Genomic DNA, 71,810 nt, shown 5'->3' with positions numbered 1-71,810 from the left:
TGGGGCAGTTAGGCTACATGACAGTAAACAAAAGCTGCGAGACATGCAACTGCCACGAAACACTTGCTACTACTATCAACAGAACAGTAACTGTCATGTACCAGTGGAGGCGCTGTCACGTTCCACTAGCTCCTGTCATGTGCCAGCGAAGGCACTGGCATGTACCACTAGCTCCACTGGCATGTACCACTAGCTCCACTTGCACATACCACTAGGTGCCAGTAGAGGCACTGGCATGTACCACTATCTACTGTCACGTACCACTCGCTCCACTTGCACATACCACTAGGTGCCAGTAGAGGCACTGGCATGTACCACTATCTACTGTCACGTACCACTCGCTCCACTTGCACATACCACTAGCTACAGTACAGTACAGTTTCGGTTCTAACTGCCTCCCGGTGGACAGCCGAAGTGACAGAGCTAATCCGTGCAGTCTCTGTAAATGCTCCACAACAGCCCAGCGAGCCCCGCCGTTGGCTCTGGCCCTCTAGTCTGCCGGGGGTGCAGCCAGCCTGGTCATCTACTCAGTGACTGCTCTGTTGTCCACAACTCGGGAAACGGGAAAGGGTCCGTGCCCAAGGGGCAGGGTGGACTCTAGACACGCCCCCACGTAACGGACAGCAAAGGATAATCTTCCAGGAATCAATAAAGCATATTGATTTGAATAGAGTAAACTGGAAACATTTGACACAATACGACACCCATCCACATTATGCAAACTTTATGAAATCACTCTATAGTATTCCTTTCACTTGGATTTTAGAAAATGTCTTCATACTGCCTTCAATTTAACATCAGTGTAGAAATGTGGCCTGTGTTTTCTATGTTGAACCTACAAAACCAAACTATGATATGCCTATTTTCTTCAAATCGATTAAATGGATAAAACGTGATCTAACAAGACTTGGCCACAGTTAACAGCGGCACAACTCGGCATGGTTTTTATTAAGCAACCGTAATTAATGAGTGAGTGTAGTTGCGGAGTCAGGATGACTAACGAAGATTAATACATTAACTGATAACCAGAATATTGTTATGGTTATGCTACATTAGCTTGGGTATAACCACAACAAAGACATAAAAGACTTATCTTAGGCTATTGTATGTAGGGCTGTCACAATAACTACTTTTTCTTGTGCGATATATTGCACCAAAATTAATTGCGATAAATGATATTATTGCACACACGTCAATTGTAATCCCCCCCAAGGCGAGCTTTCATGGCTGCTCGCGCGTCAATGTCGCTTCACTCCATCCCTTATTGTTTACAACGTTATCAGGGCTACTTGGTTGGTGTTGCCTTTTCAGCTTGAGATATACAAGTGAGATATACGTGAAAGTGTGTGAAAATGGTTGAAATGCGTGTGTCTCACGGCCAATGCGTGAGAGTTGGCAGCCCTGTGTTTGTCAAAAGTTTGCAGCATATTTGTAAATGCTGTTTTTTTACCGTGTTTAATGGCTGCCTCTCTTTGGCTATATAGCGAGTTACGCTATCTGTGAGTGTGCGCCATTTCGCGCTCTCACGTTTATATTTGCACTGTCGGGAAAAGGCATCTGTAACAGAACTGTATGGAAGACTCCTTTCCAGCTCATAAAAAATAAAAAAAATAAATAAAGATATAAAAACATTTTTTTTTGTTGAAAAAATCAACAAGTGTAACACAATCATGAAGTGGAACTAAATTTATTGGATATTTCAAACTTTTTTAACAAATCAAAAACTGAAAAATTGGGCGTGCAAAAGTATTTGGCCCCTTTACTTTCAGTGCAGCAAACACTCTCCAGAAGTTCAGTGAGGATCTCTGAATGATCCAATGTTGACCTAAATGACTAATGATGATAAATAGAATCCACCTTTGTGTAATCAAGTCTCCGTATAAATGCACCTGCTCTGTGATAGTCTCAGAGGTCCGTTTAAAGCGCAGAGAGCATCATGAAGAACAAGGAACACACCAGGCAGGTCCGAGATACTGTTGTGGAGAAGTTTAAAGCCGGATTTGGATACAAAAAGATTTCCCAAGCTTCAAACATCCCAAGGAGCACTGTGCAAGTGATAATATTGAAATGGAAGGAGTATCAGACCACTGCAAATCTACAAAGACCCGGCCGTCCCTCTAAACTTTCAGCTCATACAAAGAGAAGACTGATCAGAGATGCAGCCAAGAGGCCCATGATCACTCTGGATGAACTGCAGAGATCTACAGCTGAGGTGGGAGACTCTATCCATAGGACAACGATCAGTCATATACTGCACAAATCTGGCCTTTATGGAAGAGTGGCAAGAAGAAAGACATTTCTTAAAGACATCCATAAAAAGTGTCGTTTAACCCTTGTGTTCTCTTCGGGTCATTCTGACCCATCAGTCATTGTGACCCACCATTGTTTGCAACAACTTTACCGCATACAAAAACAAAATGAAGCATTTTCTTTTAACCGTTGGGCTGTCTCAGACCCCCCACAATGCGAAGGTTAAAAGAAAATTATTTTTATTTGCTTTTGTATTGGGTAAAATTGGGTAAACACAACGATGCTTCGTTATGAACCTTTTGGTCATGTGACCCGAAGGCAGCACAAGGGTTAAAGTAAACAAGCCACCTGGGAGACACACCAAACATGTGGAAGAAGGTGCTCTGGTCAGATGAATCCAAAATCGAACTTTTTGGCAACAATGCAAAACGTTATGTTTGGCGTAAAAGCAACACAGCTCATCACCCTGAACACACCATCCCCATTGTCAAACATGGTGCTGGCAGCATCATGGTTTGGGCCTGCTTTTCTTCAGCAGGGACAGGGAAGATGGTTAAAATTGATGGGAAGATGGATGGAGCCAAATACAGGACCGTTCTGGAAGAAAACCTGATCGAGTCTGCAAAAGACCTGAGACTGGGACGGAGATTTGTCTTCCAACAAGACAATGATCCAAAACATTAAGCAAAATCTACCATGGAATGGTTCACAAATAAACATATCCAGGTGTTAGAATGGCCAAATCAAAGTCCAGACCTGAATCCAATCGAGAATCTGTGGAAAGAACTGTAAACTGCTGTTCACAAACGCTCTCCATCCAACCTCACTGAGCTTGAGCTGTTTTGCAAGTAGGAATGGGCAAAAATTTCAGTCTCTCGATGTGCACAACAGATAGAGACATACCCCAAGCGACTTACAGCTGTAATCGCAGCAAAAGGTGGCGCTACAAAGTATTAAGTTAAGGGGGCCAAATACTTTTGCACGCCCAATTTTTCAGTTTTTGATTTGTTAAAAAGTTTGAAATATCTAATAAATTTTGTTCCACTTCATGATTGTGTCTGCCACTTGTTGATTTTTTCAACAAAAAAAAAATTATATCTTTATGTTTGAAGCCTGAAATGTGGCAAAAGGTCAAAAAGTTCAAGGGGGGCCAATACTTTCGCAAGGCACTGTATGTATTGCTAGGTGAGATGTTAGGTATATACAAGGTGTGGCGTGAGAGTGTGTGAAATGGTTGAAATGCGTGTGTCTCACGGCCAATGCGTGACAGTTGGCAGCCCTGTGTTTGTCAAAAGTTTGCAGCATATTTGTAAATGCTGTTTTTTTTTTTTTTTTACCGTTTTTTTTTACCGTGTTTAATGGCTGCATCTCTTTGGCTATATAGCGAGTTACGCTATCCGTGAGTGTGCGCCATTTCGTGCTGTCACGTTTATATTTGCACTATCGGGAAAAGGCATCTGTAACAGAACTGTATAGAAGACCCCTTTCCAGCTGCAGTTGTTGATCACAGGTTGAAAAACTGGGTCAGATAGAAAGTTATGTATTGCTAGGTGAGATGTTAGCTAGTTGCCTCTTTTCGTTTCCACTTGTTTTAAACAAAGTTGACATACTGGCTTGTTCATGTTAATTGGCTCTCATCTCATTCGGCTTAAAGACTAAATGTTCCCACACCAGAGCTGAAGATTGCGGCTTTGAAACCAAGTCCATTTTTACTTGTTCTTCCTAACTAGCTGTAGGTGTCACAAAACAGAACACTTTATAACACAATGAGTTCACGCCTTCTCTTCACCTGACGGTGTCCATGTGTGTGTGGAGACGCTAGTCCCGCCTACGCTATCGACACAGAAAGCAGACAAGATGACTGAGGCAGCGGGATCGACTAAAATGTTGGTGACATTTGTTCTTATGTAAAAATTTATATAATCATTATTTATTATTCTAAAATGATCAGTTGCAATATATCGCAGCACCAAAAATTATTGCGCTCATTTCCATATACCGTGCGATAAGTCAATATATTGACTATCGCGACAGGCCTTGATTTGCTGTGCACTTTATTGGCCATGGTCCTTTATCTCCTACCTAAATGCAGAAATTGTGAAACAATATTTAACTATGGCCTTTTATGTTGCAGATTTTATAGTCTAAAGTAGAGCCCGACCTATAAAGGATTTTAAGGCCAAAACCGATACAAACCAGATTAAAAAATGCGATATTCCGATATATCGGCCAATATAAAAAATATTTTTAAAATACAAAAAACGCGTAACAAAACAAACTGATTTCCCTAACATTAGTTATTTGTAAGTTTACATATAGTCATTATTAGCAGACGTTCTCATCCAGAGCGATTTGCAGTAAGTGCAGGGCCATTCCCCGAGGCAAGTAGGGTTAACTGAAAGGACACAACGTCATTGACACGGCCAGGAATCAAACCGGCAATCTTCTGATTACTAGCCTTATTAATTGGTGATTGGTACTCTGTATCGGCTGATACTGCTTCTAGCAATCGGTGATCGCCCCAAAAATCCTGATCGGAGCACCCCTGGTATTGCTATTACTAAAGATATGTTAACCAGACAGGCTTTTCCTAGGTTTAAAAACACAAACATTTAATAAATATGTAGCAGGATCTTTCTGTATTTGTTCTCTTAACAAAGGTTGAAGGTATCTCGATACTTGTTTGCCATGCGCTATCATTGTTTATCCAAGACTTGACTTCTAAGGAAATCAACAAAACATACTACTAAACACCTCCATCTAAAAAATAAAAATAAAATTCATGTATTAAACTACTACTGAATCTATGAATAATGACAAGCATCACTCACGAGCTTCTCAGAGACTAGATATGTGTTATCCCTAAGTCATATGTTGACATTAGTTGTACAATGTGAAACAATACTGGCGGTGACAGATTAGGAAGTCTTAACATCTCTGGATCAAGGTTGGGTGGAGTGTTTCCTATTTGGACGACCATCCCAGAGACCCTATGCTGAGATCTGTGTACATACTTGAGTTTAAATTGGTCTCTTAAGCTGTCAATCTAGGTTGATGAACAATGAAGCAGACCACATGTAACTGTTGTCTTGCCTCTCACCCCCAGATGTGCAACATGTCTCTCTCCCGGAGCCCCCACAGATTATAGAGGAACACAAGCTGTGGACCAGTCAGGAGGAAGAGCAGCTCCAAGGACTGCAGTCTGAAACTACACACTCCATGTTCACTTCTACCAGTGAGAAACATGACTGGGATCAGGAGCGCTTTTCTGAATGTTCACATCTTGACCAAACTGTTAAAGTAGAGAACAGAGAAGGAGACTGTCTACCCAGCAACACAACTGAGGAGCAAATCAAAGCAGAGCCTGATGGACAAGACTATACAGCATCAGAACCAGACGGTGACTCTCAGCCCCTCTCTGTTGTAGCTCCAGACTGTCCTACAGCTCAGAGTTGGGAGGAAGAGGAACATGGAGGAGCGCTGCTTTTCCAGAACAGAACACAAAACAGTGAGGCTCTACCAAGGGAACATATGCCACAGAAACATCACACAGGAAAACAGTACATCAGTGTCAACAAAGTAACAAGCCGTTTGCTCAGAAAGTGTAATCAGTGTAATCTGGTTGGACACATGAAGACACACACAGGAGAAAAACCGTATCAATGTCAGGAATGTAACAAACTATTTTCTCAAAGTAGCAATCTGGTTGGACACATGAGGATACACACTGAAGAGAAACCATATCAATGTCAGGAATGTAACAAAATATTTCAATACAAAATGCAAAAACTTGATACTAGTTTCTTATAGGTTACTGCTCATTGCTAATGGAGTTTATGACTGCCGTGAAACAGCTCTTTATGATACTTGTAGTTTGGTTCTCCTAAGTCTTGGATCTCTTTCTCCGGACCCAGAAATACAATTAGGCTATAGCCTTCATTTAGACCTGGTTCGCTTACAGAGCAATTGCATCAAAGTTCGTTTTTATCGAACCAAACAAAGTGTGAACACACCCTTAGATGCAGACTATTTTATTTACCACTGGAATTTACAACTGTCCTGTGAGACTACATTTGCCCCAGTGCAAACGCTAAGGAGGCGCTCTGTGAACTATAGGGCCATCAGGGAACTTCTCTTATCTACCTCGGCTACTAAAACCACATCTCTTTTATGTTATTCCCTGCATACTGACTGCTCCTCAGACGCTCCAAACCAGTTTTGAAGCAAGTGGCTCCTCACTAGAATTGTGGAGGCTACTGGTTGGCACTGCACTGTATCTTGACCAGCCTATATTCTCCTGTTGCACATGTTTGCATGTGCACTGTTAAAATGTGTAGGTCTTATTTAGTTCTATGTAGTCTCATGTATTTCTGTTTCATGCAGCACCATGGTTCTGGAGTAACGCTGTATTGTTTGAAACATTCATTTAATTGAGGACCTAAGTTGATTCGCTCTACAGTCTTTAGGACGGGGATGGCATCAGTTGTGCGATGTGTAAACAATAGTGGTGGTGAAATTGATTAGGAAGTCTTGTGGGGCGTTTCCTATTTGGACGACCATTCCAGAGACCCTATACTGAGATCTGTGTACATACTAGAGTTTAAATTGGTCTCTTAAGCTGTCAATCTAGGTTTCTGAATAATGAAGCAGACCACATCTAACTGTCTCGCCTCTTCTTCCCCCAGATGTGCAACATGTCTCTCTCCCGGAGCCCCCACAGATTATAGAGGAACACAAGCTGTGGACCAGTCAGGAGGAAGAGCAGCTCCAAGGACTGCAGTCTGAAACTACACACTCAGTGTTCACTTCTACCAGTGAGAAACATGACTGGGATCAGGAGCGCTTTTCTGAATGTTCACATCTTGACCAAACTGTTAAAGGAGACTCTCTACCCAGCAACACAACTGAGGAGCAAATCAAAGCAGAGCCTCATGTACAAGACTATGCAGCACCAGAACCAGGCAGTGACTCTCAGCCCCTCTCTGTTGAAGCTCCAGACTGTCCTACAGCTCAGAGTTTGGAGGAGGAAGAACATGAAGGAGAGCAGCTTTTTCAGAACAGAACCCAAAACAGTAAGATCCTACCAGGGGAACATAAATCACAGAGACGTCACAACGGAAAAACATTATATCAGTGTCAACAAAGTAACAAGCAGTTTGCTCAGAAGTGTAATCTGGTTGGACAAATGAAGACACACACAGGAGACAAACCGTACCAATGTCAGGAGTGTAACAAACTATTTGCTCAAAGTGGTTATCTGTTAAAACACATGAGGACACACACAGGTGACAAACCATATCAGTGTCAGGAATGCAACAAACTGTTTGATCGGAAGTGCAATCTGGTTGGACACATGAGGATACATACAGGAGAGAAACCATACCAGTGTCAGGAATGTAAGAAAATATTTCGTATGAAGTCACATTTGGTGGTGCACATGAGGACACACACAGGAGAGAAACCTTATCAATGTGAGGAATGTAACAAATTATTTTCTCAAAGTAGCAATCTGGTTGAACACATGAGGAGACACAGGAGAGAAACCACAGTATTTCCCCGACCATCGTTTTGGAGGGGCGGCCCGCCCCCACAAAACGACTTCCCATCCCCTTAAAAGTATGACAAATGTATATGCTATATATTCCCAAAAACAAAACAAAATTATGTGCGAAATAAAGCTGTTTTCACAGGCAATTCGCTTCTTGCTCGTTGCTTCAATTGTTGCGACTAATGCTCTAATAAACGTATAGAAAAGGGTTCACTTCTCTTGCTAGGCTACCTGTTCACGCTGCCAGGTCTCACACTGCGTTGTGGGGCCTGTCACGTGACTTCCATTGAAAATGAATGGGAAGCAAAACGTAGGTCTTCCATCCCCCCTAAAACAAATCCTAGGGCAGGGGTGGGAAACATACGGCCTGTCGGATGTCTTTGCTAAGTTTGAAAATTACAGAAAGACATAAATCACATTTCTATAAAAGTAACTGCTATTCCAAATGTCTATTAAGAATATGCGGGTTTATGATTAGAAACATTCAGTAATTTTTTTAATTGATCCAGTAATTGCTTAAAAACCTGTGTAAATGTGATGTCTGCTCCGGAGGCAGAAGCGCTCATTGCCCCAGGCAGCAGTGCTCGCTGCTCGCTTTGTGACGCATTTGACGTCAGACGTCACAAAGCGAGGGAATCAGCAGAGGAGAGCCCAGGCAGATAAACAGTGGGCTGATGTCTGAGTTTTGGGTCTTTATGTTTCTACTTTATTGTAGAGAGACCTTAAAATAGGGTTTATCATCAAAAACCTCTACCAATGATTTGAAATATTGTCGTTATGTATGCGTTATTATGCTATGATTTTACTGGTCTGACCCACTTGAGATCAAAGTGGGCAGCATGTGGCCCCTTACCTAAAATGAGTTTGACAATCCTGTCCTAGGGGAACCGTATTAGAGTAAACAATTTAACAGATCTTTTACATTTACAGAGGCCTATACGACGCAAGTACAAATATACCTGGGATATCTTATAGTTACCTGGCTTCACTAAGCCTAACCAGGGTTTTTCCTGGCTCAGAGGTGACTACGCAAGACAGTAAGCATGATCTCTCTGCGTACTGTAAAGGCAAGGAGTTACCTTATGGCAGAAATCTAGGCTTTTTCTTATTTTGGACCATTTGATTAACAAATGTATATATGTATATATTTTTTAAAATAAATTAAACTCCATTAACAAAACTGGTTCAAAAAACGTTTTTTTACATTGTTAAGGGGGAGGGGAGTGAGTTTGAGCTGGCTGGATGTCTTTGTCCATGATTCTGCTGTGCTCAACTGCATGGATAGGAAAAATGAGGGATGTCACATCTACAACTCTGACCTCACTGTCACGAGGAAGCGTCACATTCACCCGTTGTGAACGCGTTTACTAAATCAGATGCCATCTACAGTGACAAATGAAGTGTGTCCAGCTGATGAGGCGTGTTGAGGCCTGTTTGCTCCGTTCATTGTGAACGTCTCCCAGGAGACGACCATCGGTTCAGGGAAGGTGTTTGTTACCACGGGCTACGGCAGGGATGGGGTTGGTAGGGGGGGGTGTAGCGATGGTTGATGGTGTGCTTGGTAGAAATGCAAGTATTATATAGTAGTACTGCAAATATATTAATTAAAACAAATGTTACCTATAAGTAGACTTAGGACAAGTGTGTGTGTGTGTGTGTGTGTGTGTGTGTGTGTGTGGTCTGCTGCTGTGAAGGCAGGTCCTGTGCTGCTGGAGCCTCAGTGGAGATGACAAATGAAAACTAGATATATGTATGTGTGGTTGGTGCGTTGTGTTCGCTCCCGGGGTGTCTGTCAGAACACAGCTCTTGAAACGGCTTTCTTTTGCTGATTTATTGCTAGAAAATTAGTTTTGATTAGAGTTTTCTTACATGTGTGGTTCTGAAACAACACAGAACGTGAACGATAACCATCACACTCCCGACACAGCATATGACAGGATATAAAACGTAAGGGGAGTCAGGTGGCTGAGCGGTTAGGGAATTGGGCTAGTAATCTGAAGGTCACCAGTTCGACACCAAATTACGTTGTGTCCTTGGGCAAGGCACTTCACCCTACTTTCCTTGGGGGGAATGTCCCTGTACTTACTGTAAGTCGCTCTGGATGAAAGCGTCTGCTTATTGACTAATTGTAAATGTAAAACAAATATGCGTTACCAATGCTATTATAATTAAACACATATTGTAGAGTCTATTGACATTAAATTAATAAAATCAGACCATTGTTGCAAACAAAACTAAACATTCCACACACAATGATCCGACCGAAACTGTACAGAATTAAATATGATTAAACAATCAGAGGACTAAGAACAACAAAATAAACAACTTACTTTTATCATGAACGCACTCTGTCTAAATTAAAGATTACTCACTGCGAGCCTATGAATAAAACTTAGAGCGGTATTAATAGAAGAACAACTGTCATTTCTAATGATTCAAACAGGTAACAGTCTGCCAAACGTAGTCGGTCTCCTATAGCCTTTCTTACACTCAGTGAAGAAATAAGCCCGGTCCCATACGGCAGTAGTCTGAAACAAGAAACACATTAGCAGACAGCAGAAATATTTGAGTGAGTAAGAGAGATAGAGGAAGAAATGTTTCAGTAAGAGAGAGAAAGAGGAGAGATCTCTGGAATACCTGAGAATTGTCTTCCTCTATGGCCTCTGCAGTGGAAACAGCAGTGTAGTGGAAGCCCCTTGTTCTGCTGCAGGGGTAAGATGTCGACTTGCCTGCCCAGGAGCTGATGCACTCTAATCACTTTGACTTCCCCTTTGCTACCACCAACGTCCTCAAAAAATCCAGCTTAATTCAGAAATGTGTAACATGTCACATTGTTGCCACTCAACAATGTCAGTGGTATGCTGAAGCAGACATTCCTTCCTCTCACCTCCTCGCACCTCTAACCTCTTTGGGAACCACAACAATGTGCTTCAGTTTACCCAGAGTCTAGAGATGTACAGGTGAATGTCTACACTGATGATGGAAGCGATGAGGGTCCACAAGTGTCCTGCAGCATAATGCACCCCAATACAGGACATCCTTGCTGTTTGTGTCCTGCAGCATAATGCACCCCAATACAGGACATCCTTACTGTTTGTGTCCTGCAGCATAATGCACCCCAATACAGGACATCCTTGCTGTTTGTCTCCCAGATTGCTGGGGGTTGGTCAAAAACACTAGCTCTGGACCAGAGCTAGACAAGCTGCTGAAGAGAGTATAAAAGAGGCGACGCTCAACAGAACGTCCCTTTGCAACATCTGGGCCCAGCAGTAGATCTGCTATTTCTTTGAATTTAGAAAATGTAGAAAATCGAAACTTTGATAGCAATCTAAATAAATGTTAGTTAATTATGAATAACTAGCTCCAAAGAAACATTACAATATTTGGATAACATTTACATGACATTTCTTTTTAATTGTGACTGTTCTAATTTTTAAGATGCCTTTGAAACTTTTGACTTTCCACCAACAGGTCCTTCTATACTGGAAACTTATATTCAAGCCCAATTTTTGGCCACATACTATGTACATTTGGAACAATAGATGTATATTATCCAATTGAACCATATTTATCACATTACCACAACTGAATTTTTCCATCTACATAACATCAATAAAATAAGATTTTTCCTCTCAAAGAATGATGCTGAAAAATTAATACATGCATTTGTTACATCCCCATTGGACTGCTGCAATGTAGTGCTGGAATGGCACCTGTTCTCTGGAACAAACACCCTGTTTAAGGAGGCTGACACCGTTTCGACATTCAAAGCTAGGTTAAAAACAAGCGGAGCTGGTTCATGCAGGGGGACGCGAGACATAGCGCCTCATTAGCAGCGTGTCACTGGCAGTGCGTCATCACGCAATAGGGGCACACCTTAGCTGGACGGGTATTTAATCAGGATATCGCTGCACTCTGCTTGCTAGTGCGACACAAGGTGCTTCTGTTTAACCTGCTGCCTCCGCCTCCCCGACCTCCACCCTTGGTTCTGTGTTTCCTGTCGTAGGGGGAATGCATCGCTGCTCTCTGCTCGGAGGTCGAGACGGTGTCTCCGTTGGGTGCGGCAGGGAGCCGATGCAAGCAGAACCATAATGCCAAATCAAATATTACAATGATGTATTGTACCGTGTGAATAAAGTATCAAGTAAATACATACTGAGTCCTCCTGCCTGAACCACTAACTAACCTAGTATTTCCTAACCTAACTACACTAAACTCTAAGTTACAAGAGGTGCAGGTGGAACCGCTCCTAAACTACTGTGCATAACATTGGTTATCTACGTGTTGAGGAGTATACCCATGGGTCTCTACTCTATCTCCCTTCTCTTACACATCTGGACAAATAAACAGCCGCTCAGCGCAACTCGCCCCCCTTCCTCATACGCCAACCAGAACACGCTTTATCGATGACGACGGTGTCTAATTAGGCCTGATTAGACACAGCCGCTTCAGGTCTGGATCTCGACGTCGGGGCGCGCACTCCAACGTCATCATCAGCACCGTCACAGGAACACCTACAGACAGGACACAAACAAAACACACACACCCTACAGGCAGGAGTGGGAGCCGTAACACATGACAAAGTCCTTAGTCCAGGAAGGTGGATTTCTAATCCTGGCAGGCCTGGGCTGGCTATCAGAGTCAGTGTCAGGTGGTTGGTCAGCCCCTGTGTCACAGTCCATTGTTTCATTAGAACCGGAATCTGTGCTCAATTCTGACAGCGCTGACAAATGGGAGGCATTCCTGATCCTTCCGTTGTCCAACAGGTAAGTGTTGGGTCCTCTCTTTGTCATGACAGTCCTTGGTTTAGAGAGTTCCAGTTCTCCTTTCTTCACTCTCCATGAGTGACCTGTACTTCGTCACCAGCATGGAGGTCGGTGGTTTTAGCATGCCTTTTGGCGTCAGTGTATTCTTTCATCTTTCGTTGTTTATCCTTCACTCTTTCACGCATGACATGTCTGTCAGATGGAGGGACAGGCAGGTCAATCACTCAGGCCAAGACAGGAGCGCAGGGTATTAGGGTCAGTAGGCAGTGGAGCATTCAGAATGGCAGCAACATGAGAGTCATCCGGCATCAGACCTTCTGGACCAATCCTTGGACCAGGAAAGGTTAGAGTAGTTTGACGTAGCTGACATTTATCACCATTGAGTTGCAGTCCTGCATGGTTGATCCTGTGTAGCACAGCATGCAAAGTGACCTCGTGAGCGGCTTCTGAAGTTCCATATATAATGACATCATCAAGATAGCACTGCACCCCTTTTAGGCCACTAAGAATTTGTGTCATCATCTTTTGAAATGTAGCTGGAGCTGAACACAGTCCATAGGGTACTCTGCAGTACTGATACAGACCTTCATGTGTAATGAAAGCAGTGAGTCCTCTGCTCTCTTCATGTAATGTCAACTGATGGTAAGCAGATTTGAGGCGCAGGGTACAGAACATAACAGCCCCATGCAGTTCTGACAGTATGTCCTCAATCAGCAGCAATGGGTGGCTGTCAGTGATTACAGCTTTGTTTGGCTCTCTCAAATCCACTCACATGCGTATGTCAACAGATTTAGTTTTTGTGACTACAATCGGGGAGACCCACTCCGATGCATCAATTTTCTCAATGATTCCATGTTGCTCCAGGGTCCTGAGTTCCTGGGAGACAGCATCACGAACTGAGAGAGGGTAGACGTCGAAGTTTTTGCTGTACCGGCTTCACTTCCGGTTGGACCTTCACCTTGCGTACGAAGCCCTTTGCACACCCAAATGCTATTGGAGACTCGAATTCCTGTTTTGGAAGTGGGTGTCGGGTTGGTGAAATGTTGCACACATGTTGACAGTCTCAGATATGACCTGGTCATCTTTAAAGTGTAACTGGAGGGCAGTCACCAGGTCCATGCCCAGTATAGGTGTCATTGTTTTCACAACAAAGAAGTCTGTCACAGCAGTTTAGTCATGATAAGTAATGCTAGCTTTAAGGCAGCCTAATACATTCAGTTTCTCTCTGGAGTATGTCACCAGCTGCGCTTCAGGCTCCTTTAGTTTAACTGTGCTGAAATGTGCACTGTAAATATTCTCTGGCAGGATAGAGACACTCGACCCTGTATCCACTGACAATCTAACAGTACATGTTTGTTCAGTGTCTGGTACAGTTACAGTAACATTGCACATGAGTATCAATCATCATTATCACGCCTGCAGCTTGTGCGGAATGCGGCTGCTAGAATGTTGACTGGTACCAGGAAAAGGGACCAAATCTCCCCGATATTGGCCTCTCTTCACTGGTTGCCAGTCAAATATAAAATAGATTTTAAGGTGTTTTTACTTGTTTTTAAAGCTTTACATGGATTGGCTCCTCTGTATATCTCAGATCTTCTTCGGCTGTACCACACGTCCAGGGCCCTTAGATCATCAAACCAGCTCCTTTTAGCCTTTCCACAGACTCTGTTGAAAACAAAAGGTGATCGTGCCTTTTCAGTTGTAGCCCCTACTCTGTCTGGGGCTAAACTGACCATTTTATCAGGTCATCCCCCACCACCGAGACATTTAAGTCTTGACTTAAAATATATTTTTATTCTTTGGCTTTCAAGTCAGTTTAGAGTCACTCGTGCTTACTGTAATTGTGATGTTTGTCTGTTGTTCTTATTTATTGTTGTTTTGCCCTATTTGATGATTTTGTTCAGCACTTTGGTCGGCATTGGCTGTTTTAAAATGTGCTTTGTAAATAAATATGACTTGACTTGAGTTGTAGACTGTGCAGGCAGCACAAGCCTGCACCCAAGAAAGGTGCCACAAAGAGGGCTTTTTCGGGCCATTACCTACAAAAGACTATTTGGAGCGGCATATCACCACAGAGCACCACCAGGAGAGCACCACATCACCACAGAGCACCACCAGGAGAGCACCACATCACCACATAGCACCACCAGGAGAGCACCACATCACCACAGAGCACCACCAGGAGAGCACCACATCACCACAGAGCACCACCAGGAGAGCACCACATCACCACAGAGCACCACCAGGAGAGCACCACCAGGAGAGCACCACATCACCACAGAGCACCACCAGGAGAGCACCACATCACCACAGAGCACCACCAGGAGAGCACCACATCACCACAGAGCACCACCAGGAGAGCACCACATCACCACAGAGCACCACCAGGAGAGCACCACATCACCACAGAGCACCACCAGGAGAGCACCACATCACCACAGAGCACCACATCACCACAGAGCACCACATCACCACAGAGCACCACCAGGAGAGCACCACATCACCACAGAGCACCACCAGGAGAGCACCACATCACCACAGAGCACCACCAGGAGAGCACCACATCACCACAGAGCACCACCAGGAGAGCACCACCAGGAGAGCACCACATCACCACAGAGCACCACCAGGAGAGCACCACCAGGAGAGCACCACATCACCACAGAGCACCACCAGGAGAGCACCACATCACCACAGAGCACCACCAGGAGAGCACCACATCACCACAGAGCACCACCAGGAGAGCACCACATCACCACAGAGCACCACATCACCACAGAGCACCACCAGGAGAGCACCACATCACCACAGAGCACCACCAGGAGAGCACCACATCACCACAGAGCACCACCAGGAGAGCACCACATCACCACAGAGCACCACCAGGAGAGCACCAGATGCCAGGCATCTCTTGCATCTGGTCATTTCTGAGTCCAATAGTAGATCATATATAATAATACAACTTAATTTAGTATACGCCCAAATTATTTTCTAACAATGTTGTCATATACAGGTGTCTCTGTAATGGACTCTTTTGAGCCTACTATTGTGCTAGAGCACCAGGCCATCATTGGTGGCTTCAAGTGTCTCTACTGGTTGTAAAAACTGAAAAGGCCCACCACACCAACTACTCAAAGCTTCTGGCAGAGCTGGGATGTGATTATTTTAAGAAGTTAAAGGTAACACACCTAAACCTTAAGATAAATGTCACCTATTATTTAAACATACATTTAAACTTTACTTTATTGACTATTCATTTTTTCCCTTTCCCAATGTCTAGATTGACCATATGAATTTTTACAGATCTCATTGAATAATTGATGAGATGCTTGAGATTTTATCTCATGAAATTGAGGAGCCTATTCTGATGGCCATATATTGTGATGTCGCAGCCACGTAAAGGCTGGTATCAGCGTGGGTCCAGCCACCGCCCACAAAGGACCACTGGCACCAAGGACAGCTCCTCCCAAGTCTACGCCTCTCATTTCGCACGGCTGGCGAGGGATAATGAGAAAACAAACCTGCACCAAATTAGACCTCGTCAGCCGTGCCATAAAAGAAGCAAGACCAGTCCAGTTTTGGTGGAGAACACTATCTCGCTACCAGAGACTCTCTCTCTCTCTCTCTCTCTCTCTCTCTCTCTCTCTCTCTCTCTCTCTCTCTCTCTCTCTCTCTCTCTCTCTCTCTCTCTCTCTCTCTCTCTCTCTCTCTCTCTCTCTCTCTCTCTCTCTCTCTCTCTCTCTCTCTCTCTCTCTCTCTCTCTCTCTCTCTCTCTCTCTCTCTCTCTCTCTCTCTCTCTCTCTCTCTCGCCCGACCTCTTTCTTTGCCACAATATAAGTTCCTGTGACAATCCAGACTCTTAGAAATATCAAAGAAGCTGGACACACTCCACCCCCTGGATCCTTCCTGTCTGGCCTCCATGAGGACCATGATGATCCCTAAGGACTTGGAGCCTCTAAAATTCAGCACGAGGAGGAGAGGGATGGGAGAGGGCGAGAGGTCCAAGATGAGTCAAGGGAGGGGAAATGGGCCTGATTCCAGCGAGAGGTAAATTATCATTTGTTTAGTGCATGAGAAGAACAGCACTCCTGTTCGGTGAGCTTCACTGCGTTCACATGTGACAAGATTAAAAATGTATCAGTGCAGGCCTAAATGCCACATTTTAAAAGATAATTAGTAGGTGGTGGATAGAGGAGGAGACCAAAGTGAGGCACAAGACCAGAGTCAAGCACAAGACTCAAGTCAGGAACAAGACCAGTCTTTCGAACTATCGCACATGTGTGATGCTTCTCCTTAACGGGTTAATTGTTGACAAACAACAATTATGTCTTTGATCTCAGTCCCACTGAATGTGATGAACTAAATAGTCTCTTACTGACTAAATAAGGAGAAATAAAGAGTAGCCAGTCTGAGAAAACATTTGGGAAAAGACATGCTATGGACCCAACCAACTCTATTTGGGAGGGGAGAACTCCCTCACATGGTACAACCCATGCAGAGGCTGAGGTGTCAGAATGTGGAACGTGTGTAGCCTACTTTAAGAGAAGATAATACTAACGTGACAAATGTCAACAAAAACATCCTCGACCAGCCCAAAAGGGAAGCAGCCCACTGGGAACTCTCCCGATTCTCCCGATCATCCACCCCGAACCCTTCCTTGCACTCCGGGTCAATGGGGCCTTCCTTGGGTCAATGGGTCCTGCCCAGTCAGTGTGAACCTGCTCTAAGGCTGATTTGGCCCTCACATCAGGTTTCCTGTTCCTGCTCTGAGTCAACTTGTCCTTCACATATCATGGATCTGGACTGAGTCAACTTGCCCCGAGTACACACTTCACATATCATGGATTTGGACGCTTTACCGTTGATTGACATTCCATCCGCAACGTTCTCCAACTTCATAGCATCAAAATGACAGTGCCCCAAAACTTCGTGCCACGTCTGAATATCTTGACAGCTCATACATTGATCACCACAGTCCTTGTTTACTGGTACAGTAGGTAAACAGAACAGTCTGTTCTGCTCATGAATGAGGAAGCGCGTACCGTCTCTGTACTGCAAGACGTCTTGTCCTTCCTTGAAGATCCCCGTCGCCCCACTGGAAGTGGCAGCCCTCACGGAGAGGATGTCCTGGGGATAGGAGGGGATGTACAGAGGCCCCGCCCCCTGCTGTCCACCAGACACACCTCAGCATCTCTTCTGGGGATAGGAGGGGATGTACAGAGGCCCCGCCCCCTGCTGTCTCCTCTGCGCTCCGTGACCCCCCTGCAGCTTGTGCCATCGGCCGGCTCCACGCAGCGTGTCTCGGACTGGAATCGGTCGTCGAAGCTCTTGAACTTCACCAGGTCAGTGATGATATGCGAAGTTGCACCGGTGTCCCCATCAGGCCCTTTCTGGTGACAGTGCTCCCTGGCTCGCTGGTCACCAGCTTGAACACCAAGGTGTCGTCATCCGTCTCCTCGGACACTCTGCGCTCGTCGTCCTGCTGCCGCTGCCTTCCTCTCTGGCCATGCGGTCCTCTCACCCTGGCTGGACCACTGCTGACCACACTGACAGTCTCTGACCTTGTGAGCTCTCTGACCACAGAGTAAACAGTGTCCCTGCTCTCAGTGCTGACCACTTGTGCCTGCTGGGGCAGCCCTCCTTGGAAGAGCACAAGCCCCCAGGACGTTGTCGTCGGCAGCAGCTGTGTACAGACTTTCAGTGCTCTCATACCTGCGTTTCTTCACGGACATCGGCGGGCCGATTACAAATGGTGTCCTTCAATTGCTGCAACCGCAGACGGCCCAAAAACCCAGTCTCCCACAGTTCATAGTTCTTTTAATCTCCGTCAAACACAAGACAAGACCAACGTGAACTTGTACGTTCGCTCATGGTGCTGGCTCTCCAATCCGTGAAAAACACATTCAAACAAACGTCTCTTGGTGGCTACTCACGCCGGATATCTCTGCGCACAAACGTCAAACGCATCTGGGCCCATAACCTGTTAAACTGAACTTGACTGCTAGATATACTGACTCAATATAAACTCTGGAGGACAAATAACATCATGCAGAGACTTGATGCAAGTTCTGAGAATACACTCAATCATTTACTTTGTGCAGGTGCATCAGCATATATAGACAGTCACATGACACACACACCTGAAATGCATAAGCAATAATTGGGAGCACGATCAGTTATCAATTAACACCGCCCTCCATTCCACTCATGAGCCGCACCTGGGCAGCTGGTGGTCTCCTGTGGGACATACCTGCCTCTGATCACCTGACCCAGGGTTTGCTGGTGCCGCTGTCCATGGTGCTGACTGGAGTTCTGCCTGTGGTGCCTACTGGGACGCCGTCCATGGTGCTGCACTCCTGGGCTGCCACAAGGTGTAAACAAACAAACACAAAGCTCTATACAGGGTATAGACATTAAAAAACAAAAAGAAACTATGGACATTTTCCTGCCAAGTACAAACAAAGTCAACACAAAACACAGTCCTCATACAAACAGCTGTTTCCACATCATGGATCAGTTCTCTCTCCTGGGGCTGAAGAAAGGAGCAGCTTTTATGGGAGGCAGGTCGTGCTGATTGTTGGGATAGTGGAGACTGACGGTTGATTGGACCTGGGAGGGGACCGGAATGGACCAATCAGACGGGGAATTGGGACCTGAGAGATTGAATGAGAGGAAGGGAGTGAACAAACAACACAGACATCATCCAGACCAGAACTAGAGACATGATGTCTGCTGATGGAGCAGTGTACTGTATGTGTGTGTGTGAGGGTGTGTGTATATACTGTGTGTTTGTGTGTGTGTGTGTGTATATATATATACTGTGTGTGTGTGAGTGTTTGTGTGAGTGAGTGTGTGTGTGTGTGTGTGTGTATGCGTGAGTGAGTGTGTGTGTATGTGTGTACTCTGTGTGTGTGTGTGTGTGTGTGTGTGAGTGAGTGTGTGAGTGAGTGAGTGTGTGTGTGTGAGTGTGTGTGTGTGTGTGTGTGAGTGAGTGTGTGTGTGTGAGTGTGTGTGTTTGTGTGAGTGAGTGTGTGTGTGTATGTGTGAGTGAGTGTGTGTGTGTGAGTGTGTGTGTGTGTGTGTGTGTGTGTGTGAGTGAGTGTGTGTGTGTGAGTGTGTGTGTTTGTGTGAGTGAGTGTGTGTGTGTATGTGTGAGTGTGTGTGTGTGTACTCTGTGTGTGTGTGTGTGTGTTTGTGTGAGTGAGTGTGAGTGTGTGTGTGTGTACTCTGTGTGTGTGTGTGTGTGTGTATATGTGTGAGTGAGTGTGTGTGTGTGTGTGTGTGAGTGTGTGTAGTGTGTGTGTGTGTGTTTGTGTGTATGTGTGTGTGTGTGTGTGTTTGTGTGTGTGTGTGTGTGTGTGTGTGTGCAGATGGCTCAGCGGGCTCTGGTCCAGGAGCTGCTGTGTCCAGAGGGGGGCCATGGCCAGGCTGCAGCTGCTGAGGGCAGAGTACAGCAGTGCCCAGCTCAGCCTGCAGGAGGCGCTCAACCACAGCTTCCAGGAGCCTCAAACAACCTACAGACCAGGAGCAGCTACTGACACATCATGATGGGCTCTTTGTTTTAGAAATGAAGAAGAATCATTTGAAGTAAACCTAGACTCAGCAGAGATTGTAGGGAGATGTCCATTCAGTACCTGCAAGCACACCACACATGTGTTAACCAGATCAGTCAGATGTTGATGTGTAATCTCTCTCCTGATGGTTCCCCTCTCTGCAGGACCCAGACGTGTGGCTCTGGACGGTCACCTGCACTACCAGACTGGGGAGCACAGGAAGGCTCAGGAGGGCTATGAGAGGACCCTGGACTTAGTGGTGGACGCCTCAGACACACATCCCATCTACCTGCACCTGGGCTCCATCTACCTGGAGGAGGCCAGGGGGAGATGGGCAGGGTCACACACACACGTTGTTTTAATTTGTAACTTGTATAACTGCATGCTCTTATGGGTCTTCCCTTTTGGCACTTGTTTAGCTTTTTCACAATGTATGCTTCATGTTTTGGCTGCTTGCAATGTTTGGGACTATCTCGTTGTTATGATGAGTGACCTATGCTCTTTTGTAAAGCTCTCTCTTGGAAGTCGCTTTGGATAAAAGCGTCTGCTAAATGAATACATGTAAATGTAAATGTAACCAGTCACATGGTTTAGGAACTTGGAACTTGGAAATATATATGGGAAAAACTAAAAACATTATTGTTAGTTGTATATACAGAGCTCCGGGTTCTGATATGGACATATTTAGAGAATGGTTTGGGCAAACATATGCAGTTTAATCTCAGAAGGTCTTTTTCATTTGTGGTGACTTTAATATAGATCTACTTAACTCAAATAATCATAAACCAACTGAAGAGTTCATTAATACCATGTACAGTTTGAGCCTTTTTCCCAGAATCACTAGACCCAGCAGGATCACACTTAACAGTGCCACATTAATAGATAATATATTTACAAATATATTAGATAACAATACAATAAGTGGATTAATAACTCAGCATATTAGTGACCATCTACCAGTCTTTGTAGTTTGTGACAATTTGTATATGAAAAAAAAGGAGAAAATTGAGCAGCGGTTTAAGAGTAAGAACAGAAGAAACAATCAAATCGTTCAAAGATGAACTATTGAAACATAATTGGGAGTCAGTAATGCAGGAAGAGGATATTGACAAAGCATATGAAAATTTTCTGAATATCTTTAAATTATTATATGACAAAAACTGTCCATTAAAAATGTTCTCTGGAAAAAACAAATATTCAGAAGCTCCATGGATCACGATGGGATTGCAAAATGCCTGTAAAAAAAAGAACAAACTATATAGAGATTTCATAAAGCATAGATCGTTGGAGGTAGAGAATAAATATAAAAAATATAAGAATAAATTAACTGCTATTTTACGAATAGCTAAGCAGGATTACTACAGTAAATTATTAGATAGAAATAAGAAAAATATGAAAGGGATTTGGAAAGTATTAAATAATATTATCAAGAAAAACTCTGGACAAATTGATTTTCCACAGTTTTTTACAAATAATGATGAACATTTTGAGGATAGTAAAGATGTGGTCCATAATTTCAAAAAAAATATTTTGTAAGTGTGGGACCTAAACTGGCAGAAAAAATCCCTGATCCTACAACAGCTGGAGCTCTGAATGAAACATTAATCAGCAGAAATCCGTATTCAATGTTTCTCACTGCAGTGGGAGAAAGTGAAATTTTGGATATTGTCAGTAAATTTAAAAATAAAAGGTCAACTGACTGTGATGGCATTGATATGACAATAATTAAGAAAGTAATTGAGGACATTATTCAGCCTCTGACTCACATCTGTAATCTGTCATTTCAAGTGGGTAAATTTCCAGAAAAAATGAAAATAGCAAAAGTCATTCCACTTTATAAATCTGGGGACAGACACCATTTCACAAATTATAGGCCTGTTTCTCTACTTCCACAATTTTCCAAAATTTTTGAAAAATTATTTGTGTGTAGATTGGATACATTCATTAATAAACACAAACTCCTTTCTGATAGTCAATATGGATTTAGATCGCAAAGATCCACAGCAATGGCAGTCCTTGATCTAATAGAAGAAGTCTCTAGCTCCTTAGACAAAAACAAATCTGCAGTTGGTGTATTTATTGATCTCAGAAAAGCATTTGACACGATAAATCATGAAATCTTAATCAAGAAACTGGAGCGCTATAGTATCAGGGGCGTAGTCTTGCAATGGATGAAAAATTATCTAAGCAACAGGCAGGCATGGAAGACTGCCAATCATCTTATTTGGACATCGTCTGTGGTGTTCCCCAGGGGTCAGTATTGGGACCAAAACTGTTTATTCTGTATATTAATGACATATGTAAAGTTTCTAAGATACTTAATTTAGTTTTGTTTGCAGATGATACCAATATTTTTTGTACAGGTGATAATTTGCAGCAGCTTTTGGCTGAAATCAACTTAGAGTTATGTAAACTTAAGATATGGTTTGATATTAATAAATTATCATTAAACTTGGATAAGACTAAGTTTATGTTGTTTGGGCACTGCAAAAGCAAAACTGATATGCAAATCCTAATAGATGATGTATCAGTGGAGAGAGTTAATGTGATTAAGTTTTTGGGAGTGATGATAGACCATAAGATTTGCTGGAAACCGCACATTAAATACATTCAGTCTAAAATATCCAGAAGTGTAGCTGTTCTCAGCAATGCTAAACATTTTCTAAATTATGCTGCACTACATACTCTATATTGCTCACTTATCTTGCCTTACTTGAGTTACTGTGTGGAAGTATGGGGCAACACCTATACTTGAGACCGTTATGCACATCTTGAGACCGTTATGCACATTACAAAAAAGAGCCCTAAGAGTGGTTCATAAGGCAGGATTCCACCACCATACCAACTTATTATTTATAGAGTCCTGCCTCCTCAAACTCCCAGATCTGGTAGAATTTTTTACAGCACAGTTGATGTATAAAGCTAGAAATAAACAACTACCAGATCTCATTCAAAAATTGTTCACTGAGAGAGTGGGGGGCTATGACTATAGGGAAAACCTTAACTTCAGAACCTTAAGGGTGCAAACTACCTTGAAGAGAATGTGCATTTCAGTCAGTGGCGTGAAGGTCTGGAATAAACTTCAAAAAGAGCTGAAGCAAAGTCCAAGCATGAGGGTGTTTAAAAAAAGGCTCAAACTGTTGATTTTCAACAAGTACTGTGATGAAGAGGGGAGGTGAGTGTGTGCTATGTGTCTGTATGTGGTGCATTTGGGGGTGTTTGGTCCACTTCACTTCTCCTGGCCCTCTGTCGTTGCATCCTGAGACTGCAGTTGTTGGTGCCTGGCTTCTCTCGCTGGGGGTTGGGGGAGGTCTCTGTACTCTGTGTGCTGATGTACAAGGGTGTGAATGTGTACTTAGGTATGATCGTCTCACAGGAGCCTGCTGTAGGGTTGTTGTTATATAGGTGGAACACAGTTGGTACGTGGATATGTATTTACATGGATGTATGTATATGTGTGTGTATATATATATATTTTTTGGGGGGGTTTTGTCTTGTGAATTTGGGATAAAAGTATAGAAATCAAACAGGAAGGTTATTATAAGGGAAATTAGAAGGAGAAGGGGTATGAACAAATACGTTTTGCTTCTTCATACCCCTTTTCAGACAAAATGTATTAATTCATATCTGAATGAATGTATACTTACAAGTTTATTCAATTAGAAATCTTGTGTATATTATTAGTTTCTATTTATGTTCAAAATGTATGTATGAATATGTAATGCGAGGCTAGGCGGAATAAGTATGTTGTTCACTTTTGTGTTAAATTGTCTGAAATAAATTCATAAATTCAAATTCAAATTCAAATTCAAAACTTCACTAGGAGGTCGTTCGGGGACAATCATTCTTTTGCTGTAAGTAAACCCATCTGTTTGTATCTGTTCATTTGTAGTGTGAGAAGGCTCAAAGGACATATTTAGGTGCCTGCATGAGTACCTGTCTTGTCTCACCTCCCTGAGAGCCCTTCGTATCCCAGACCTGCTCAACAAAGCAGGTGGCTCATGGCTTGGCTACTGAGAGGGACCTGTTAGAACACAGAGGTCTGTCTGAGGCTGTCATCCACACTGTACAGAGCACACGCATGGGATCCACTGGGAGGGGTCATGTGATCCACTGGGAGGGGTCATGTGATCCACTGTGAGGGGTCATGTGATCCACTGGGAGGGGTCATGTGATCCACTGGGAGGGGTCATGTGATCCACTGTGAGGGGTCATGTGATCCACTGGGAGGGGTCATGTGGCAAGCTGGCTGACTTTCTTTCGGTGGTGTGACCACCTTGGCCTAGTTAATAACCACTTTGGCCTTCAGGTAACATCTTGATTTGGTTTCTTCTGGAACAACTGGTTACCATAGACACTACCCGAATGTAGGCTACTAATAACGTACTAAGGGTTTGTTCCGAGGCAATAGCCGTATTTACCCCGACATCAAAGCTCCTTCTGACACCACATATAAAAAATTCATACTAAGAACGTCGCTGTTATCCCAGACAATACGATCAAAATACGTGTAACACAACATGGAAACATTCGTTTCCAATGCTATTTCATGTAGCCGATGGCAGAGTGTTTCTTCACTATATCTTTTGAAATCAATTCATTTCATAAGTTTATATTCTGAACAAATGTAGTGATCACTACATTACAGCCATTCACACCATAATAAATGGAAGCTAAGAAAATAAAAGATTCGAGTGGGATTCGATCCCACGAGCAAAAACACATCCATAGTTGGAAACCATTGCATTACATCGCAAGCTACTGAAGCACATAGGAATATTAGGAATTCAGTCACAAATCTATTAACTACGTTGGTCTTCAGGCAACATGTTGTTTTGGTTCTTCTGAATCAACTAGTTGCCGTAGACACTACCTGAATGTAGGCTACTCATCACGTAGTAGCCTGTATATGTAGAAATATTCTTCCCAAATAACAGTACTGAAGGTGTCAAATGTATTTGTGACCAGCGTCCACGTAACTTTGTGAGGTTTCTATGATACATACATTTGTATATTATGTCAAACAAACACACAACACTCATGTAATGCCCTCATATTGTCTTTATTATGTGAAGCACTACACATGTTGGTGTGAAGTACTATAAACAGTTATTACTTCTAACATTCAGTTCATTTTGGAGGTTACTTGGTTTGGGGTTCATCCAAAACAGCTGGTTACCTGTTAGGGTTACCATGCCATGTTTATCAGAAGTAGGATCATGTGTGTCCCCACGTTTCTATATCATACCACTTATCATAGGAGTCAATCCATCAATTCAAGTCATGTCACACAGTACTGTACAGCACAGTTGAGCGAGTATAAATAGGGCAGGTGAAAGGTTCTTTTCTCTGTAGCAACGGAGTCGGTTTATGGTTGCTAGTATTTAAACAAGTTAAACAAAGAGCAAATATGGATCCTCAGAAAGTCCAAGAAATTGTTTCACTGAAGTTGAAGAACATCTATCCTCCAAACCTCACCAAAAGTGAAAGATCCCGTTTACAACATGCAGCCTTTTGGTTTCATTAGCTTTTCTTTGCTCAGTTATTTCCACTAGGAGGTGATATCGTCCAAGCATTAGCCTACAGCTTTGAGTCATATGAAAGCTAAATGTCCATAAACAATGCACTGGCAAGATGAGTGCTTCTCCGGCATCATGAAATGCATTGCATGAAATAAGTGCAGGCTAGTGAGCAACAGGAATAGTGTGGAAGTACATTGTGCGTGTTTATGTAAGTAACCTAATACTCAAATAACACGTGTGTCAAAGTGGGACATTCATGGGAGCTGTTGACAATTGACTGATTCCTAATGTACATTAACAGTAACATGTACTGTTATTTAGTTATGTTTTACACTTGATTTAATTGCTGTGATTAGTGTGTTTTGTATTGTGTTTGGGCACATATTTTGCCGTGTAGAGTTTATTTAGTTGAATTAGACTAGGGATCAGCTGAATGGACAACACCTGAGTACTTGGACCACACCCCCAGCTCAGGATGGTTTTTAAGGGCGGATTTGGGACAGAGGAGGGAAGTGGGAAACAGCAGCAGGTTACGGACGGACGGACGAGAAACGGACGGACGACACGAAGCTTGAAACGAAGGTCTTAGAGAGAGAGAGCGCTTAGTTTTGGTTGCAGTTTATTTGTATCACCTTTTTCTTTTAACCATTGACCTGTACCTAGGGTGACCAGACGTCCTCTTTTACCTGTCCTCTTTTTGAGACCTAAAAAATTCGTTAATTTTGCGTTGGTGGATATTTGTGTTTCTCTGGGTCCTTCACAAACTAGTTTTTACACCCTTACAAGTTTTGGAAAGGGTATCTCCCTCACGTTTCACCTTCTTGCGCGAGCTCTGATTGTCATTGGTCGACCACCCTCTCAGTGAGCACTGAACACCTTGCCGCTTCCACTAGTAGCATTGTTTACAACAGCACATGACATCTGCATGTGTAAAAGATGTCTAAACTTTGTTGCGGGGGAAGGGGGCAGGGTCATCTGTATGCTATACACAGTGGTTCTCAATCCTGGTCCACGGGACCCCCTGCCCTGCATGTTTTGATATTTCGCTGCTCCAACACACCTGATTCAAATAAAGTACTTGAGGTGTGGTGGTGAGGCCTCTACTTTCCACATAGTTTTACTCCCCTTCTGACATAGTTGTGACGGCCGTTGGTTGGTATAAATCTGCTCCTCTGTCCTCCTACAGACTCACTTGTCAGTTAGTCACTGAGTGAGCCATGCCTCTCTGTATTGCAACACTCCTCTTTACCCTGCACTGTGTGTTGCTGACTTCATGTGTGGGTAAGTTTGTCTGACTGTTAATCAGTCCTGTGCATGTTTTCCATCTTTCCCTGCTCTGTCTGACAAACCCCACCAACCCAAGTGTTTGTTTGTTTGTTTGTCATGCAGCATTTAGACGTACACATCTCTCTGGTGCCCTGGTCCAGATTGATGTAGGTGTTGGACAAGTGATGGGGGTCAACAAAGACGACAGCATCTTCACAAGGTATGGATCGTCATGGACACAGTTGCCAGGCAAACTGAAGCATGTAGGACCTGCAGGAGTCTGGGGAGCCAACAGAGAGAATCTCATCTTTAAACTAATTGGGACCGACTGGGTGAACGTACCTGGTAAGAATAACTACACCAATAATAATATATGGCACTGTGGGCCCCCAATAGACAAGGTTTGCTTGTAGTCATTTTTAGACAGATTAAAGTGCAATATGTCTATAACCTCAGTGTGTGGTTGTATGAATTCATAGGAATGTGCTGGTATGATTTAACAGACGTTTTATATTTTTGAAATAATGTGTGTCTTTATCATGATGTCAACCCATGTGGAGTAAGATTGTGAATTTCATATGTTAATTTTGATATAGTATTTACAATAACGGTGTGTTAACATACAGAATTATGACCCCTTTCATATTAGGTAACATAAAAAAATCTTGTTTTATCTATGACCTACCTGGATGTTGAAGGACCTTATTCTGTGTGAAATGTGCTTTATGTGCAAGCTCTTTCCCACAGATGTGTTGTACATGAATAGTGTCATTCTTATAGGTTTTTTACAGACCTTTTCCAGATGGGATCTTGAGAAACCATAAGTTCCTGTTTTAGTTTTGGATCAGGTCTCTTGAAGCAGATTGATGCTGGTGGAGACCAGTTTGTGGCGGGAGCCAATCATGTCGATGCCCCCTTCTGTCTTCCAAAGGAGAACACAGTTGGCTACAGTGGAAGTAATAGTGCTTTGAACTGGCGCCAAATTCCTGGCAGCCTGAAGTACTTCAGCTGTGGTCCTTATAGCTGCTGGGGTGTTAACAGTGGTGATCAAATCTTTGTGAGGAAGGTAAGGCTGGGCTGGGCTGGGCTGGGCTCTGTTGTCTGTGGAACAATGACTATCATCAATAAATGAACTGATTTTGCTTCTCAGACTGTTGGGTCCTCCAGGGGGTGAACTCCTTTAATTGTGAGCGGGACGGTACCTGGCAGAAGGTTCCAGGAAGCCTGTCTATGATCGAGGTGGGAAGTGACAGATCTGTCTATGGAGTGAATTCTGCAGGAGACGTGTTCCGCAGGTTTTGTCTTCACAAGCTCCTGTATTTTTTTCATAATTTCATAAAAGTGATAAATTTCTCTCAGCTGTAAATGATTCCTTCATGAATAGAAGTGAAATGTCTCCATTTCAGGGATTCCACCTCTGCCTGTCAACCTGAAGGTACCGGCTGGACCCACATTCCTCTACAGCGGACAGGTGAAACATGTGTCCTATGATCTGGGCCATCTGTGGCTCATCCTGAACAATGATGTCATCTACGACTGCACTGAGCCCTGAGCACTGCTCTAACACAGAGGCAGCCCTGCTGGAAAACCCTGCAGCTTAATTATTTAATCATTACGCACCCTTTATATTTTTTCTTCCAACACATCCTTAATTAGAACAGTCATAATCATGCTGGGCTTCTGTTCCAGTTTGGTTTATATGGATAAACACACCTATTGTGCAGAAATGTAAACAACAGTATCCAGAGACTTCAAATATCCTCAAGTGATCCTGTTACTAATATCTTGTTCCAGAACTGATAGTTTTTAAAATGAGCATAATGATTTATATGGTTCTTCTTGTGGCTTTGGTGATCATTAAAGCTTATTGTACTCAAAATTACATTCAACTGCTTGCTTCATAATACATCCCCATTACGCAGTTCTCCAGATGTACTCGATTAGTGACACAAAAAGATGGATCTCTGTTCCATGCCAGAGTCCTGATAAATCAGTATCAAACACTAGCTAATGTTCGCTATCAACAAAATTAACCAGCAAGCTGCAGTAGTATCAGTCATTATTCAGTCATTTCACAAAGGGCATGTGGGCCTGTTGTCTGAAGCATGTTAAACTGCTGGACAGAATGGAATAACGATTTATTTGAACTTGTTACATAGTTACAACTTTGAACTCAATAACTCAATAATATTGTATGACATCTTTATTATGCAGCATAGATACAAGTCTATCCGATTTTTCAAAGATTGTAGTATTACACTATTACACACTCATTGTCAGGATCTTGTCAACGTTAGGTGTATGTACAGAAAGGTCACACATTTACACACGCACACAAACATTCAAGACATGCATGACACATACACAATACACATTTTACGCCCTCACCTCTAGACAGGCCTGTGTCCTCACCTAGGAGAAGTGGTAAAATGAGGTGCTCATAACACCAAGATGATGGCTTTGATAGTTAGGGGATTCACACATACTCAAATAGATGGATATCTCTACTGTACTATGAGTCTTTGTGGATAAAAGTGTGAACATATTGAAAAAATGAATGAATACATATTTTTACATAAACAAATGAATAAATACATATACTGAGTACACACATACATAACTGCCTGAGGATCTCTCTGCAGTCTGTTCATGTCTTGCACATGGCTCATAGCGGTGTGCAAAAGGAACAAAAATAAATCAAATCAAATGTATTTGTATAGCCCTTTTTACACGCAAGCATGTCACAGAGGGCTGCACATTAGCCCATAGAACTGTCCCTCAACCAACCTAAACCCTCAAGGAAACTGATGAGGAGAGAGAGAGACAGAGAGAGAGAGAGAGAGAGAGAGAGAGAGAGAGAGAGAGAGAGAGAGAGAGAGAGAGAGAGAGAGAGAGAGAGAGAGAGAGGGAGGAGGCTGTTCACTGTTGACTGATCCTGTCTCTCTTAGCGCTGGGCAAGGAAACATAATAGATCCAATGCTGGTCTCACGTCAAATCAAATCAAATCAAATCAAATTTATTTGTATAGCCCTTTTTACACGCAAGCATGTCACAGAGGGCTTCACATACGCCCATAGAACTGCCCCTCAACCAACCTAAACCCTCAAGGAAGACAAGGAAAAACTCCCAGAAAAACTCCCAACGGGAGAAAAAATGGAAGAAACCTTGGGAGGAGCAATTCAGAGAGGGATCCCCTCCTCCAGAGACGGTTGGCAAGAGAGAGGAGCAGAACACAAGCTAAACATAGTCATACAGTGTCAATGGGTTTTAAAACACCAAAAATCCATTGTTCGGCTTTATAGACGTTGGATGGGACCTGGAAACTCGCTGTTGACCGTCATGGAGGCTGGTTTCCGGTTGACGACCTGGTCCAGCGTTGGTAGACCGACGACCAGGCAGGTCCTGACAGCTCAGACCCCCCACACCACAAGGGATGTGTGGGGGGGACAGAGAGGAGAACAGGGATTAGAGAATGCCAGGAGCAGCTAACAGTTTCAGTCGTAATAGAATGAGATCCCCACCGGTCAAGTGTGGACTAGTGCAGCAATTTAACAAAGCTAAGAGGGTATGTGATGCAGCCCCACACACCAAGACAGCGACAGCCCCCCTTGGTTGGAACATGAAATCTGTTCCAGGGGAAACAACTCTAAAATAGGTTATATTTATACGAATAAGGATGAAAACAACCAGCCCCCCGTTGTCTCCAACTAGTAAACTATAACAATTAAAATATACAGCAACGGAACTATTACAGTAACAATATACAATAACACGTCGATGCAGGCCTGACCTAGTGTCCATACAGGTTCTGACTTTGATCTGCCATACATGTGGCGTTATTAGAAGGTGTGCATGTGTAGGGTCATATGGTTTGGGCAGACATTGCACCTGACTACTCACCAACCTAAACATTAACACATGAAAAAATAGCTGAAAATACTTTTATTCAAGAGTTTTATTACAATGTCAAGAACTGAACTGGAATGAGGCGCGGGGCAGAGAGCGTTGTGAGAGCGCACAGACTTGCTGTGGAAGCCGGTGAGGTGAGCGCTCTGTCTCTTCCTGGTACAGAAGACACTTCCCCGATATGTTTCTCTCTCAACGAAAACCGTTTCTGACACCATAGACACAATTCAGTCAAGACACTTCCTTAATTATTTGACAATTTGTTGATGACCACAGACATGGAAACAGCTTTGACTTTAGCGGAGTAGAGGGGAGGCACTCCCTGTCTCAAAAAAATATGAGGCAGGAAGCAAAACACAGGAACATGAGATGGGCAGTAGACGAGGTGACATCACAGGCAGCTATAACCAATCCAAAGGGCTTATGTCAATCCATACGCCTTCCAGCTCACAAGCATTTTGAGTCTCCGCCAGAAAGTGCCAGACGCATTGTGTTCACCCAGCGAATATAGGCCTACTTCGTTATTCAGGGATGATCCAGGATCCGAAGAGGACAGCGCAAAGGTCGTGAACGCGTCCTGGACAATGCTATGCACTGCCGATGGGGTTTGATAAAGCAGGCAAAGAGTCGGCGTCTTGGAATGAAAGTGTGAGTACTTTGCGCATAAAGTTTACAGAACAACGGTCGAACGCCACTCGGCCATCGAAAACAAAACTAAGAATAACGGTGCGTGTCCACTGCAGCGGAGCGGCGGCTTCAAATCCATTTTCTATGAAACTGGGCGTTGACGCTGGTGTAGGGCATTGTGGGAGCGTACGCGAGCGTCAACGCCCGCTTTCATAGAAAATGGATTGGATGGAATCGCCGCTGTAGTGGACACGCACCGTTGACTCCACAACGAAGTCAGAGACAGCTCCGCTTATATGGCCATGCTAATGAGTTAAACACAATGCAGGTGCGTCTTGTGATGCATCGGCCCTCAGACGCCGTGCGGTCCGTGACATGGGCTTTATCATTTTGTAAAAGACGACCTCTCCCAGCTGTAAACCTGTTGTTTATCAAATAATTCCTCACTGATATCAACACAAAAGGCTTTCCTAAGCGCATTTTCAGAGGTCCTCTCTCCTTGGTCTTTGGAGACTGAATGAGTCAGATGTCATGTAGTACAAAGATGGTGCTCAAGTGCTCCGAAATTGTTCAGACAGCAGAGGGGGAGATGGGGATGGCTGCAGGCAGCAGCTCAATGGTAGCCTACAACATGGAGTAAGTGAAGTTGTATCCTTGTGGCATTTTAATAAGCAGCAATTCAGTGAAGGATCCCCTCCTTCAGAGACGGTCGGTGAAAGCGGGGGCCAGAACACAGGGTAAAGATCCTTCCACCATTTCCACAGCAATTTGCCCTACGCTGCCCGATTTCATATTTTTGTATCATCAGTACATCGTTTAGCTCTTTAGAATATTGTTTAGCTGTTTATTAATATAGGGGTAGCCTATATCAGACATATTTGTATTAAACTGTTTAGTTAAAAGATGCATCTGATTTCAGTCTCTTCCTATTATTAGCTCACTCCTTGTTACCAGGTGGATCTGGGGAGGTTAGGAAGTGACGTAACTTTCTAGCAGAAAGTTGGGTTCGCGATTCCCGGACGGTGCAGGGTAGACGACAGTGCGTGGTGGTGTCCAAGGAATCTGAGAAGATGTTTGGATTTGTGTGTGGTCGTGTTCAAAGTCAAACTATTGAAGTGCCACTACCGTATTTTTTTACCTGTATTTTGTTTGGGTTTATTTTCTTTTGGTTATAGCTTGTATCGCAGGCTAGAGGGCATACATACTGTGCACTGTAATAAAGAAAATAACACTGCAAGCAAAGCAGTGTAGCATTTGTAGTTTTTATTTTAAAAGTACTAACTATAAATATACCAACCCACACATTGTTTCCGAAACACAATCACAGTTGAAACAACACAGCCTCAGAACATGATGTCCCAAAACTCTTTCCCCCAGGTGATAAGAACTCATGCAGCAATTCTTTCCAGGTCAGGAATTCATTAAACTCGAACTCTACAAGTGGTCATCTGAAATGTCTGTGGCTCTCTCTGCCTCTTTCTCTTTTTCTCACCCTTTCTCATAGCTCTGTTCTTTGGATGACAATAATGTCCTATTCTCAAGTGTGAATTTTGTTAGCAGATCACGTTTTGTGAAAATTCCAAAAAAGGTCAAATGGTTCTGGTTAATTTTCTGTGTTGTGTGTGTGTGTGTGTGCAATCCAATATACTGCAAACCGGATCAACTGCTCCAAAAATACAAGTTATCAAACAGAGTGGCTCACACACCATAAATCAATATCTGGCACGAAGGAACCAGCACAGTTTGTGACTGTGTGTGTCTCTGTGTGTGTATTAGGTAAACATGTGTGAGCAGAGGCAAGCAAGACCACTTGGAATAAAGAAGAACGGTGGTGTGTTTCAATCTAATCATTACAAAAGAAGGCTCTTTTTAAATTGGGGAATAATAACAACTATTCTAAACTAACTCAAGTAGCCTTCTTAAAATACGTAGTTTGGTCATATTTAAAAGTTTTTGAAAAGCTCATGTTTAAGGTAACTTTTACACTGATGTAAAGTGGTTTTGTACAATGACTAACACATGCTAATCAGCCTCTCTGTATGGCAGCAGTCCTGACATAGTGATGTCACAACCTTGTACACAAACAGCTTAAACGATTACAAAGGAGATATAAACGAAGTTCCAGTGGTTTTTATTGGAATATTCAAAAAAAAATGGTTACACTTTCTGAGGAAGAGGGAAGTTACTACAGTTGTTGCCGTAGTGACAGGTTCTCTTTCTCTGCCAGACAGTTGACTAAGCAGGTGGCGCTCTCTACTGGTGAATATCCTTCACGCAGCCAAAGCAGAAAGCCCTGGAGAGAGCTGTAGTGATCCCCCGGAAGAAAGATTTGAAAGACTTTTTCTTCTTCTTCTCCTTTCTTCCAGCAATGGAGGACTCACCAAGGCCTGGACCTGGACAGGAAACACCATCACACAACAAGGTATGACATCACACAGAACTTCAGCACTGTGACCTCTCACTTAAAAATAGTGTGTGTGCATATCTGTATGCCTGTGTGTGTGTGTGTGTGTGTGTGTGTGTGTGTGTGTGTGTGTGTGTGTTTGTGTGCAAGTCTGTGTGTGTGAAATGGTGGGAGAGCCTAAATGAGCAAATATGCAGTCAGGATCTCACGTTCAGCGCTAAGGGGAGAAACTTTGTTTGTCTTGAATATTCTGCTTGTCTTTCTTCCCTTGGCAGCCACATTCTGTCCATCCTTAAAGCAAGTCTTCTCTTTCTTCTGGGAAGTGAGAGCAAAGACACACAGATTCATTGAGATTGTCACATGTCGTCCTTTCTCATCGCTGACTCAGCTCAGGTCAGTTCTACCTTGTGCTAGTGTGTGGTGTTGTTTTCAGCTTACCAGTGTGAACCATCTCTGGAGGACGGGGGTGTCGGTCTGTCCCAAATGATGTCCCTCTGGGCTGGGGGCCTGATCCATGGAGCCCCTGGAGGTGGAGGAGCTGGTGGAGGATTTGGAGGACGAAGGAGAGGAGAGAACAGAGGTGGAAGAAGAGGAGGAGTAGCAGGACCGGGAAGTGGAGGAGGATGAGAGGCAGGAGGCGAGACTGCTGGCCTTTTCCAAGCCAGCAGACTCCATCTCAAGTCTTTCATCCAAGCTTCTGTTGCATGTGAAGGGGCTGGAACTTCCACCGGCCTTTTCCAAGCCAGCAGAGTCCTCTGCGCTCTCCTTCTCCTCACAACCTGTTTCCAAATCAGGGGTCTCACCCGACACGGCAGAAGGGCGCCAAAACTCGGCGTGACGGCAGATCACCGTGGCGACGTTCTCGGCCATGCAGACGATGCCTGCCCCTCCCTGGAGGGCGGAGTGGACCTGGGCCCTGTTGCTATCGGAACAGAGCATCAGCTCAGCGTAGGTCGCATCAAACATGGCGTCTAGGGCGTCGGCGCCACCGAAGAGTGGGTTCTGGGGTTCGTGCTCCAGGACGAGGCCGATCCCGGCCTGGTTCCAGAGAAACCAGCTCACGTCTTGGAAGAGGACAGACTCTATCTCCGAGTTGGTGGGGGTGAAGCAGGAACGAAGGGGCCCCTGGAGGGCCAGGCGTCCCACCAGCCTGTGCAGCAGGTCATGCAGGGTCTGGTGGTGCAGGGCGCTGGGCCGGGGGGGCGTCAGGACCTTCTCCTGGATCAGAACCTCCCCGGGCTGGAGGGAGGGGGTCTCAGAGGGGCTCACGGGTAGGGAGGGATGATCCTGGACCTCCTCAGGGACGCCTGCAGCTCCAATATCTTCATCCTTCTCTTCTTCCTCCATCAATGCACCCTTGGCAATTGTCTGGCAATCTGACCCTTCTTCCTCTTCGTGGAAATCATCAGGGTAGTCAGCGTTTTTGTTTTCATCTATCTCAGGCTGTCCTACTTGCTGGCTGGTGAGACCTGACTCTGGATCGAGACTTCCGGTTGTCACTTCCTGGTCTTCAGAGGAGGAGCTGGCTAGGTTACAGACCCTGGCCATGGCTTCAACATCAAGGCCTGGCACAAGAAAACTAACTTTTAACTACACTATTACTATTATAGCGATTAACCTTACTTTTCTCATATCATATTTTGTCTGTTAACTACAATACTATTATTACAGTTATTTACTTGAACTACACTGTCATTCAGCAGATCTCAATACTTTCAAATTTTTCTTACTATCGCATGTCTTACAAAAGCATAGTTACCATTTTTTATATCTAAAGGTTAAAAAAAATCTCTACCTTTGCGGACAACAACCATGTTTTCTTGTGGGTCGTTGCGTGTCTTGTAGAGGTCACTTCCCGCCTGGGTAGTCAACACCTCACAAATGGCCTCCAGCGCGCGCCTCTGATCCTGGCTGTAGGAGGGCTTCAACCTGCTCTGTGATCTCCTACTACCCTCAACCCCATGCCTGGGGCCCGGCGTCATCCCTCGGGACCAGTCCAGGGAGGGACAGTCACTGCTGTCACTGCTGCTGTCACTGCTGCTGTCACTGCTGCTGTCACTACTTCTGTCACTGCCGTCCGAGGACGCATCGCTGCAGGATGCCCGGTGGTCGTCCGTGAGGTCTTCTTCACCCAGAAGGTTCCCCATCAGGCTCTTGAAGGCCGTCTGGAAAAAATTGTACAGCAGAGGGGTGAACAGCTCCTGGTCCACACGTTCCTTGTCCTCCAGGTTCTGGAAGTTGGGCTCGAAGCGACAATGGGGTGTCGAGGGGAGTCGTCCCATCCGGGTGTCCAGGAGAAGCTGATAAATGCAGTTAATCAACTGCTCGGAGAAGTGGTGGATCCTCCCCTGGAACATCCTGGTGCACATGCTGTGGGATGCCAGCAGGCGGCCCAGGTCGTACTCCTCCTGGTCGAACGATTTGACGGAGGAGCCTCCATCGCGTTTGTCGTCGTCGTCAGGGGAGGATCTGGAGGCCAAGTGGGCCATCCGCATGATGATGTCCAGCATGTTTTCAGCGGTGAGGCTGAGGTCTTGGCAGCTGGCAGCACTGCTAGCCTCGCTCCAGGCGCTAGTGCTCCTGGAGGAGGGAGGGGCGGTCTCCTCCTTCTTCTCAGGATCCTCCTCCTCCTGCTCCTCCTTGCTAGTAGAGCTGCACTCCACTGATCGCTCCTGCCGGGTGTCAAGAGGGAGGCATTCCTGATTCCTGCTGCTCCTCCCACTGTTGCTGCTGGCTTCCAGGCTCCTCCTCCTCCTCAGGGCATCCAGCTCCACGGCAACGTCTCCCAGCAGGCTCTGGCTAACACACTCCACCACCATGGTGAGGGTCTTACTTCCAGGCTGCAGGAAGTCAGCCACCTCCACTTGCCCAATCAGCTGCTGGGCTGCGTGGAAGTTCTTCAGGACGTTGTGGATCACGTTGCAGGCCGTGGCCACGCTCTGGACCAGGGAGGCCTCGTAGGCCTCTTGGGGCTGGTCCAGGGAAGAGCCTCCTTCTGTGGGCTCCATCTCCTGGAGGAAACCCCCCACCATCCTCACCAGCTCCAGCTTCTCCTCCGTGGGGACCACGCCCGGGCTCTGGAACAGGGCGTGGCGGGCCAGGATTCCAGAGAGGCTCTCCTTCAGGGAGCAGAGGGTCGGTGATGTCACGCGGCTGGGCGGAGCCATCGCCTTCTCCATCTCTTCTGCCTCCGCCAAACTGCCAGTGAGGAAGGAGGCCATCTCCATCCTCTCCCTTGTGTCGGCAGACGACGGGGGCCACGGGGACACCAGCTCATTGATGGCATCGGTGTGACTGTTGGCGAGGACCTGAATCTTCTCCTTGGCGTCCTGCCAGGCGTTGTTTATCAGGTCCTGGGAGATGCTGGTCACATGGCAGTCCGACAGCAAGCAGCCGGGGTGGTGGAGTGCAAACTTCTCCAGCACCTCTCCCATGACAGACTTGTAGAGCTCCTCCACACAGGCTGACACCTTGTCCTCTGCATCGTGCTCTTGTTTATCCATCACTGCCTGCACCTTCAACAGGATCTCTGCCACAGTGAGGGATGCCATGGCGAGGACGTCCTCCTCCGTGGGCCTATCAGAGTCCAACATCGGAGGCCTGCCACCCAGCAGCCTGCCCTGGGGCCTGGATCCCTGCCCTCCTATCAGCAGAGGGTGGAACCTCTCTGAGATCATTCTCAGAACGCCCTGGGGGACGTAGGGCTGGGTGGAGCCCATAAAAGAGGCCTGGTCCTGGGGAGAATCAGCAGGGTTGAAACATACCATCCCAGTCAGAGAGCCAGTGACAGGCCTGGCTGGGGACAGCAGCTCTGCAAAAGAAGACCTGTCGCTCTGGGAGTCCCAACTGCTGTAGGAGATGGCGGCGGACAGCGGGCGGCCATCTTGGTTTTTGCGGATGTGGAGAACCTGGTAAAGGGCCATGGCAGGCAGGACCACCCCTTTGGTCACCTTGAGAACCCACTCCATGACCTCGTCCGAGCGCTCCTGCAGCTCAGCTACGCTCTTGTTCTTGGAGGGAGGGAGGGAGGGAGGGAGGGAGGGAGGGAGGGAGGGAGGGAGGGAGGGAGGGAGGGAGGGAGGGAGGGAGGGAGGGAGGGAGGGAGGGAGGGAGGGAGGGAGGGAGGGAGGGAGGGAGGGAGGGAGGGAGGGAGGGAGGGAGGGAGGGAGGGAGGGAGGGAGGGAGGGAGGGAGGGAGGGAAATGTCATGTGGCAATACAGATACATGTGGTGATTGTCAGACTGAGTAAAAGGAATTCACGTAAACATTTTATTTACCTTTCTCAACAGAACCCTGTTGATGATTTTCCAATGACTGTAACGAGAACAAGAACTGACGTTTGACATCACTTTACAGTACAACTGACGACACATCGTAACATTATGCTGAACAGGACACTAGTCTAAAGGGGAGCGTTTGAAGGAACACTCACGGGTGTGACATCATGCCCTCCAACACAGAAAGCTTGTCCCTGGTCTCCTCCAATGACAGAAGACTGGGCGTGGTGTCCCGGGTCACGGGGTCATTCAAGGTTGGAGGTGGAGAAGAACCTGGAGACTGTGCCTCAGGTCGGCATGGGGGCAGAGGTAGAGACGGAGGTGGAGACGGAGGTCCAGTCACCTGCACGCAAGAAAAATACTTTAGTCACAGAAAAATAGCAAGTCACAGTAACAGAGCCAGTATCAAAGATATAGGAGAGGCTGAGGAAGATGGAGAGGAGGGGAGGAGCCTGGCTGGAGTCTGTAGTACCAGGGAGGTGGATTAGGGCCTTCTACTCACCACCATGCCTAGTCCTACCAACTCGTCAGCCAGGGTTGAATGATAAGCTGCTCCAGCGTCCTCCACAACCCTCCAGGACTCTGCCAGGGGCCCCTTGTTGGCCCCTGTATCCTTCTCAGCTTCTGCAGCCTTCCTGGCAGCCTTGCTCTTGCGGCTGGGCTCCGGACATCGAGGAGGCTTTAGCACCAAGTTCTGACATGATTATCTTGTTATTATTGCACTTCTACATTAGCATATTATATTTGGGATTATGTTGATAGTAGCTGGTAAAATACAGACTCCCTTGGCTCCACCCACTGAAACACTGTTAGACTGTTGCACTTCTGAACCTTTATTATCTACTGTATGCTTGTATGTTGCTTTTGATCAATGTGAACAACATGAACAAAGTGTCAAATGTGTTGAGTCTCTCCAGGTATGTGTTCCTACCTGGAGGGGCTTCTGATCTTCTGAGAACATGTCATGTGGCAATACAGATACATGTGGTGATCAGACTGAGTAAAAGGAATTCACGTTAACATTTTATTTACCTTTCTCAACAGGACCCTGTTGATGATTTTCCAATGACCAGGGGCAACGCCAGGAATTTTGGGCCCCATGAAAAAGAAAATATATATTAATATTTTTTGATCATTTCTATTAGTTTTTCTATTTTTTGGGGCCCCTGTCAGTCAGGGGCCCTTAAAATCGTCCTAACTTTTCCCCCTGTACGGCGCCCCTGTCAATGACTGTAACAAGAACAATAACTGACGTTTGACATCACTTTACAGTACAACTGACGACACATCGTAACATTATGCTGAACAGGACACTAGTCTAAAGGGGAGCGTTTGAAGGAACACTCACGGGTGTGACATCATGGCCTCCAAAACAGAAATCTTGTCCCTGGTCTCCTCCAATGACAGAAGACTGGGCGTGGTGTCCCGGGTCTCGGGGTCATTCGAGGTTGGAGGTGGAGAAGAACCTGGAGACTGTGCCTCAGGTCGGCATGGGGACAGAGGTAGAGACGGAGGTGGAGACGGAGGTGGAGACGGAGGTGGAGAGGGAGGTGGAGAGGAGTATGTACTCTCCCTTCCATCTGGTGTGGCTCTGCAGCCCAGGGGCCCGAGTGTTTCAGAGGCCGATGCTCTGATTGGTTCCACTGGGCGAGAGGAACTTTTGATTGGTGGAAGAACACCTAGAGGAAGAACAGAGTCACAATTTGATTGGTGGATCCCTTCTCTTGACAGAAAGTGATCATTTAAATGTTGATACATGAATGAACAAAGACTCACAGTAGCTGGTCTGGGGGATGGGAAGCATCTTCGCACCACCAGTCACCTTAAGGCAAGAAACAGACTTAGCAAGGCACAGTAACAGAGCCAGTATCAGAGATATTGGAGAGTCTGAGGAACATGGAGGGGAGGAGCCTGGCTGGAGTCTATAGTACCAGGGAGGTGGATTAGGGCCTTCTACTCACCAGCCTGCCTAGTCCTGCCAATTCTGACATGATTATATTGTTATTATTATTGCACTTCGAGATTAGCATATTGTATCTGAGATTATGTTGATATTAGCAGGTCAAATACAGACTCGCTTTGCTCTACCCACTTAAACACTGTTGGACGTATGCACTTCTGAACCTTTATTATCTACTGTATGTTTGTATGTTGCTTTTGATCAATGTAAACAACATGAACAAAGTGTCAAATGTGTTGAGTCTCTCCAGGTATGTGTTCCTACCTGGAGGGGCTTCTGATCTTCTGAGAACAGCAGGGCAGGAAGCTTCAGTTCAGCTCCCAGCGCTGGCCAACAGGGCCCGGGGCTGTAGGTAGGGAGACGAGTAGGCTTGACAAGCACGCACATACACACACACAGACACACACACACGCCAAGTAAATACACAGACGTATGAAAACACACCGCACACAAACTTTGTAAGGAGGAGTGAGAAGGGGGCTAGCGGCGAAATACGGCGATTGTCTTGAACAGAGATTATTTTATTGTTTTTCGAAAAAGAAATGTTACTTTTACATATGAAATATGACTTTAAAAGGTCTACAGTTTTAGGGTAGGCTATTTGTGAAACACAACTGTCAAACGCAAAAGTAGCCTACTGAAACAATTTGGAAAAATCTAGTATTTTCGTCGATGTTTATCGACAGTCTAAATTGTTTAGGTTTACCAGACTTACCTTCTGTTTCAGCCGCTGAAGTTTTTTATGTTTCGGGATGTCATCCATGTTTCTTTAAAGATGAAAATCTAGGAAATACTCAAATAAATATACATTTTCCACATTAAATGTACATTTCCACTACACTTTTCAACGAGAAAAAAAGTAGACGCGGTTCGGTTCGCTCCTTGCCTGCTGCATCAATGACTCATTTAATTTTGTAAAGTTCTTATAAATTTGTAAACCACGTCACAATCCCTGTCTGCCCGATTACGTCATAATATGTCTATACACCGTGGAGAGGGCCATGTCATCCTAAAAGTTACTTTTTTTTAATCAATAAACCCAGTTTTCTTGCCATCTATATGTTTCGTGCCGCATTGGCGCCACCTAGAGGCTGTATGAATAAATGAACCTGTGGGAGTATGTCCCGGGCCCAATAGACAGAAATAAACAACCCTTCCTACTCATTTTAAGTATTGGTTAAGTTATTATCAGCATTAGGCCTACTGTCTATACAGACAGACTTCAGCCCCCACACCACACATAAGAGATATGCTCAAGAAGTGCTATTGTAGCACTTGAACAAGTGTTGGCTGAACTGTCTAAAACAGTAGTAGAATTGTTCTAATATATGTTTAGTTGATTTAGTTACATTGGATTTAATTGTCTGTACATCTCCGCCAAAAGGTGGCGCTGGTGCGGACGAGATACAGAAAAAAAGAGAGCACGGCGCAGGTGGAGTGGTTCGAAAAATTGTTTTTTTCAGTTTGGCAGTTGAAAGTATTACTGTGCTCTGAATGTTGCTGTATGTACCTGTTGGAGGTAATAAAGAGCTCAACTTTTCTACACCCAAGTGTCTTGGAGTGGTGTAACATTTAGGAGGTCCTAACGAGATCTTGATTGCCTCACGGAGAAAGACTGAAAAAGACCGGTGAGATGGTGAAGTGTGCGAGAGCGAGAGGCTAATGCTAAGTGAAAAGCTACGGTCAAGCTAGTACGACCTATGAGTACGACACGGACCGTTTTTGCGTAATTTTCAGTTAAATCTAATAAACAGGCATAGCTGCAAACATGTCAGAGCATCGCGAAGATTTTCTGTTGAATTTACAACAGAAATTATGCGGACTTCTAGTGAACGAACTGCTAAGAGTATGTGAACTGTGTGGCATTACCGAAGAAGAGAAAGCTATTTCGAGCAGGGGCCGCCGAGCTCTGGTTAAGCTCATTGTTGATTTCTGCGAGCGCAACGAGTTTTTACAAAGCGAAGATGAAGGCATGTCTGTGCTTTTAGAGTTGAACGATACACTAGATTCGTTGTTAGAAGCAACCCAGCTAACACATTACGTTGCGGCAACGTTGCCAGTAGGTGCTCAGTTGGTAACCCGCGACGTTACCTTCTGGCAACGTCGTGGCAACGTTACAAAGGCCATCGTCTGTGGCGGCGGGAGCAGCGTCCTTGTCGTTACCGACGGGCGTGGAAGCGGCAGAGGAGACGCGCATGGAGCGGTCTGCAGCCCAGAGGGAGGACCACGGACCGTCAGTGGATCAGGCACCTTCACCGTGGTTGTCATCGCTGGAGCACCAAAAGGCGCCGAGGACAACGTTGGACAGTGGGACTCAGCGCAAAGGACGAGCCTCCGCGAGCAACAGCTGTTGCATGGCATCTTCAGGCGGATTTAGGAAAGATTTCCTCATAAATGGTCATGTGGGTGAGTCTACATCCAAAGACACCCTGAGCTTCAGTAGCCTTGAGCATCAGATTGAAAGTGGCTTAAGAAAGGGCTACCCTGAAACTGAAGTAGTAGAGGCTGTAGTCCTGGACTGAAGCTAAGGAGCTATTTAGAAGGAAAAATAGATCTCAGCTTGACCAACCTAAGACAAATCTTAAGAGCCCATTATGCAGAGAAAAACTACAGGCTGCATTCAGGGAAACTTGAGTTTTTCGTGCTCAAGTGGGCCGTTACAGAGCGCTTTAGAGACTACTTGTTTTATGCCCCCTCAGTGACAGTCTATAGTGATAACAATCCTGTAACCTATGTTTTAAGTACAGCCAAACTAAATGTGACAGGACACAGATGGGTTTCCGAGTTGGCTGACTTTAACATAACGCTCAAATACCGACCTGGAAAAAGCAATGTGGACGCAGACTTCTTGTCCAGAACACCTGCCAGTATGGACTTGTACATGTCTGAATGCACCGAGCAGTGTTCACCTGAAGTGTTAACTGCAATAGTTAGTGTAAAATGTAATACTTATGCTATTGGTAACAACTCAACAAGGTCATAAGCTATGTGCTTGTCTGAGTATTGGGTACAAAGTGATTGTATCACCTTTTGGTTCAATAGTATTGTATAAAGTGAACTTGCACTGTGAAACATTCTATTCTGCTCATATGGTATTTACATATTTTGGTTCAAATTGGTATAAAATACTTAGCTAGTGTTAAGGACAACATTTGTTTAGCAGGGGAGGATTGTAGCACTTGAACAAGTGTTGGCTGAACTGTCTAAAACAGTAGTAGAATTGTTCTAATATATGTTTAGTTGATTTAGTTACATTGGATTTAATTGTCAGTACATCTCCGCCAAAAGGTGGCGCTGGTGCGGACGAGATACAGAAAAAGAGAGCACGGCGCAGGTGGAGTGGTTCGAAAAATGGTTTTTTTCAGTTTGGCAGTTGAAAGTATTACTGTGCTCTGAATGTTGCTGTATGTACCTGTTGGAGGTAATAAAGAGCTCAACTTTTCGTGGTGTAACACTATACGTACAATACCATGGTCGTACTCAAATACTGCTTAAAAATACTGCTTCCCAATAACAAGCAACTGAATAGAGTTGTAACAGTAATATAATAAAAGTAATAATGATTGACATTTAATCGATTGAGACCCGTGCTCGACAGATTGGTTGGTTAAAGAGGAAATGTGCAAGGATATTTACTTTGCGTTTGACCTTGTCTAATAGGCCTTCCTCATCTGAGGATTAGCTGGAACTATCATGTGATGTCCACTCGATATGATTAACGATACTGAACACTGCATTCACAATCCATGTACCCTTCATTCTTTCATTTTTCCGTTTAAAAACCAAATCCGAAAAAACGAAAAGATATGTTGTAAAACCAGAATGGAAAAACAGAAAAAGAACGGAAAAAGAACGACAGAAGTCACTAGTTCTGCAGCGGTTTTTCTGTTTCAAAACCAAAAGGGGAAAGAGAAAACAGAAAATCAAGGCATATAAATTCACTTCAAGTTTGGTTTTCCCCATTAATGGAATGCGTGGAACTTTTTCCGCCAAAATCACAGTCCTATTAACGACTATGCTGCTGAAAACGACATGTAAGCAGCCTAACTTTAGCAAATTAAATTGTGTCATTACATAGGCCTATGCATGCACTGAAGGACCGACGAATCAGCGTTAAGCATATTCCTCTTCTATTTAAAAAGGGTGTCGTAATCTAAATCCCATCCCCTACCATGCCAAATACATGGGCCATATGAAACACATGGACCAAAATGAAAAAATGTGCATGTTTGGGGCCACCCACGTGGCCAGAATTGTGGCAAATGCAACCATGCCCATTAAAAATAATTTGATTATTTATGATGAGGTGTAGAGGTGAGTACTATACTATGCAAGGCAAAAGTAATATTGTTTCTCTTAACAAAGGAGCACATAGGGATGATTGACAGCTCACCCCATTTCTGCTTTGTAGAACATTTTAGCCCTGCTTACCTGTCATCACATGCTTCAGTGCTGCAGAGAATCTCACCTATTCCCCTTTCTCCTCCATGTCACTATATCTAAACTCACATTACCCTTTATCCACAGGGGGTGTCTGCGGACATCACACAGTACCCCTCTCCGCAATTAGGCACCCTTTTAGGCATTGGCCAGCTACCAAGCCAGACATGCTTAGTATCAACGCTCCATTTAAAACATTCTTTTTAGCGCTCCCTATCAAGCACTGAATTAGTGAATTTGAAATTGTGTTTTGCAAATTAAATGTATCTTCAGTATGTCTGGTCTATGCATTGTATATCATTGAGTCTAATGCATTTAATGGATTTGTGTATGACTGTTGCACCAACTGGACATGTTATATTAACATATACATCCGTTTCAGATGTGCAGTAGTCAACAATGGGATGTGGGACCAGGTAAGGGTCGACCATGGAATGGAGTTTTACCTGTGCCTGTACATGCAGGAATGCCCCGAAAAACTAAGAAGCCTTGCAGCCATCTTGAACTGTGCTTTAGATACGCCTGCACCTCCACATTTCCACCAGAATTCCACAATCAAAATATTACAATAACGAAACAATCAAAAACTTCATTTTCCCGTTTTTCAGTTTTGGTTTTGAAACAGAAAAACCAAAAAACAAGTTTGTTTTGGGGTTTTTCCGATTTGGTTTTGAAACGGAAAAATGAAAGAACGAAGGGTACACGGATTATTCACCTACTGATTTGTTTTTTTAAATGACAGAACTAATTATTTTTGTCGATGTTTTTCAACAGTCTAAATTGTTTTATTTACTTTAGGTTTACCAGACGTACCTTCTGTTTAGGTCGCCAAAGTTGTTAATGCTTTGGGATTTCATCCATGTTTCTTTAAAGATGACAAACGAGGAAGAAAATGGGTAATACTAAAATAAATGTACATTACCACTACTCTTTACCAACGAGGAAAAAGTAGAATCAAACGCTTTCGCTACTTGTCTACAGAGCATCAATGACTGATTTTATCGTGTATCGAGTTCTTATAATTTGGTAAAGCGCGTCACAATCACTGTCTGCCCCATGACGTCATGATGATATGTCTATACACCATGGATACCAAGCGCCGTCTCTCCTGAAACGATGCGTTTTAGACAGAAAGGTGACATTTCTATTTGATCGATAAACCAAGTTTTCTTGCCACCTGTTTCATGTTGCAATGGCGCCACCTAGAGGCTTTATGAATAATGCTCTTAAACTAGCAGCGTTATTGTTGCCTACTTGAAGGACTTCAGAGAATAACAAAACCATGTTTCGTTTAGTGTTGGTAATTCATATTAAGTATTTTGTGCACAAACTATCATCTGAAGTAGTGGGGTGTGGAAAAAACAGGTTTCTCAACAGGGGGTGTAGACCATACATGTATAACATATGTTATTCATTTGAAAGAATATTGTGTGTGGTATTATAACCATGTCATCAATACAAAGTGGATAAACCAGCTATATTTTCCAGGTATAAGGAGCTTTGCAGTCGAATGTAATCAGCCAGACAACCTCCTTAAACCTCCAATCACTGTCTTGTAAAACTTAGAGCAACAAAGCAGCACTACAACTAGGAGCGCGTCACAATAGTGTTTGTAATCCTTCTTGTAATGATAACCTTCTACAGGCTGTCAGGCTGTCTGTTCACAGAGCAAGGCTGTGCTTCTCTGGCCTCAAACATCAAGTTAAACTCCTCCTCCCTGAAAAAACGTGTAACAACTGAGTAACAATGACATGCAGAAGGACATTGGCATGACGCTGCTCTCTGCTGACACCACCCTCATTGGGCTCATCTCTGGCGGGGATGAGTCTGATTACAGGTTATCTGCACACCTTTCACATCACATTCACTGAGCCCCTCTGTCCAGGGTTTGGGGTTAACCTTGATTTCTCAGTGTCCCTGTGCCAGGTAGAATAGCCTCCTGTGTCCAGGAAGAACACCTGAGTCTTCAGGGAAGTCACACTCCTGTTCGAACACACCTGGGGCTTGATTGTGTGTTTCATTTGGATCATGACTGCACACACACACCAACACTCACATTCTCACAGACGAAAGCCAATCACAAGCAGGTGTAGCTGGTATTATAATTGCTTTCTCATAATGTTAGTAAATATTGTTGTTAAATGTTTATCTTGTTTAATTGTCAACTGTTAACTGTCTCTATGGTCAACTGAATGTCATTTACAACTAAAGAGTCTCCTTACTTACAAAATGAGAACAATTTAAATGTTTTATCCAGTATAATACAAGACATGCTGCATCTAATTATGTAGATAGAATATATTACTGTTGAAATTCTATTCATGTCTTTATAATAATCATATCACACTTCATTTAAGTCTTGTAGCTTAAAAACATTTTATTTACAAGAACCTTCACTGTGAAAAGCAACAACATATTACATGTTGTAATATAACATTACAAACACAACTTGAGCATTACAAAATAATGCATTTTAGGTCAAGCTGACCAAATATTTTCAGTCCCAAGTCTTTACTTTAGTTTCTGGTTTAAACTTTACAACTTGCTTTGATAAATTGTAAGTACAATACAGGGCAGTACATGGTGAATACTTAACAACATGAATAAAGACAACCTAATCAGGAAAATAAGATAAAATAACTTTATAGAACATTTTAGCATCTTAGCAAAACAGCTTTTTATTCTAACTTAATACTGGAGGCATTGGTACAATAGGCCTAAAGCAACAGACTATTGTCAAACCATAGTAACCCGCCAGATAAAACTGTCATTCTCAAGATAGCAACTCAGACATTTAATAGAGAAAAAAGAATAAACAGTTAAAGTTCTCTAAAATCAAATGTCAAAAGTACAAACATGGTTAAATGGAAACCCAACAATGAAATACATTTTTGTCCTGTCATTTTCACCAACTTTTTTAGCAAACATTTGCCACTTATCAATTAGACTGTTACTTCAGTAGCCAGCAGGGGTGCAACAATTCAACAAGCCCACGGTTCGGTTCGTTTTTTTGGGTCACGGTTTCGGTTTGGGTTCGGTTTTGTTTAGCAAAGTAGGGGGAAGAAAAGAACATGACCATTTCTGTGTTCTCTCTGTATTTTCGGTTTATTTTCTGTATATCCGGTGAAGCGGGAGGTCCTGAGGCGCAGAAGGGGGGTGGACCCAGTAACTCAAAACGGGGGTTGGAGGAAACCAAAAAACTGAACACAAAAGAATACACTGCCTACATAGCTTCTCTGACAACACAAACAGCTTGTACATCAGTGCAATGTATATTTTAACTTCAGAACATGCACTGCATGGGTGTGAAACTTAAAAAAAAAACACTGCTACAATCGTTTTTACAAGCAGCAATTATCCATGGATTAATTTAACCAAAATACGTCATCATGTGACCATGACCATGTAAACAGCACAGGCTACTTGTGGGACTTATTTGAAAAAGTTAAGCACATTTTGTTGTCTGTTGTCTGACATTTTTCCCCCGAGGGAAACAATGCTAACAGCTAGCCTACTCAACCAGCATAAGCACAAGTGTCATTTGAAGTGCCTCCCCTGCTGTCGTAACCTAAAAATTCACCTCAAAACGCATCGAAAATTTGAACACAAGATTTTTGTAAAACTTCAATGGGGGATAAAGACTAACAAGACATATAACAACATTGAACGCTACACAAACAGTAATTAATTTTTTACATTTAGGCAAATCATTTTCCATAGTGACAAAGGTGCCATATCCAATAAAAAAGGTTCCGGAATAGCCCTGGTTTTGCATACTTTACACGTGCCTGCCTTTGTATGATTTGCCTCCAGCAGTGTTGCCAACTCCTCATTAAGGAAAGTAGTGGAGCTGCGCGAGGCTATAGTGAGACTGAATGCTTGTGAGGCTATAGTGAGACTGACTGCTTGTGAGGCTATAGTGAGACTGAATGCTTGTGAGGCTATAGTGAGACTGAATGCCTGTGAGGCTGTAGTGAGACTGAATGCTTGTGAGGCTGTAGTGAGACTGAATGCTTGTGAGGCTGTAGTGAGACTGAATGCTTGTGAGGCTGTAGTGAGACTGAATGCTTGTGAGGCTGTAGTGAGACTGAATGCTTGTGAGGCTATAGTGAGACTGAATGCCTGTGAGGCTATAGTGAGACTGAATGCTTGTGAGGCTGTAGTGAGACTGAATGTTTGTGAGGCTATAGTGAGACTGAATGCCTGTGAGGCTATAGTGAGACTGAATGCCTGTGAGGCTATAGTGAGACTGAATGCTTGTGAGGCTATAGTGAGACTGAATGCTTGTGAGTGCTTTGGGACGGAGGAGGAGCTCACGGCAGCACCCGCTGCTTGTTGAGGACAGTACTGCGATCCGTGCTTCATGTCAGTCTCTAAAACACCAGCAAGTCTCCAACAACATAAAAGTCACCAGGAGGGTTTGGATAGATCGCCAGATATAGTGAGAAAGTCGCTAAGTTGGCAACACTGCTCTGTGGGTGTTCGGTTGTGTAAAAAAAGAAAAAAGAGCCACAAATTTCCGTAGATCCCCAAAAACTTGGTTACATGTAAAACCGAACCGTGGGTAGTGGGTTGAACGGTTCGTTTTTTTCCAGTTCGGTATTGCACCCCTAGTAGCCAGTATGAACGGGTGTCAGAAAGACAACAATTCTTGTTAAAAAAGTAATCTCTCATTGCTTTTATTGTGTCAAACTTTATAGCATACTTAAGGCACATTCCAAACACATCACAGCCATGGTTAATATTGGCTGCTGGAACTCTTCTCCCTTTGTTCTCTTCACTCACATGCACACGTACGTCATCTGACAGTCAATCAACAAAACCATCACACACACACACATACCCACACACAGTGTGGCAATCAATAACAGTCATACGCACACACACACACACACACACACAGTCCTCCAGGTTAGTCCATTGTCTTGGTCTCCTCGTTGGACTTGTTCAGGATGGTGAGCAGGTTCTCGGACATGAAGTAGGGCCTCTCTGCAGTTCCATCATTACGCTCCAAATCCTCCACTGTCACATGGGGAGAAAGTAGAAGACACTCATCATCACCCGCCCAAAACACCAATGCATCATCAAACTACCATATTCAGGACTACAAAATGCATAAAACATGGAAGAATAGTAGCCAATCTATCTGAGGTTTCAAATTATTTCACCTTGTTTGGTATTTCTTATTACATGCCAGCGTATCTCCTTTTTGTTTAACGGTACACACAGACAAAAAATAACTTACCTTATTGTCTCTTTCCCGACACCAGATTATAGAAGGTTCTCACATGTACACAATCACTTCTATTTCATCAATACAAGAAACTTTAATCAACAGCTGTATCCAACAGAAGCAATGTTTCATCCATGAAAGACTCGTCGAGCAACAACATTCACTTAGTGACACATTACATCGAAGACGGTAAAAAAGCATCAAGACATGAGGTTAGGTTTTTAGAAAAGCCCTCGTCAGGCAACTTTACAGTGACGCCGTGCAGCCCAAGAGAGACAAAGAAAGATGGAGAGAGTATACAGAGATTGAGAACGTGTCAGAGAAAGGCAAGTAGTGTCAGTAAACGGTTACGAGACTTGCGGTTTCAGAGGTGTCAAGACAAGCCGCGACACAATCACAGCACTGATGCGAGTGCGGAATACCAAGGCATGTCAATACTCTGAATCCAACCAAATCCTACACAATATCCAGGCTGGGGTCCACATCTGTCAAAGAATTCAAACCATTTGGCGTCAGCTGGTGTTGATGTAAACGGTGAACACGTCTATCAGAATGTGATTTTTGTTTATGACTTTGTGGTGGCTTGGTAGTGCATTGGTTAACATGATTAGGACAATATTAAAGGAAGTATTTACAAAGTGGAGTCAGGCACAGGTTCAACACTCACAGTTCTACAGATCTGCTCCCAGGCAGAAAGTGAAGAAGGGAGGAGGATGTTTCTGTGGCCTCATGAGGGCTTTCGGCACAGCTGTCAGGAGAGCTTTCAGGAGAGGCAGAGGAAAAAAGGAAAACCTTTAAGTTGATCTTCACAGTTGTTGGGTGGGTGAGAAGACCTAGGGTGGAATCTCATACAGAGAACATCACCTCCATGAAAGCTGCTGCATCTACTGTGAAGAACAGTATTACAGATTACTCTGTAATATACATTAATTATTAATCAAACATTCATTGCATTTTGTTTGGCTTCTTGCCTGTTGTTATTTTTAATCTATTAACATCAACCAAAATATATTTTAATCAAACACCTATAATCATAAAGAACTATAGTTCTTAGTAAAGCCTCTAGATCAGGGGTGTCCAAAGACCGGATTGGCCCGCGGTCAGATTTCATGTGGCCCGCAGCTTCGGTCTTGTAATGTGTTATCTATGGCCCGCCAGCACTGTTAAATAAATAATAAAACTTTCAAATTTAATTCCTCCCTCAACCGCTAGGATAGGGTATTGGACTTTTACTTTAGCGTCGATCAAATGTTCGTCTCACGAGAACAAGGCAACAGTGTGATCGTTAGTACAGCTTTACTGTTGCACACAAAGTTGTCCAACCGACTTTCAAACACACGTTGCTGCGAACCGTTCTCCGATCATTTCTACCATGGCAAATAAAAAGAGGAAAGTTGACAGTGAGGGCCGCCGCTTTCAGGAGAAATGGGAATTACAATATTTCTTCACTGACAGTCGAGGCAATTGTGTTTGCCTAATTTGTCAAGAAACGGTTGCCTTGTTTAAGGAATTCAATGTAAAGAGACAATACCAGACAAAAATGTCAACGCATTTGACAAGCTAACGGCGAGTGACCGTGCTGAAAAAGTTAAACAACTCAAAGCTGCTCTGGCTTCACAACAGCGATTCTTCACGCGGGCCAATGATTCAAATGAAAACATTACCAAAGCAAGCTACGAAGTGGCCATGTTAATAGCTAAACATGACAAACCTTTTACAGGGGGTACGTTTATCAAAGACTGTGTCATGAAAATGGTGGAGAACATTTGCCCCTAGAAGAAGCAAGAATTTATGAACGTTTGCCTGGCTCGTAATACTGTGGCACGGAGAATTGAGGACATATCGTCAGATATTCATAGACAATTGGGGGACAGGGGAGTGACTTCTGATTATTTTTCATTAGCCTGCGATGAAAGCACAGATGCATCTGACATTGCACAGCTACTGATTTTTTTAAGTGGAGTTGATGACGACATGAAGGTAACAGAAGAGCTGCTTGACCTCCAAAGCCTTAAAGGCCAAACAAGAGAAACTGATTTATTCACTGCTGTTAGTGCCGCTGTTGAGGATATGAAACTACCATGGAGTAAAGTTTGTGGGATTATTACCGATGGTGCGCCTGCAATGACTGGTGAACAAAGTGGATTGTCCACACTGATCTGCAATAAAGTCAGCGAAGAAGGAGGTAACGCTATGAAACTCCACTGTATAATTCACCAGCAGGCTCTCTGCGCAAAGATTCTCAAATTTGATCACGTTATGAAACCGGTGGTAAAGGCAATAAATTCCATTCAATCTAAAGCTCTATACCACCGCCAGTTTCAGCAGTTCTTGCTTGACATCCAGGCTGATTATGGAGACGTAATATAGCACAACGATGTCAGGTGGCTCAGTCGGAGGTCTGCATTGCAGCGATTGTTCTCTCTCAGAGGGGAAATCAGAATTTTTTGGGATGAAAATGGGCAACCAATGCAAGAACTGTCAGATCCTGTATGGCTGGCAGATTTGGCTTTTTTGGTTGCTGATGATGCTCCTCCACAGCTGCAGCTGGAGCTCATTGAGCTGCAGTGTGACGACGAGTGGCGCGGCAGACACCAGCAGCTTTCTCTTGTTGACTTTTACCGGCAGCTGGATAAAGGCAGGTTTCCAGAAATGCGAACACATGCAAAGAAAATGCTGAGCTTATTCGGCTCCACATATTTTTTGTGAGCAGAGATTCTCTGTCATGAATTTAAACAAGAGCCGATTGAGGTCAAAACAAAGTGACTCCCACTTACGTGACATTTTACGCATCTCAACCAGTGCCGTCAAACCCGACCTGGCCTGTTTAATGAAATCCAGATCTCAGGATCACCCTTTTCATTAGTGTCAGTAAGTTATCTGTTTCTTGGTCAATCTGAAATTGTGTGTTTTTTAAGAGTAACATCTTTCACTATTAACACTGAAAATCCAAAAGCACAGCTAATATATGCACTTGGACTTATGGCACTTATGTTATTAAACTCTTGAATAAGATTTGGCTATAACTAGTAGTAGTATTTCATGTATTTTGTTCAATGTTATCTGACTCTAATTATGAATGAAAAGCAGAATTGTGTTTTTACAGTTGTTCACGCCTGACTGAGTGGCTTATATTTGGTTACATTGCCATATTATTTTTTTTTTGAAATAGTGTATTATTTGCATGTAACTTTTATGGTAAAATGTTTTCCGAAGAGACGATTGGCCCCCGAGCATCTTCACATTATCAAATCTGGCCCTCTTTGAAAAAAGTTTGGACACCCCTGCTCTGGATGGTACAGTTACCGTATTTCTTCGATAAAACGCTGCAGCATTTATTACCCAATGTTCATTTTTGGTGCAGCGTTTATTCAAGTGTGGCATTTAATTAGTTCAGTCAAGACACTCACGTGATTGATTTCACCATTTATTCATACACATGACAAATGGTTTAAAATTGGCGGAATGGATGTACATGGGGAAGCGCTCCCTGCCTTCACTGCAGCATGCATGACATGAGGCAGGGAGCAACAAGTTAAATCAAAACACCGACACTCCGCCAGTCTATACTATGTGTAGAGCGGAGCGTCACACCTCCTGAGCCTCAGGAGGACCACATGACATCCCACTGTTACTAGCAACAAAACTATGTGTGAGACAAATCAGCGGTGCATCCGCTGTTCCCAGGGCATCTAAGCGGACGTCCCCATGTAGACACTGGATTCTGACAGCGACGTAGCGCATCAGAGGTAGTCTGTGGATCACCATGGCTGCATGGAGATCCGAAGACATACTATCTTTGCAATGTATGAAGCCACCCAACCACAGGATACATGCGGACCACATTGGTCGGCTCCGGGGACAGGCCATAGCACTCGCACAGAACTTTGTAGAGTTGCGTGAGCCACGATCTGGTTGTGGCCTTGCCGGCTGCGTCACTGGTAAACAGGGGCTCATCAGGTGTCGCCCGGGGCGGTACAGCAGGTACTAGCGCATGAAGGAGAGGGGACAAAATGAAGTTAGTGTGGACCATCACAGTGGGGGTACCTTTACACCGCAGAACCCGAGAAACACCATCGAGCAGGGTGTCGACTTAACACGAAGCACCCCTGTCTCAGTGGTAGTTTGTGCAGTAAAGGTGGAGTGTTAGGAAGACATTTGTCTGCTTTCAGCCCGCTGCTTCCGTGCACCGCTTGTTACAAGACGGAGAGACGGGCTCCCCAGAAGGCTGCATGATGAAGGATCTGCACACCGAACGTACAACTGGACACCTGCCACCAATGCTTTGATGGACACGGTTGCAGCTTGCGGGACTTGAAACGGTGCACCCTGCAAAGGGCACAGCACAGACATGTTTACAGGCAGAGGGCTCGCAGAGAACGCATAAAGGTATGCATAAGAATATCGAACTAGGCAGGGGTTGACGGTATTCACTTGCCCTTTGACGAGGGCACAGATCGGGGAAGCGTCCCTGCAGGCTACCTGCAGCATGCAGATACCTATTGCAATCAGTATAGCTGGCTTCATGCGGACCGTCTCACAAGCTTCTCGGTTCATCATTATTGTTACTCATTTTCTGACACTGATTACATCAGACACATGTTCAGCATAGTCAGTACACATTGGTATATCTACAGGTGTAACCGGGGCAGGGTATTCTTCTCTGCCTTGAGAAAACGCAGCTCAATGCTTCAATTGAACATGTTCCTCTTAGGATGTCGCAAGACAACATGCAGATAGGCTACAATATTAGGGGACCGCTACGGCCTGCATAAAGCATCCAAAACAGCATGTCATGGGGCTTTATACGCGTCTCTATTAAGTGAGAGACAGAACCAGTATGGTATATGGAATTGCAGCAGGATTAGCATAGTGTATTCATTCCTTTACAGGACGCAGCCTAGTAAACTATTACTGCTATTAACCGACAACGTTTGCCGTCTCCATTGTTAGGCTAGATCTCACTAGGACGATGTACTCCAGTGCTTCCGCCATATTCATAATACCGCTGCACGGAATTGAAAGACGCCATCAAACGCGAGCAGATTGTTAGAATCGTGGAGCAGATCCAATCAATTTAAATGGCGCGAATACAGCAAGCACTTCTGTTCGGCTCGGTCAAGCAGTGACAAACAGGGCGGCTTAGTAACAGTTACACTACTAATGGCTAGCAGCTACCTAGCGAACACTGGCTGCTTCTTCGAATGCGGGTTTGTGCAGCAAAGCCTTAATACCCCTATTATTGTAGACCGAGAAGCATGCACATAGCATTGTCCTTGGACGATATGTCCAACCCTACACCCCCACACTCGATCAGACGCCTGTCTAACTGACCCAGGTCTGTGCACCGAGAAAACCTGAACGTGATTCACGATGGTACCTGCAAATGTCGCTCCTCGGATATGCCAGATATGCCGCTACTGCTCGTGGTCGGCTCCTGAACGCGAGCCCCCCTTTGGACAGCACAACAGCAGCACGGGAAACGGAGCCGCCCTTCGCCGGAGCCTTCCCCGGGCAGCATGCAGGGGAGCGGAAGGAACGGCCTCGCCACTCGAGGAACAAACAGCTCCAAGTGGCCGAACCCCATGTTGTACAACGGACAGTCCTTGTAGGTCGACAAGGCCAAACGGGAACTGCGCCTGACTCGGCGCCCCGAATTCCACCGACCCCATCGGTGCAGGGCTCCTCGGATGGAGAATCATCGGGAAGCAGCTCGAAACCTTCGTTCAGATCCCCAAAACACGCACACGGCGTCTGGGACCGAAGAGACAGACGGGGAAACGCCAACGACAGAGAAGGCCAACACAACACAGAGAACGGGGAGCGACCAGCAGTGGCAGCAGCGCAGAACACAAGAGTGATCGAGGACGGGTGTGCGTGCATGTGTGCGACTTTATAGCGCCGCTTATCAAGCTGAGCCTATGGGCTGAGAACACGGCGATGGGTGATATGGCGCGCGCTGCCCGAGTTCCATGCCTGAACTAGCTCCGCCCATTAAGCAAGATATAGTGAATCGTAGCGTGAGTCTGACGACGCCACCTTGTATAAAAAATCTAGGACTTGAAAAAGGTTTGTTTTTTGGAAGGGAGGATCAGTGTTTGTGACCCAGAGGAACAGACTAAACTACAGTTTAAAGGATTTAATACATTGATTAAGATGGTCCAAAGCTTCACAAGGCATCTCACAAGACATCGTTTGCCCATCCCTGTATAGATTCCCTCTCAACACAGTCACTTTGCAAAGCCTTGTCTTGCTACCTGTTTACACCTATCTATGGCACACCTATGGTACACCTATGGTGTACACCTCTGGAAAATTGTGTCGCGGTGATGTCACACACAACAAAACCACAACAAACCCACGTGACTGACAAAGACCGATGGGTTAAATCATAGCAAGAATGATCAAAGTAAGGTTAATTCATTAACGTCACTTACCAATTACAAGGCAAATGGTTACAAGATGAAGGTTAGCTCTTACATACTCTACCATAATTATTGTAAAACTAGAGATAGAAAAAGCAAGAGGTGAGCAAGGAGAATGAGCACAAGGACAAGCCAGAGCTGAGGAGAATGTCTCAGGAGATGAAGAATCCAAAGGACAATGCATTACAATTCCTTTTATACACAAGACCGACCAATCTGACCACTTCTTGCTTATCAACATATGACTTGCAATGCTACAGGAAGTTACACAATGGAATGTGAGAGCCGTCAAGTAGAGACCCTGTCCAGCAACTCTTTTTTAGCATATGATTAGTGGGGGCAGGGGGACACCCAGCCTTACAATGATTAAATGTAAGGACAAATAGGAAGTAAAAGTGTTGAACAACTTGCATTCTATATAATCACAAAATCTAACAATGACATGAATAACAATTTACACTACTATAAATAAAATGTATATGTTACTACGTTAAGTGGGTTATGGAGTTCCCAGGATAATTTACTTGCAGTAAACATCATATTTTAATTTGTCCCCCAGTTTAGTACCAGCTAAGTGCTTCTGAAACTCATCATCCATCTGCTTGCTTTGGGCCTCACTGAAATGGTTTTTCCAGTCTCCAACTTCACCTGATCAAAGGTCAAACACAAAGAGAATAAAAAATATAATAACAAGATCATTATACAAAATGCATATTGTACCAAGTGTCATGTGAAGACACAAATCCAAAGTGTATGAACAGATGAAAAATATATTCTGAATATGCGTCAACATTTGACAGTTTCAGAAGAGATGTGAATAATGTTTGTTTTATACTTATTTGACCCCCACAGAAAATACATTCAAGAATGTGAAGTGTTGAGTCATGTTTTGCTTTCCTTTGGCTTGGCATACCAAAGCACACCTGAAAACTATGGATTTTGTTGGTAGCTTTTATAAAGACAAATGCACTTTGATACTGAAATTGCCACTTAATGTATAAAAACTGCTTCAACATATGACGGTATTAAATCTGTTCTTTAAAATGTTCTGTTGCATATGGCCATAGGTATGTGCAGTGGTAACATGTTTGGTGCATTGTCTGTGGTTGTGTCTTAATGTGTGTGTTTTAATTATTCACTTTGGCTAACAGCTGTAATTTTTTAATGTGCTTTCTAAATCAAATTGACTGACTGAATGAGAGAGACTGTTAAAGAGAGAACAGTTAAATACACTGTTAAGAGAAAGTACATTTGCAGAAAAACACGCTGCCATGTCCACCATGAGTTGAGCTGTAAAGGTGCTCTTGCTTAGCCTGGCTGCCAGCCAAACTCTCCCCGCCCACAAAAAAATGTGTTCGGGAAGTTGGGTCTGGAGGGTCTCGTATTGGGGACAACTACAAAAAAACAGAATCGGGACGGACCAATGAAATTGCCAGGGCGGGCAGGGCGGGCTTTATACGATGATGGACAGATGATCAACAGTAACGTAATCAACAACGTCACGAAAGAGCGCTTGGTTTGAATTTGTTTTCAACAAACAACAAATTACGTTGCTCTGATTGGTTGTAGGTCTATCCAATTGACCGAAGAGGCATTTGTTTTACAAGTTCGGTTGAAACACGCCCCGTAGTCACAGCCCAAAGGAGAGTTTTCAGACTCATATTCTGACTAGAATTATGAATATGACAACGTCAGGCTAGCTCTCGCTTGCAATGGTCTGGACTTGCTCATCGGTCATAGGAAAGCCAAAGAACTTTGATACCATCTGTATCCCGTCCACAAGATTCTGAATCATACAAAAAAATAGCAAAACTTCTTCAGGTTGGGCAGCAGGCCATGTCATCAGCTGAGGTCAGACTCATGCATCACTGCAGGTGTGTTAAAGGCAACATAATACGGCAGTCATTCTCAGGCCTGGACTGTCATGCTGTCATACATACTGTCATACATCACATAAATCTACTGTACCTGCATATTGTACAATGGCTGCCACAATCCCCAGATCCTCCATACTGTGTTTTTGCATCATTTTCCACCTAACCTTCTGCAATGTATTGCTGTGTGTGACTTCACTGACTATGTATGTATGATTAAGATTCAGGAGCAGTTTTGCCTTTACTCTACTGTCTGCATTATAACATAGTGTATGAAAGACAGATGTCAGACCTCATGCTTAGAGATGACTTCTGAACTTCTGTGTGCAGAATCACCTTGGTGTATTGAAAAATATTTTTGTCCACAGCTAAGAAGCTAATAAAGTTACTGCAAGTTGAAACTACAGGACAAGAGTAACTTCCATATCCAAGGTCCCATATCCGACAGTAGGAGGCGCTACAGTTCACTGCCGAATGTTTTTCAATTTTTTATTATGGCATTTCCTGCAATTTGTCCAATTCGTTCGGTCAGTTAGATGTTCTTTGCAATATTGTTGTTTGTTAGTTAAAATAATCTTATTGGTCACCCTGAGAATGCATGTTGTGTGGTTTAATGGGAAGTGAGAGTCGGCCATTCAACCTTAATACTTGCAAGCAGTTGAACATGGGCTGTGCCACTGACTTATTGCCAATGAGGCTAGTCTTGATTGTAAATTAACTGTGGTTCTGGAGAGCAGTCTTCAGGTTATCTTTGAGAAATTCTGGAAATAGTGTTGTGATCAACGTGTTTTGATTGAGGGAGTCAATTTTTGGTCGAAATCGAAACCTCATGCGTCCGCTACAGCATTTCTGCTTTGGCGTGACTTGCGCTGGGAGGGAGGTAAACAACATTAATTGGGGTATGGTGTGCGGGCAGGTGTGTTTTTATATAAGGTGAGATGGAATGAGAAATGTAATACAAAATGTCTGAAAGGGGTGTATTTATGTAATTTTCCACATTGCCTCAATATTTTTGTGTCAATAAATCAAATATCATTTTGACTGATGGTTTTCAAACCTTATTGGGTTCAAGAAGACATCACTCTGAAGTACCATCAACAATTTCACCTTGGTATGTAAAAATATGTTTGAATTTGAGTAGTTTAAACTTTCGCTGAATCTAACAATTCTTACCACAGAAGAAACGACTTACTTTTTTATACAGTAACTGAACAAGTCATTATTCAACACTGAGAATAGCTCAATGGACTGGGACAGTGACCTGCAAAGCATAAGGTTGTATGTTTGAATCCAATTGCAGTCTTTTAGCCTGTCTTAAATTTGAATATCTGTTTAGTTAAACAGGATGACATCATTATGAAATACCATGTGCAATTTCACGCAATTCCACTTTGAAATGTCAACCGCTTCTAAACCTTTGTCCCAAAGCTGACCATAGCTAATAGTGTTGCCTTTCTACTCATTTTCAACAATTGGTGTGTAGCAGAGAGGATAGAGAGGCTGCCTTATAACCTTATGCTCATGAGTTCAAATCCCCATTCAGCCTTTTGTAGGTGGCCCACTATGAAGTAGTTTTGCTCTCTTGTTGTCCAACTCTTGAGTCAAATAACTGTAATTATATTGGTATTGGCATTATTTGGTCAATGTTAAAACACTGTTCAGTTTCCCATCTTCCTTCAAACAGGGGAATTCATATTGGTTGTTTGTCCAATATGAGCATCTATCAGATCTTCCCCTCAGTTACTGATCTGCTGTGGTGGATCAAGAGTTGGGATACTTTGTCTCCACAAAGCCTCTCTCACTGGCTCCACCGTGCTCTCAGTATCATGGATGAGGGTGTGGGATGTCCTGTGTCACCTGGCATTCAGGCTCATTCCACCAGAGGAGTGGAGACTTCGGTAGCCATCCTCCGTGGTGAGGGAGTGGAGGAGATCTGGAAGACACTACGGCCCTCCCTTTCTAACCCTAACCCTGTCTGAGACTGCTGTTATTGGACCCATATACATGTGACCTCCAGCACACAGCCATGACAACACTGCTCTCATTCCAGTGCTGCTGAATCAGCACACAGCACTTATCTGGGGAGTGTTTACAACAGAAGGTTAATAAAGTAGCTGGATTCAGCCCAAGAGACAAGGGTGTCCAATTCCTGGTCATAAAGACTATTGGTTATAACAGGACAGAGAGACCAAGAGTGAAACACTGGTGCAGAACTTTTAATCAGAACACAGGGTCAGATGTCCCAAGAGCTGATCCAGAATCATGGTTAGGAACAGGTGAGGGTCAGTCCAGGTACAGCAGGTCTATAGGAGCATGGTGGTCAGGGACAGGTGAGGGTCAGTCCAGGTACAGCAGGTCTATAGGAGCATGGTGGTCAGGGACAGGTGAGGGTCAGTCCAGGTACAGCAGGTCTATAGGAGCATGGTGGTCAGGGACAGGTGAGGGTCAGTCCAGGTACAGCAGGTCTATAGGAGCATGGTGGTCAGGGACAGGTGAGGGTCAGTCCAGGTACAGCAGGTCTATAGGAGCATGGTGGTCAGGGACAGGTGAGGGTCAGTCCAGGTACGGCAGGTCTATAGGAGCATGGTGGTCAGGGACAGGTGAGGGTCAGTCCAGGTACAGCAGGTCTATAGGAGCATGGTGGTCAGGGACAGGTGAGGGTCAGTCCAGGTACAGCAGGTCTATAGGAGCATGGTGGTCAGGGACAGGTGAGGGTCAGTCCAGGTACAGCAGGTCTATAGGAGCATGGTGGTCAGGGACAGGTGAGGGTCAGTCCAGGTACAGCAGGTCTATAGGAGCATGGTGGTCAGGGACAGGTGAGGGTCAGTCCAGGTACAGCAGGTCTATAGGAGCATGGTGGTCAGGGACAGGTGAGGGTCAGTCCAGGTACAGCAGGTCTGTAGGGGACAGGGGAGATAGGGCAGGGTTTATACAGGAAATAAGAACTTCTGGTCAGAGTGTAATAATCTGCTTTAGATGTTCATGCTGTTAATGATTCAACATTCTAGAGTGTGTTGCCACCAGGGCTTTGTGAAGTCACTGTGATCTCAGGTAACAAGGGCAGTGGAGAGGTGGATTCTGGGACCTGAAGTCCTGTTGATATCCAGACCAACAACGGTGCATCTATAAAACATCTTGTCTCAGGGATATTGTCTTTCTTCAGTTAGTCGTAGGTCTGTAACTTCCCTTGTGTCAGATGTTCTGATGTGACAGTACACCCAGGGCCCTCATACCTGAAGGGTTAACAGCTCTCATGATGGGGTCTATATCACTGGACTCTGACCTGTTTTATTGCACTGTTCAGTGGACCTGCAACTAGAATGAATGATGGCGTCTATATGACCAGACTTTGACCTGTTACTGAACCTGTTGTACAGAGTCACTCCTTTTGAAGGAACAGCACAAACAGCATCAACAGATTTCTTCTTCAGCACGAAGGACAATGCCTGCTTGACTTGACGTTGTGTTTGTGAATTCAGACCAGGAGAAAGCAGAGGTAAGTCCCTCCAGGAGTCATGTTCAGGTCAGGCAGGAAGTGAGGAGGATTCTAGTTAGACGCTCAGACCTACAATCCTCCTGAATGGAGGACCAGGGTGTGGTCAAGAGACACAGCTGAACCGTTGGAACATTTGGTTGGACACTCACATGAGTAACTGTATCTAGTAGAGAGTGAAGGATTGTAATGGGTTTAATGGTAATATTTGTTTGTCAGTAGTTAGTTTTCATGGTACTGAAGGTGATTTTTAGTACAAAAGTACAGTAAAGATCCTTGGTCATTCCTGTTAATCATTGTCTACAGTACAGATGTCTACTGGACTGGGTGTTATTACAGAACATGTGATGACAGAGAGAGCAGTTTCAGAGAAGGCAGTAAAGCTGTTTAGATAAGATTACACGGTTCATTAGGTCTCTTGAGTTGAATATGTTTCGAAGTGACAATGTGTCACTTCGAAACAAGATAATACTATACACTTCGAATAAGATAATACTATAATCCCATGTTAAACTTACTGTAATTTGCTCTAGAGACAAGCTGCTCTATACGTGGTGAGTCAGACCATATGGACAGTATATAGACCAACCCTGCTATCCATCATCACACTGTATATGTGGTGAGTCAGACCATGTGGACAGTATATAGACCAACCCTGCTATCCATCATCACACTGTATATGTGGTGAGTCAGACCATGTGGACAGTATATAGACCAACCCTGCTATCCATCATCACACTGTATATGTGGTGAGTCAGACCATGTGGACAGTATATAGACCAACCCTGCTATCCATCATCACACTGTATATGTGGTGAGTCAGACCATGTGGACAGTATATAGACCAACCCTGCTATCCATCATCACACTGTATATGTGGTGAGTCAGACCATGTGGACAGTATATAGACCAACCCTGCTATCCATCATCACACTGTATATGTGGTGAGTCAGACCATGTGGACAGTATATAGACCAACCCTGCTATCCATCATCACACTGTATATGTGGTGAGTCAGACCATGTGGACAGTATATAGACCAACCCTGCTATCCATCATCACACTGTATATGTGGTGAGTCAGACCATGTGGACAGTATATAGACCAACCCTGCTATCCATCATCACACTGTTGTTGTTTTGGTGGTGTTGTCTCTACTGTCATCGACACGTCATTGTTTGAATGTAGTTGAGGAATTGAGATGTTACTGTAATTGAGTTGTTATTGTTGCTATATACTGAAGCCAATTACTTACGCCTAATGTTATTGTTGCACTAGTTATTGGTTTTCCTTTGAGCTTGGTAGCCAAGATACAGTTACTCTGTGATCTGACTAAATACAATGTTCCTTGAATCTGACCACTGAAATACTGTACAACTATTCACTTCTGATGAATCTTGATCTTCATCGGGTACATATTCCACTCATTGTGGAACTATACTGTCTGTAAACTATGAGAAGTTTCCCTTCCTGATTCACTCAGCTCAAACTGAGAACTGGTTTAGAGCAGGAAATGAGACCAAGAGACCACAACGCTTCCTCATGAAGAGAAGATGGAGCCTTGCACAACTAAACCTGTCATGTCTGGCTTTTAGTCTGTGACAAAAACGATTGCACACATGGGGTTGCAAAGTTATGCATGTACTGAACTAAACTGAGAAAAGCAGTGAACAATAACTAAGGGATGGGATGAGTCCATTAGTGAAACAGCAGTGAAGGGAGAGTGAGTTTGGGTCAGGTTGGTTATAGGTGCTGGTCTGTGGTCAGCTGTGAAGCCCTCTGTGACACTGCTGGTTGGTTATAGGTGCTGGTCTGTGGTCAGCTGTGAAGCCCTCTGTGACACTGCTGGTTGGTTATAGGTGCTGGTCTGTGGTCAGCTGTGAAGCCCTCTGTGACACTGCTGGTTGGTTATAGGTGCTGGTCTGTGGTCAGCTGTGAAGCCCTCTGTGACACTGCTGGTTGGTTATAGGTGCTGGTCTGTGGTCAGCTGTGAAGCCCTCTGTGACACTGCTGGTTGGTTATAGGTGCTGGTCTGTGGTCAGCTGTGAAGCCCTCTGTGACACTGCTGATTAACCCTTTGATACACAAGCTATGCTTACCCCCTCTAATGCACAACATGGGTCTAAAATGACCTGCATTCATTTCCTATGACATTTGTGTATGGCTGAGTGTTTCTTTGCTATATATTTTGAAATCAATTCATTTAATTATTTAATATTCTAATTATTCATTAAGTACCTTGTTTTTGAGTACCACAAATCATCATTTAAATGTTTGTATTTATTACTTTCTGAGCAAAAAAGGTTTTTGTGGTATTACATCAAATTTACAGACATGGGTCTAAAATGACCCATATGGATTCACTACGGAATTTGATAGAAACTTAGGATTTACTGTGGATAACTGTTCACCTGCCACACATTTTACAGCTCAACATGGCTGCATCAGTGGAGAAGCATCGACAAACAGGAATTCATGGCCTCTAACAGTTTGACCCACCTTGCATGGGAAGACAAGAGCCTAAATGTGGCCTTGCGGGAACGTTTTTGGATCCAAATGCAAAATCCAATGTTTAAAGCCACAATGGGGCTAAAAAGATTTGAGGATATCCTCGGCTTCATAAAGTTTGATGATAAGAGCTCTTCTTGTGGCTGGGTGGTAGTTGCATTTTGTTTTTACCCCACATCTTTCCATCACCTCTTTAATATACTTTTGGAGCTGTGACTTGGCCTTCATGCACCTTTTATGTGGCATGACAAGGTCCTTGCCTAGCTCCTTGATGAACTGCCCCTTGGGTCACACCACCCATGTAATGAGGGTGTTGGTGTAGAAGTTAGTGTAGGCATTGAGGGTGGCAACATCCAGCACATTGTGCCAGACACCTCTGTGTTCTCCACTTACATGAGTAGTAGTAGTGCAAACTGTCTGATCCATTGTGTCCACTCCTGCTTTTCTTTTATTACAGTACTGGATCACAACATTGTCATCCACTGCTTTGCCATCATCATGGTGCTCAGAAGGACAACAGCCTTTCCCTTCTTCAGCACATAGCTCACCATAGTCATGTTGCCGTTAAATACAAATTGAATGGCAACGTGACCATGAAAAAATGTGGAACTTGGCATGTCCCTTCATTTGGATGTCTTTGTGACTCGTATGTTTGGCTTGTTCTAGTGAAGAGTCCCCGCAATGTTCAGGTTTCTCAATAAGCTTTCCAGTCAGAGGGACACTGGAAGGGTAGAACACTCAGTCTACCACATATGGGACCCTCACATCATTGCACATCCAGAATAATTCCACATGTTGCAGGCTTGCTGGGCATGTATTGCGAACACTGCTTATCTCTGGTGACAAAGTTACTGGGAATGAACCGTCTTCTGCAATTAGCCAGGAAACAGTCACACAAATACCTGAATGCTGCTGAAAATGGCCACATCTAGGCTGTGGTCCTCCCCTGCAAAGAGGGTCAACCTGATAGAGGCCATGATGCCTGTTTGATGCTTCTACACTCTTTCCCTTTTGCTGCTGCATCTCTTCATCTCAAAGTTGTTGCATTTCAGGACCTCATGAATGATGTCACTTGTGAACATCTCCCAGCCTAAAAGCAGTTGTGTTGAGTTGTGAAATGTGTGACAGGTGAATAGTTATCCACAGTAAATATGTTCCAAGTTGCAAAGATTAACTAATATCAAAAATCCTATAAAACTCCATAGGAATACACATGGGTCATTTTTGACCCATGTCTGGAAACTGAATGTAGTAACACAAAAACAATGGTTGTTCATAAAGTAAGAAAAGAAAAAAGAAAATTAAGTATTTGTGGCAATCAAAACAAGATATTTAATGAATACTTGGAATATTAAATTATGAAATAAGTTGATTTCAAAAGATATGGCAAAGAAAAACTCAGCCATACATGAAATATCATAGGAAATGATTGTGGGTCATTTTGGACCCATGTTGTGCATTAGAGGGGTAGTGTTACAAAAATGATTTTTATTCTAAACGTAAGAAAGAAAAAATTAAAATAAAGACTTGTGGTGACCAAAAACAAGTTCATTGAGGAATACCTGGAATACTGAACGATTAAATTATTTTTTAGCAAAGGTATGGAAAATCTAAACTCTCCCGGGTCACTTTAGACCCATGTTGTGTATCAAAGGGTTAAAAGCTTGCTGTTGAAAAGGGCTATACAAATGAATACAATGGATAAATGAGCGAGGCATCAGAATATGATACTAGAAGTGTAAAAAACTAGTGAGCTACAAAACAACAAAGTGCTGTCAGCAAAGGTGAGTGGTGATGGTGGAGGGAGGGTGAGAGAAGAGCCTGCTCTTCAACAGGTAGACAGGCTGCATATAGAGGTCTGTACAGGGTCCTGTACTACCAACCAAGTTTACCACGCCCAGGATTGTTTGTAGAGCTCAGATGGCTGAGCGGTTAGGGAATTGGGCTGATATTCTGAAGGTTGCCGGTTTGATTCCTGGCCGTGCTTAATAGCGTTTTGTCCTTGGGCAAGGCACTTCACCCTACTTGCGTCAGGGGAAATGTCCCTGTACTTACTGTAAGTTGCTCTGGATAAGAGCATCTGCTAAATGTGAAAATGTAAATGTAATTCTCGTTATCTTACTTTACTAAACCCAACAACCGCGATCACACTAAGCAGCATCGCGACAGTGGTTATCAACTCTTTAACTCAACCCAGGTTTCCCCACTAGAGCAATGAGCGCATTCACATAAAAAGGGGCGTGCTTGCTAAATATGACCAATTACACACATGGACAAGTGTAGATTGCCGTACTTCATACAAGAAGGACAAATACAAAGAGTTAGACTACATAGAGACCTGTACAGGTGTGGATTAGACTACATAGAGACCTTTACAGGTGTGGATTAGACTACATAGAGACCTGTACAGGTGTGGATTAGACTACATAGAGACCTGCACAGGTGTGGATTAGACTACATAGAGACCTGCACAGGTGTGGATTAGACTACATAGAGACATGTACAGGTGTGGATTAGACTACATAGAGACCACACAGAAGTCCAGACCAACACTCACCACACAGACCCACATAGGAACCATGGATGGATTTAGCACTGTGCACATGCTTCAGAAACTAACAGCATTAAGTAAACCAGAAATCTGCTTCAGGAGTTCCACTTTTGTCCACTAGAGGTCAGTCTAAGACTTTGTAATACTCCTTTAAGTAACTATTCTGAAGCAAAGCTGCCTGAGAACAAACTGAATCATTATCTTAGGTGTCAGAGACAGAACAGAACCCCATGATATTAATAATCATATCCTACTGAAATGTAAACATTAGCACCATACATTACATATAGATTCATCTAATTGTAGCTTCTCAGCCATATGTTGTGGATTCATTCAAATCAACTATGATATAATGAAATAAAATGTGATTGATAATTACATTTCTTATGTGTGGTGTTTCTCCTGTGTGTTTGTCTCCTCAGCTCCTGCCATCAGGACCAAGTTTCAGCTCCTCCTCCTGTTTCCTATTGGTCCATATAAGGAGGTGGGTGTGGCCTGACATGGGGAGGTGTAGGTGAAAGTGAAAGTCAAAATATATTTTACAGGATCCGTTTGGTGACAACAAGAATCTGTAAAGCAGATTTTCAAACTGAAAAGCAGATTTTCAAGTAAGTCATTTTACAATATTCTTGCACAGTATCAGTTGGCACATACATTAACAGGCAAGGTGATGTTCCAGTTATGTAATCTTAGTAACTAACCAGAGGTTTCTAAGAGGAAGTGAAATAGCCTTTTGCTAATGGTGGACATTCATGACCAAGTTGGAATTAATCCAACTATGATCTAACTAGATCAAAATAACTTTGATTGTTTCACTTAATCAACCAGCCATGGTGTTGTTAGTTATTTAGAAACAAAGTCTAACTAATTACACTTACATAGTTCTAAGCCTGAACACTATATAAACATAGATAAACATACATCAACAGAGACGGACGTGACTGATCCATCAAGGTTTTCTAAGAGGAAGTGAGGTAGTGCTCAGTACAGCTGATGGTGCAGTATGATGGAGTGGAGCTTGTTGTAAGAGGAAGTGAGGTAGTGCTCAGTACAGCTGATGGTGCAGTATGATGGAGTGGAGCTTGTTGTAAGAGGAAGTGAGGTAGTGCTCAGTACAGCTGATGGTGCAGTATGATGGAGTGGAGCTTGTTGTAAGAGGAAGTGAGGTAGTGCTCAGTACAGCTGATGGTGCAGTATGATGGAGTGGAGCTTGTTGTAAGAGGAAGTGAGGTAGTGCTCAGTACAGCTGATGGTGCAGTATGATGGAGTGGAGCTTGTTGTAAGAGGAAGTGAGGTAGTGCTCAGTACAGCTGATGGTGCAGTATGATGGAGTGGAGCTTGTTGTAAGAGGAAGTGAGGTAGTGCTCAGTACAGCTGATGGTGCAGTATGATGGAGTGGAGCTTGTTGTAAGAGGAAGTGAGGTAGTGCTCAGTACAGCTGATGGTGCAGTATGATGGAGTGGAGCTTGTTGTAAGAGGAAGTGAGGTAGTGCTCAGTACAGCTGATGGTGCAGTATGATGGAGTGGAGCTTGTTGTAAGAGGAAGTGAGGTAGTGCTCAGTACAGCTGATGGTGCAGTATGATGGAGTGGAGCTTGTGGTTCTCTTATGTCAGTATGAGATACATGACAGAGATACTGAAGCAGTTTTTAAGCTGTTTTTGTCACAGCGGTGTGTTATCACTGAACAGGTTATGTTCTGTATGTGTTTTAAGTGACATATTTACATCATAGAGGGGTGTTATCAGGGTGAATCAGGGTAAAACATATTCTGATCCTTCCTCTCTTGAGGTAGTAGATTAATAAGGTTGGATTCTAACTTGTTTGTTTACAGGTCTACAGGTCTGGCTGTAAAATCCTTCTAATCAGGTCCTGAGGAGAGAAGCTCTGTCCTTGAAAGAGAGGAGGGGGCACTGCCTCTAAAATGAGTCTCTCTGGGGGAACAGAGGAAGGGGGCACTGCCTCTAAAATGAGTCTCTCTGGGGAACATGACATGGACACCAAAGCTAAGAGGTAAGATGAGAATCCAGACCTGTTCATGACTGTTCTCCATCTCAGAGCTCAGCAGTGATATTATGAAATCATCATTAGTCAGAATAAATGAGAGACTGAAGGTCTGTCTCTGTTGTGTTGAAGCCCAATCCAGCAGAGACCAGCCTCACCTATACCCAGCTGTGTGTCCATGAAGAGTGACAAGTCTATGAATCGACCTATCATGTTCAGTGATGGAGGAGGACCTTCTGATGAGGAAGGGTATGTACTGACCTCTGCTGGTGTTCAATGTTAAGCTGTTATATAGGTTGTGTGCTGGTACTGTGTGTGTACTGACCTCTGCTGGTTAACCTAAAACAGAGTTAGAGCTGCTGACTGTAGATACTAAAGTATCCCTCATCACATCCCTACTAAAACACAGGGTTAGAGCTGCTGACTGTAGATACTAAAGTATCCCTCATCACATCCCTACTAAAACACAGGGTTAGAGCTGCTGACTGTAGATACTAAAGTATCCCTCATCACATCCCTACTAAAACACAGGGTTAGAGCTGCTGACTGTAGATACTAAAGTATCCCTCATCACATCCCTACTAAAACACAGGGTTAGAGCTGCAGACTGTAGATACTAAAGTATCCCTCATCACATCCCTACTAAAACACAGGGTTAGAGCTGCAGACTGTAGATACTAAAGTATCCCTCATCACATCCCTACTAAAACACAGGGTTAGAGCTGCTGACTGTAGATACTAAAGTATCCCTCATCACATCCCTACTAAAACACAGGGTTAGAGCTGCTGACTGTAGATACTAAAGTATCCCTCATCACATCTCTACTAAAACACAGGGTTAGAACTGCTGACTGTAGATACTAAAGTATCCCTCATCACATCCCTACTAAAACACAGGGTTAGAGCTGCTGACTGTAGATACTAAAGTATCCCTCATCACATCCCTACTAAAACACAGGGTTAGAGCTGCTGACTGCCAGCCTGGCTGACATACAGACCATGTGGTAAAGGTTCACAGTGAGAGATACAGAGTAACAACAGGTCTGGAAACCTGCCTGTCTGACTCTCATTCATGTTGAACAGCAACATTTAAGCCTGGTTCTGACTACTAAAGAATGACTATAGCTACACATGTTAGACAGTATGATATATCTGTAGTGTCTCCTTTAAATGATTTGTTTAATTTAATTGAATGTCTTAAATTACGGAAACTTATATTTTATAGTATATTTTATTTTAATTGTATTCCACTTAGTATGCTAGTTTATGTACCCTTAGCATAGTTAGACCACATATTTAAATTTAAGATTCCTATAAGTTTATTGTATGCACCTTCCTGCCAAAGCAAATTCTTGTCTGTACAAACTTTCATGGCAAATAAATCCCTTTCTGATTTTGATTCTGATTCTAATAAACTTTGTTGTGTTTGACAGGATGAGACAGCAGAGACCAGCCTCACCTGTACCCAGCTGTGTGTCCATGAAGAGTGACTGGTCTATGGATCCACCTATTGTGTTCGGAGACAAAGACATTACTACTGAACAGAGGTAAGAACATGACCTCTTAATAACACTCCAACTTTCAGATTCAGTGATGGAGGAGGGCCTTCTAATGATGAAGGGTATCTACTGATGTCTACTGGTTATAAATGTTAAGGTGATAAATATTTGAAAGTATAATGTAATCACTAGATTCATGATCATCATGTGACATTTCTACTGAACGAAAGTCAGAACTCATAGCCTGGCTGATAATGTTTAGACCTGGTGGTAGAATTACACAGTGACATCTAGCTGTTATTTAACATTATGTCATTAAGATGTTTAAGTTGTGTACTGTAAGACCATTACCAAACCACTGTGCTCCTTTAATGTTGGAGTGACATTAACAGAGACACAATCAAAACACAGCCACAAAAAACTGGCAAAAAAAACTGCACAGGAGTACAACTTCCCTGGTCAAAATACATGCATGGTTACCATTTGGTCATTCAATATCTTTGCAAAACAACACACACACAAACACAGATGTATGGTCACCCTAGTTATGACCTCCATGCACACACACAGACAGCATGAGAGTCAGTGTCCAGCCCTGCAGGTACCAGGCCTGGTATGAGCACAGACCGGGCGGGGCTCAGCCCACTTAGACTGGTTGAGACCAGAAGGTCTTCAACTCCTGGGTGGAGGAGTGCTGCAGTGTCTAAAGCAGGCTGCTAGCAAACATGCAGCCCTGTGTGAGGTGGACCCTGATTTCATTCTTCAGTGTCTGGTTGAAACACACTGTGGTGTAAATTCTGAGATCAATTGTAATCAAATGTGTTATGTCTCTCAAATACAAATGTATTAACAAACAAATACATATTTATAATTTAAAGACTGTTAGAAGTGAAAGCCTAAAGAACATCCCTACTAAAACACAGGGTTAGAGCTGCTGACTGTAGATACTAAAGTATCCCTCATCACATCTCTACTAAAACACAGGGTTAGAGCTGCTGACTGTAGATACTAAAGTATCCCTCATCACATCCCTACTAAAACACAGGGTTAGAGCTGATGACTAGATACTGAAGTATCCCTCATCACATCCCTAATAAAACACAGGGTTAGAGCTACTGACTGTAGATACTAAAGTATCCCTCGTCACATCCCTACTAAAACACAGGGTTAGAGCTGATGACTAGATACTGAAGTATCCCTCATCACATCCCTAATAAAACACAGGGTTAGAGCTACTGACTGTAGATACTAAAGTATCCCTCGTCACATCCCTACTAAAACACAGGGTTAGAGCTGCTGACTGCCAGCCTGGCTGACATACAGACCATGTGGTAAAGGTTCACAGTGAGAGATACAGAGTAACAACAGGTCTGGAAACCTGCCTGTCTGACTCATTCAAGTTGACCAGCAATATTCAAGCCTGGTTCTGACCCTACTGATGAATGACTACAGCAACACATGATGGACAGTATGATATATCTGGTGTCCACTTTAGTGATTTATGTTTGTAAGACACTTTGTTGTGTTTGTTGACAGGATGAGACAGCAGAGACCAGCCTCACCTGTACCCAGCTGTGTGTCCATGAAGAGTGACAGGTCTATGGCTCCACCTCTCAGGTTCAGTGATGGAGGAGGACCTTCTAATGAGGAAGGGTATGTACTGACCTCTGCTGGTGTTCAATGTTATGTGATGAAGGTGACATGAT

The 71,810-nt window shown here is 43.9% G+C and overlaps 4 protein-coding genes and 2 long non-coding RNA genes across 9 annotated transcripts in view; 3 read left to right on the top strand and 3 right to left on the bottom strand.

The window, feature by feature from the left end:
- LOC146273977 (uncharacterized) overlaps positions 1 to 7,944 on the top strand; it is an 11,288-nt gene extending 3,344 nt beyond the window's left edge. The window contains exons 2-3 of one of the 2 annotated variants that reach the window (XM_084704458.1): positions 5,357 to 5,758; positions 6,936 to 7,944. In XM_084704458.1, the coding sequence (XP_084560584.1) occupies positions 5,357 to 5,758; positions 6,936 to 7,864 (1,331 nt within the window). In that variant the 3' untranslated portion in view covers positions 7,865 to 7,944. Of the gene's footprint in view, positions 1 to 5,356; positions 5,999 to 6,935 lie in introns of both variants that reach the window. The other variant, XM_084704457.1, reaches the window with a different exon arrangement.
- An 18,214-nt stretch (positions 7,945 to 26,158) lies between these two features.
- Positions 26,159 to 28,787, top strand: LOC146273976 (uncharacterized). 2 transcript variants are annotated; one of them, XR_014766533.1, is made up of 6 exons: positions 26,159 to 26,221; positions 26,826 to 26,920; positions 27,029 to 27,250; positions 27,743 to 27,971; positions 28,056 to 28,200; positions 28,312 to 28,787. It is a non-coding gene; the product is annotated as an uncharacterized LOC146273976 (long non-coding RNA). The 2 variants fall into 2 exon arrangements; XR_014766532.1 differs by having other exon boundaries at positions 27,686 to 27,971.
- A 4,842-nt stretch (positions 28,788 to 33,629) lies between these two features.
- LOC146273975 (uncharacterized) lies at positions 33,630 to 39,020 on the bottom strand. Its single transcript, XM_084704033.1, has 7 exons — positions 38,622 to 39,020; positions 38,275 to 38,462; positions 38,120 to 38,156; positions 35,638 to 37,852; positions 34,281 to 35,407; positions 34,052 to 34,157; positions 33,630 to 33,831 (listed from the first exon to the last, which is right to left on the bottom strand). The coding sequence occupies exons 1-7, from the start codon at positions 38,625 to 38,627 to the stop codon at positions 33,692 to 33,694; spliced, it is 3,819 nt and encodes a 1,272-aa protein (XP_084560159.1). The 5' UTR covers positions 38,628 to 39,020; the 3' UTR covers positions 33,630 to 33,691.
- A 443-nt stretch (positions 39,021 to 39,463) lies between these two features.
- LOC146273974 (uncharacterized) lies at positions 39,464 to 40,929 on the bottom strand. Its single transcript, XM_084704032.1, has 4 exons — positions 40,795 to 40,929; positions 40,344 to 40,448; positions 39,896 to 39,941; positions 39,464 to 39,798 (listed from the first exon to the last, which is right to left on the bottom strand). Exons 1-4 carry the CDS (start codon positions 40,840 to 40,842, stop codon positions 39,464 to 39,466), a joined length of 534 nt encoding a protein of 177 aa, XP_084560158.1. The 5' UTR covers positions 40,843 to 40,929.
- Positions 40,930 to 49,194: 8,265 nt separating this feature from the next.
- Positions 49,195 to 51,071, bottom strand: LOC146273973 (uncharacterized). The gene is made up of 3 exons (XR_014766546.1): positions 50,420 to 51,071; positions 49,688 to 50,237; positions 49,195 to 49,541 (listed from the first exon to the last, which is right to left on the bottom strand). It is a non-coding gene; the product is annotated as an uncharacterized LOC146273973 (long non-coding RNA).
- Positions 51,072 to 70,079: 19,008 nt separating this feature from the next.
- Positions 70,080 to 71,810, top strand: part of LOC146273964 (NACHT, LRR and PYD domains-containing protein 3-like) — a 184,679-nt gene continuing 182,948 nt past the window's right edge. For both annotated transcript variants that reach the window (XM_084704440.1, XM_084704439.1), the window contains exons 1-2: positions 70,080 to 70,152; positions 71,641 to 71,757. In XM_084704440.1, coding sequence (XP_084560566.1) covers positions 70,085 to 70,152; positions 71,641 to 71,757 — 185 coding nt within the window. In that variant the 5' untranslated portion in view covers positions 70,080 to 70,084. The remainder of the gene's footprint in view (positions 70,153 to 71,640; positions 71,758 to 71,810) is intronic.

The sequence above is a fragment of the Hypomesus nipponensis genome, chromosome 9 (assembly GCF_054491055.1).
Source record: "Hypomesus nipponensis isolate SF chromosome 9, ASM5449105v1, whole genome shotgun sequence".
Classification (NCBI taxonomy): Eukaryota; Metazoa; Chordata; class Actinopteri; order Osmeriformes; family Osmeridae; genus Hypomesus; species Hypomesus nipponensis.
This window is presented reverse-complemented; position numbering and strand designations above follow the sequence as displayed.

What these genes read in the sequence shown, in the direction of transcription:
- LOC146273974 (XM_084704032.1), bottom strand. Translation starts at nt 40,842, where the DNA reads ATGGATGACATCCCGAAACATAAAAAACTTCAGCGGCTGAAACAGAAG. An exon ending in AAGATCAGAAGCCCCTCCAG is followed by an intron (nt 39,942 to 40,343) that starts GTAGGAACACAT and finishes TCTTGCCTTAAG; the next exon opens with GTGACTGGTGGTGCGAAGAT. An exon ending in CATCCCCCAGACCAGCTACT is followed by an intron (nt 39,799 to 39,895) that starts GTGAGTCTTTGT and finishes TTCTTCCTCTAG; the next exon opens with GTGTTCTTCCACCAATCAAA.
- LOC146273975 (XM_084704033.1), bottom strand. An exon ending in GAGGGCATGATGTCACACCC is followed by an intron (nt 38,157 to 38,274) that starts GTGAGTGTTCCT and finishes TTCTCGTTACAG; the next exon opens with TCATTGGAAAATCATCAACA. An exon ending in ACAGGGTTCTGTTGAGAAAG is followed by an intron (nt 37,853 to 38,119) that starts GTAAATAAAATG and finishes CCTCCCTCCAAG; the next exon opens with AACAAGAGCGTAGCTGAGCT.